General features: G+C 36.9%; 1 long non-coding RNA gene across 2 annotated transcripts; it reads left to right on the forward strand.

Moving 5' to 3' along the window:
• The first annotated feature begins 13248 nt into the window (after positions 1 to 13248).
• LOC104007612 (uncharacterized) lies at positions 13249 to 46362 on the forward strand. 2 transcript variants are annotated; one of them, XR_001720185.3, is made up of 4 exons: positions 13249 to 15229; positions 43873 to 43921; positions 44501 to 44613; positions 45784 to 46362. It is a non-coding gene; the product is annotated as an uncharacterized LOC104007612 (long non-coding RNA). The 2 variants fall into 2 exon arrangements; XR_001720184.3 differs by lacking the exon at positions 43873 to 43921 and adding an exon at positions 43757 to 43823 and having other exon boundaries at positions 13272 to 15229.
• The last annotated feature ends 25727 nt before the right edge of the window (positions 46363 to 72089 follow it).

Consider the following 72089-nt stretch of genomic DNA (forward strand, 5'->3'; position numbering starts at 1 on the left):
ATTATGAATTTAATAAAGGTTGAATTACGCATAATTATAGAGCCAAGGCTAGAGACAACTTCAGAAATATTTTCTTCCCCAAAACAGAGGCAGCCATACTATTGGAGACAGTAGAATAAAGATATTGCCCCTCCTCTTCTCCATGAAAGTAAACACAAGATATGGAGAATGACTGCTGAGTGCAGTGGCAATTAAGCCATGAAAAAGAAGTCTGAGAGGCAGAGCCTGTAGACAGCTGAGCCTTCTGAAGCAGGTGGCTACACTGTGCACTGAAGCAAATCACCTCTTGTTTGTAACATGAGGATCGGGGAGCACTATGGCTGTTGGAGCATTCCTTATCTGGCAAAAGATCTGGGTCTAAAAAGGGAAAAGACTAGACATGCTGTTTATTTCAAAAAGTCACTCTTTATGTGATAAGAGAATGCAAAAAAGAATTAATGTCAAATAATCTAGTAGCTTCAGATTTTGTCAACTAAGAGGCTTTGTTTCCACTCCTGGACACACACATATGCACATGTTGGCACATGCTGAAAGTTCAGAAAAACTAGTTTCGCATAAAAATGAACAACAGATAACTTTCAAAGTGAAATCCTATATAAAATTATTATAAGAAAAGAAGAGAATAAGGATCAGAGTAGTTTCTTACAGTCAAAAACATGTCAGAAAGCTGGCTCCACAAAACTAATCAAAACTGGAACCTACTCTTCCAAACTTAGATAAAATATATTCAGAAATGCTACAAGATATGTTCAGTGCCTACTTTTCATCTGAGAATGAGGGGACCATCACTAACTGATCCTATCTTGACTCACCCAATTCTAAGTATTTGAGTCTGTCCCTTGAAATATGCTAGCCCTAGTACTAACTCTGGTATTTCTGAAAATGTCCTGTAGCAAGTAACAGAAATACAACCCAAATGAAATTTCATTAAAAAAAGAATTTCATGATTCATAGCTGAAAACAAAGTGTGAATCTAATGGCTTATGCATGGTTTGAACTGGAAGCTCAAATGATGTGTTGCCAAGACGAACTTTTCTATCTTTGGGGCCTACTTGCCACCCTATCAGGTGCATAGTGAGGCCAGGACTTCCTATGTAATAAGAGAGAGGGTCACCAATAGCTACAGCATTAGTGTTCGCTGTGTCTTAAACCTTAGAGAAGTGTGTGCATCTCTTTCTCAATGGCTCCAGTGAAGATCAAGGTTACTGTGGTATGCCCAGCATGGTTCACATAATCACCTTGATTCAATTACTAGGGAGACAATAACTCTATGTTACCTGATTCAATTACTATAGACCTAACCCAGATCTGCACTCCCTCACTTGTGGCCCTGGGTGGTGGTAGTGTAGTTCCAGCAGGATTACATGGATGAAGAGTGGAGACAGACTGGCTTTTAAAAGAATGAGAAATTTCGTTCCTAGAAGAAGGGAGAAAGAATGCTGCAGAAAGAAGTAAACATAAAATTCCTCTACAGGATACCAAGATGAAAGACGCATCAACATATTTTTACACATTTTTACAACTTTACAAATTTTTACAGGATTATCGTTTTGTAGTCTGAAGAACCCAAATGGGATTTCTGTTTGATATGGTTTGGCTGTGTCCCTACCCAAACCTCAAATTGTAACTCCCATAATTCCCACACGTCATGGGAGGGACCCAGTGGGAAGTAATTGAATCATGGGGGCAGGTCTTTCCTGTGCAGTTCTCGTGACAGTGAATAGGTCTCACAAGATCTGACAGTTGTATAAAGGGTGAGTTCCCCTACACATGCACCTAAAGACAAGGTCTTTCCTGTGCTGTTCTCTTGATAGTGAATAAGTCTTACAAGATCTGATGGTTTTATAAAAGGGAGTTCCCCTACACATGCTCTCTCTTGACTGCCGCCATGTAAGACAGTGCCTTTCTCCTCCTTTGCCTTCCGCCATGCTTGTGAGGCCTTCCCAGCTATGTGGAACTGTGAGTTTATTAAACCTCTTTTACTTTATAAATTACCCAGTCTCAGGTATGTCTTTTTTTTTTTTTTTTGAGACAGAGTCTTGCTCTCTCGGCCAGGCTGGAGTACAGTGGCACGATGTCAACTCACTGCAACCTCTGTCTCCCGGGCTCAAGAAATTCTCCTGCCTCAGCCTCCCGAGTAGCTGGGTTACAGGTGTGTGCCACCACGCCCTGCTAATTTTTGTATTTTTAGTAGAGACAGGGTTTCACCATGTTGGCCAGGCTGGTCTTGAACTCCTGACCTCAGGTACTCTGCCAGCCTTGGCCTCCCAAAGTGCTGGGATTACAAGCATGAGCCACCGCACCTGGCCAGGTATGTCTTTATTAGTAGTGTGAGAGCAGACTAATGCACAGCTTCTATACAGATTGGCAGCCAAACACACACACACACACACACACACACACACACACACACAACTGAAGACACATGTAAAACAAAGTGTTGGTTCCACCCCAGTTAGTTCTGTTTCATCAGCACTTTTTGACAACTAGTTTAGAGCTCCTACATGCAAACTAATACATTCATTTATGTATTTCCAATACAAAATGGAACATACATCTGACAGTCATTTGATCTGTTTAGACACTACATTGGATTCATGTTTTAACAAAAGTATATGGGGTTTTTTTGACTGAAACTTACCTAAGAGTATTTGTCCATATTTCAAATTTATTGCCACATTCCCACTTACCTTCCTGCTCCATACGCAGGCATTTCACAGCTGCATTAGGGATGACTCCTAGGTACTTCAGGAAACTTATGGCTGGGTAGAAAGATGAACAACAGGAGCTCATTGGAAGGGCTCCCATTTGTCTTCTACGGTCTTTGTAAGACTATGGAGGTTTATCTTCGAGGCATTTTAAATACAATGACCAAGTTTCCCAGTTGCCATAATTTAATTCCCAGTCACTCTTCTGCAATAGATCTTTTTTTTTTAAAAAAAAAAGCTATAAATAAGGAAAATGTTTTAAGTGTTAGAAGACAATTATGATAGTAATTTATCTTTCTTAAAATTCATAACTCAAAATTAATTAATGTCTGAGTTATGGCTAGTGCTTAAGACTCCAAGTAATACAATGGAGTTGGAAAATTACAATCATTTATGGACATTTCTTAAATAGCTCAATCCTGTTGGCAGTTTGAGATAAGAATTAGAAATGTTTTCAGATGAAACTGCTGATTGTCTTCAAGATATCTACTGAAAATTATGGAGTCATTCAAATATAGTCTATGAAATCGCTGAAACCTGAAGAGAGTGTTAAAGTGGGCCAACTGGATGAGTTAACAGATGGGGTCTGGGTCAGAGTTAGGGAACTGGGGTTTCTGGACCCAGGTTTACCATTTTACATGGTTAGAATGTAATGTACCCATGCTCTAAAGTGCACATCTAACACACACGGTTCATAAATATTAACTGTCTCTAACCCCCTCTCAGTGAACCAGTGAGGATAAAAAAGAAAACATATCCAAAAACTCCAAAAGGAGAAAATTGTGTAAACCGAAGTTAACCAACTAACCTATGAATTCTGAGATTTATCTTCACTCAAAGTTTTACTTAATGATAGACAAAAAGACTAGGACACGCTTTTGTTTGTTTGTTTGTTTCACAAAATGCCTATAAAAGTTATGTCACCCCAAAGGCCATAATGTCCCTTTATACTCCTCCAGAGACAGTTGCATGCCTATGTAAGTCATCTTTTACCTCTATTTGAGGATGAAAAAATAAGTTTTTCTAATTAGAGGAGAGTGACATAACTGATACATGTGTGTGTATGTACATGTATGTATGTATGTATAGTAGCTATTCATATCAGTATTTGTGCACCCCAGAGAAGAAAGGAAACATTCCTTTCAGCTCCTCAATCATTCATGAAAAACACTAATTAGAAAAAAGACAACCTGGGCTGCAAAGGCCAGCTCTGTTTTTGCCCCCACGTTCCTCTGATCAACATCAATTCCCCTCCACCTAAGTCTTTGGATTTTGGGTAAGCATAATTTGATGATAATGATTACGGTCATCATCATTTTCCCCAAGATCTGGCATCTTCAATGCTATGGAAACTAAATTGAAGTTTGGGGATTCTGAGTTTCCCACCCACCTCACTGCATTGTTTTTTCTGAAGAGAAATATGTTTCAGTTCTGAGACAGCTGTTCCAGGGGATCACAGATCACAATGCTCAGTCATGGCTGCTGAGATGTCAAATATTCAAAACATTGCTAGGAGTACGGACTATTTGAACAATACAACACACAAACTTAATTTATTGCACATATGTAAAGCCATGAACTTAACAATGTACAGTCGTCTCAAGAACACATGAAGCATTTATAAAAATAACAATATAAAGAACTCATGAAGCAAGTCACAACAAATTTCAAAAAAATCAGTGCCATAGGCCATGATGATGAATTAAATTATTCACTGAGAATCAAAAGAGAAATAGAAAATCTGTATACATTTTGAGTTAAAAATTACAAATCTACACAACGGTAATTGAAAGAAGTTGCAATTGAGGTTAAAAATACCTAGATCTGAACCCTAAAGGGTTCATAAAGGCATGGAATGCAGCAAATATATTCTTACAGAAAAATGTCTGGGTCTAAATTTCATGTTAGAAGAAAGGAAGGGAAAGAAGAAAGAAAAATCAGATAACCTAGTAATTACAAGGAAAGTTGGAGGAGCAAACAAACATTTAGGAATGAGAACCATCAAGGCTATAAGTTGGTACTTTGATAACATAAATAAAACAGAAAAGCACTAGTGATGTTAATTGGAAAATAAGAAGCAAGAAGATATAAATTAACATTAGGAATGAAAAAGGGAACATAAAAATATCTAGCCAAAATTTTAAAGAAAGCTATTACTATATAACTCAGCCAACAAATTTAAAACCTTAAGCCAGTTTTCTCAATCTCAGCCATATTGCTGTTTAAGTTGAATAATTCTTGGAGAGAGAGAGAGAGAGAGAGAGAGAGAGAGAGTGTGTGTGTGTGTGTGTGTGTGGGTGAAGGTGGGTGGGGCAGAGGACTGCCCTGTACTTTGTAGGGTGTTTAGCAGCATCCTTGGCCTCTATTCACTGGTTGCCAATAGCACCCAAACCTCACCCACAATTGTCTAAAAATGTGGCTAAATGTCCCTGGGAAACAAAAATCACCCCTGGGTGAGAACCACTGACTTAAATAAAATAGGCAACTTCCTAGAAAAATATAACTCACCAAACTCTGCCCAGAAAAAAATAGAAAATTTGAACATTACAGTCCTATAACCATTAAAGAATTTGAATCAGTGGTTTAATATTCCCAGGAAGGAAGCACCAGGCCTGGGATTTTACAAGCAGATTCTACCAAACTTTCAAAGTATATAGAAATCTTTCCAGACTACAGATAAAGAAGGAATATTTCTCTACTCTTTGAAGCTAGTTTAACCTTGAGAAGAATTGTATGAGAAAGAAAAATTATAGGTCAATCTCATGAATATTGATACAAATCTTAAATTATTAGCAACTGAATTCAGTTTGCTAATATAATACACAGTGATCAAATTCAGGTTTTTTTCCTAGAATTTTAAAGTCTATCTAGCATTAGATAATTAATATATCGTTCTTTCCATAAACAAATTGAAGGGAAAATGATCATCTCATTATTTCATTCATATGATATTCTCCAATCGGGCCTGGTGGCTCATGCCTGTAATACTAGCACTTTGGGAGGCTGAGGTGGGCGGATCACTTCAGGTCAGGAGTTTGAGACCAGCCTGGCCGACATGGTGAAACTTCATCTCTACTGAAAATACAAAAATTAGCCAGGCATGGTGGTGGGCTCCTATAATCTCAGCCACTCAGGAGGCTGAGGCAGGAGAATCGCTTGAACCCGGGAGGCAGAGGTTGCAGTGAGCTGAGATAGCACCACTGCACTCCCACCTGAGTGCAGTGTGGGGCAACAGAGCGAGATTCTATCTCAAAAAACAAAACAAAACATATGATATTCTCAATAGTTGCTAAAATTTTTTTGATAAAATTAACAAAATTGTAAACAAAGTATGAATAGAATGGATTTGTTTTTTAACCAGTAAAGGGTAGCTGCTAAAAACTTAGAGTAAACCTATTGAGAATAGAAAGCAGAAAATCATGCTCACTACTTTTACATGGTTAAATGTCTCCAGTACATTCAACGATGTACTGGAAACCTTTCAACAATGCACTGGAGACTTTAGCCAGTGCAGTAAGGCAAAAATAAATAAAATAAAATAAAATAAAATGTATGTATATTGAAAAGAATGAATAAATATAATTTACAGATGATCTGTCTACCTACCTAAGACTCCAGAATAATCTACAAATAAATTAATAGAAATAATAAGGTTGTCTACCTCTCTGCCTAGATATGAAATGAAATTACACAAATTAATTGTATTCGTGTACGCCAGTAAAAATCAATTAGAAATGTGTGTGATAAAGTAAAAAATAGCATTTATAGTAGCCGCAGAAAATATAAGGTTTAACTGAACAAATGTAACTAAAAAAGTGTAAAACCTGTATGGTGAAAATTATACAAATTTATCAGACGATGTTAACAATTACATAAATAGAGAAACGTACCATGCTTATCACTATGGAGACCCAATATCATTAAGCTATCACATCTCCTCTACATTTTTCTACAGATTCAAGCAATCCCTCTCCCAATCTCAGCAGACTTGACTCTAGAATTTACAGGGAAGAACAATGGTCCAAGAAGAGCTAAGATACATTTGCTGAGAAGTTAGGGGAGTTTCCCTATCAGTTATCAATAATTATTTTACAGTTAGCACAATGAGCACAACATGTCTCAGCACTGGGATCTGCAGGGTGAAAATGCAGCAGCTCAAAGGGCTTAGTAATGTGCCCAGGTATATGAGGAAACTTGCCATACGACTGAGGCAGGTGGCATCACTTATTCATATGGAAAAAATGAAATTGATTTGTCACCTCACATTATGCACACAAATTCTGATGTTTTAATGACTTTAATGTAAAAAGAAAAGTTTCAGAATTCTTAGAAATTAGAGAAAGATTTTTATGACATCAGGTCAGGAAAGATTTCTTAAATCAGGCAAAAGATTTTTAACCATGAAGGAAACGGATTGGCACATCTGATTACATTAAGATTAAGAATTTTTGTTCATCAAAAGAAATTATAAGAGTAAAAAAAAATAAGCCACATGCACTGAAAGATATTTTCAACATACAAGCAATAGAGTAACTATTCAGAATACATAGTGTATAAAATCGTAATCTAAAAGAGCACTACTCTCTAGAAAAAAAGGTAAAAGACATAGGCATTTTATAGAAAAGTAAATATGAGTGATCAAAAACATGAAAATATACTTCCTTATTAGTAATTAGAAAAATAAAAATTAAAACCAACTGGCTGGCTTAAAATTAAGATTTCTGGTAAATGAGTTGTTAATGATGTGTATCAACAGCAAGTCTTTTGTACTATTAGTGGGAGTGCAAATTGCTACACCGCTTTGGAAAACAATTTGGCATTATCTTGGAAAGATGAGCACTCATACGCTACAGCTCAGCCATTCCACTCCTGGGCTTCTACCAAAGAGAAAGTCTTGCACTTATGTGTCCCGGGAAACACAAAAAGAATGAACCCAGAATCATTGTTCCTAGTAGGAAAAACCTGGAAACAACTCAAATGATCATAGCTAGGGAAAAGGACAAATGTTATAAATCTACAAAATGGAATAATCTACAGAAATGAAAATGTTTTCATTTGTTTCATTTCAAAGGTTTCATTTGTTTGAACCCACAGCTTCAAACAAAAACTTAGGTCATTTTTGGAAAAAGAGGAAAAGTAGATTGCAATAGTTCATATATGGTGTGACATCGTTTCTATGAAGCTAAAAGTTGAACAGCACTAAATAACATTGCTTAAGTATACAAAAGTGTCTAATAAAGATATATTAAATAAAAAACGGAGGGCATGATCCACATTGAAGTTGAGATAATGTTGTGGGCAGGCAAGGGAATGAGCTAGGAAAAGAACATGAGTAGATATAAGGTTTATGAAATGTTTTAGATTTTATACATTGCGAGAGTGGGTTCATGGGTGTTTGTAGTATTATTATGTTCCATAGCTTATGAATATGTTAGGAATAGTTTTGTATATATCATGTATTTAACAATTCTTAAAGTAACCTGAATCATGAGCTTGCGAGGCCAGCATGGCTCTCTTTTTTAAGAGCAAATGCACACAGGCTGATTGATAGAATATTGTGTAAGTCATGAAAATTGGGCCTGAAACTAATATGGGAAGAAGATGAAAGCAAGAAAAAATAATTTCTGAGGAAAATCTGGGAGTCTGATTTTGCTTTTCCCCACTGGAAGTCCAATTTCACCCTTTTAAACACAAACAAAAATTGGAAGATTTGTTATATGACTTTGAAGTGTGGTTTAGAACAAACACTCCTAGTATGTCTCAGGCAGATAATGAGATATTACCTGTAAATTCAACAATTTTTGTTCCTAGAATACACTGAATTGGAAAGAAAACAAAGTCAGTTGATATGTGATTGAGCAAGCATCTCAGCCTTTCTGTGAAAATGGAACTAGGGACATTTCATTACATCCACCACCAAAATGAAAGATGCCTCCAGCCCCACTGAGATCAAAGTATGTTACTCTGAATGGACAATGGTAACAGTGTCTCATATGTTCAAGAATGGAGAAGTGTGTGTTTGTGTGTGTGTGTGTGTGTGTGTGTGTTGGGTCGGGGTGGGTGGACCTGGGGGGAATTTTCTAGGCTTGCAGCTGTGTGATCAATACGTCAATGAGATATTGGTGCCTTGTTCTGAAATTTTCTCATTCAGATCTCTCGTTTGTAGAAATATTTACTTTTTATTTGATCCTGGGACATCTAAACTTCATTGCATGTGCCTGTTTGCCATTTTTTCTGACTTCATTCTCCAGATAAAGAACGGGCTTTTGGATTTTGATTTTATCACTTCCAAATTGAGTGATCGTTGGGACATGTTTGTGCCTCAGTAGCAGAGGAGTGAGAATACCTGAGTCACTGGATTCTTAAGAGGATTAAATGAATTACCACGTGTGAAGTGCTTGGTTCAGTGCCCAGCACACTGTAGGCACTCAATAAATGCATGTTCTTGAGGATCACCTGAGGCCAGGAGTTTAAGACCACCCTGGGCAACATAGTGAGACCTTGTCTCAACAAAATTAAAAAATTAAAAAAAAATAACCGGGGTGGTGGTGTATGCATGTAGTCCCAGCCACTCCAGAGGCTGAAGTGAGAGGATCGCTTGAGCCCAGGAGTTTGAGGCTGCAGTGAGCTACGATCGCACTACTGCACTCAGCCTGGGGAACAGAGAGAGACTCTGTCTTTAAAAATAAACAAATGAATAAATGCATGTTCCCTGCTTCTTCTGTATTTCTGTGGCTTCACGGCCAGTCTAGAGAGTGGATTATAGCCTGGGAGATGTGCAGGGGATGTTTGTGATCACGTGTAACTGGCATCTTCATTTTAAACACTAAGCTAAGGCTACCCAGGGTGTCAAGGCTTTGCTGCAGAAAATGTGGCCAGGAGGAGGCCAGCAGAACTAGAACTCCAATGTCATCTCACAGTAGGGCCTGCCTTGCCTTGCTCTAGTATATGAAAAACTTCTTGTTTCTCCTGGAAGGGGATCAACTTGCTTGTATATATTTGCCTATGTCCATGTGCATGCAATCTGACAATTCACCTGAATGGCTGATAATTAAAACAGCTCTTAAAGAAAACTTTCTTAAGTCTTATAATTTTATTAATACATTTCGGTTCATTTCTCAGGAGTAATTAGCAATTATATGATGGATAGTTTTGCTCTAGTAGAGAGCTGAATTTCATTTTTTTCTTTATGAAATACTTCCACTTTATAATTTATTACATATATAATTAATTTCATCTGGCTTTAAAAATTTGACAATGGCTGTATTTCACCCCACTGGTTTATTCTGTACAAATTAGGTTGAATTCCTTTAAAAGTGGTGACAAAAAAGTTTTCTTAAGAAAAAGGCCACAATGTTCATTTATTCATCTGTAGCTTTTGAGGGAAATATTCCTGGAAGAAATTAAGGAGGTTATCTTTTCCTGTCCTACTTTTCCAAAATACTTGGTAAACAAATATTGTCACTATTTTAGGATTCTAGAATTTACACATGGAAAAAGATTTTCAAAGGAAAGTAAATATTTCTCCCCAAAGAAATCTGAAGCAATGATGTTCTACATAAGTTCACTTCTTTCTAATGTGCCTCAAATGAAGAAAGCATTTTAGAATCACAGAAATACAAAATTTGAATGGATGGAACCCAAGAAGATGTTTCATCCATCCTTTAACATGTAATTGTCATTGATAGTGGAGAGGAATGAGCATAAAATAATCATGCAGAAATCCCACGCCCAAACTCCCAGGGAAGGAAACAGTATTTCAAAATTGTTAAAGGTATAAAAACTTCTGTGTGTGTGTGTGTGTGTGTGTGTATATATATAAAATAAATAAAATTATATATATAAAATAAATAAAATTATATATATAAAATAAATAAAATTATATATATAAAATAAATAAAATTATATATATATACACATATATATATTTTTTAAGATGGAATCTCGCTCTGTCGCCCAGGCTGGAGTGCGGTGGTGCGATCTCGGCTCACTGCAAGCTCCGCCTCTCAGGTTCATGCCATTCTCCTGCCTCAGCCTCCCAAGTAGCTGGGACTACAGGCCTCCACCACCATGTCCAGCTAATTTTTTTGTATTTTTTTTAGTAAAGACGGGGTTTCACCATGTTAGCCAGGATGGTCTCGATTTCCTGACCTCGTGATCCACCCTCCTCGGCCTCCCAAAGTGCTGGGATTACAGGCAGAAGCCACTGTGCCTGGCCCCTTCTGTATATATTTTTCATGTCTCTAATTTTGACCCTTTATATGAGTCTTGAAGCTAATACAGCTCACTGTTTCAGAGGCTAGAGAGAAATCTCACAGTCTTAGCATTAAATGACATGCAATTGGAAAACAGTTTTTTTCAAGGGATGCTAAAGAGACTTGCGCACAGAATTTTAAAACATACTAACCCGAGACAATATAGGTGAAATTATACCTATAATGTCAAATGTGAGGAACTATGTTTGATGATATTTATGATTATTATCGTCTTCTAGTTCTGTTGATCACGACATTAGCTTTTATTAATAGATAACATCTCTATTTGAGTACAGCTTAAAAGCAGCTTGCCAAAGGTCTATTTCTTTCATTTCTATCTAGAGCACAGAAGTCTGTTACAATTATTTTTCCACAGAGCAAAAGTAACATAAATTTCTTTAAAATGTGAGTGGGATTTGACTGGTATTGCTGATGCATTACCTAGAGGATACAGTCCAGCTTGCCTCAGTTACCAGCCCTGAGGGCTTCATCTGCCCAGGTGGCAATAGCAGTATGCCAACCTGGACATGGTTTATGAACCATTATATTTTTCCACCTAACTACTCTATATTTAGTGTTCTTATTTTATTTAAAAGCCAGGAAAACGTATAGTCTGTTTGTAAATATCAATGATTACTTTTTTTAACTAAAAAGAAGTTAAATTTGTGAATCAGACAACTGCGGGAAGTCCCCACGACTTGTGAAAGAGATGTACAGAAATTTCACTCACTTTGGAGATGGATGTTTGCGAACAGAATGGGCAAGATTTCTGTTTTAGTTTAGGTTTATCACCAAGAAGTATGTTGCAGTCTTAAAAATGTGTGTGAAATTTGGGAGAGATGGCACGCGCCTGTAGTCCCAGCTACAGGAACAGCTAGGATAGGAGGATCACTTGAGGCCAGGAGTTTGAGACCAGTATAGACAATGTAGTGAGACATCCGTCTCTAAAAAATAATTTAACAAGAAATTTATAGAATGAAACAATGAGCTTAATTAAAATTTGATTTATCCTGCCTGATTTGAGAGATGTTGATAATTTCAGCTACAATTCACACTTGATAAATCATCTGATTATTGCTATTTAGAAAATTGCTAATATTAAAGTCTCACACATAAGAGTACTTTTAATGTAACTATTAAATATATTTTTGTTAATTATATATAGATACTATTTCCCTTTGAATAGCACTAGTTATTAAAATTTTTCTACCTCCCATGTGCATTGTAGTTGGTTTTTATTTTGCGGGTTTTATATAAGTCTCACAAAAATGTTTATTAATTTGGAAACAAAAAAGATTTATCTCTTAACCTTGGCATATCCCATGTAGAAGTTATCTGATGCCTGAGAATCAAGCTACTTTTATATCTGGAAAACGTGTTGCTTATTGTGTATAAAATAGCATATAAAATGATTATACATTTTAAAAATACAATGTTCTCACCCAAGTGCTCTTATTTCCATTCCTTTCTATTAATAGCCACTTCTGGGGCATAAACATTTCTAGTGAGTCCCTGTCCTACTCCCACTGTGCCTACAGAGCAGACTGATATATTCAGAAAGCACGGAGAGGGCGCCAGGACCACAAACTCATGCCACTGCTTTGCCCCAGGCTTCCTGCACCATCTGCATGGTCCTAGAAGCCCCTGTGTGCACAGACCCCACCTGATCCATGTAAACGCAGGTCAAAGTTGGCCCTCGTGGCATCATCTCTGGGCACAAACCCCCTCCAGTCCTTACCCCAAAGTGAGCTGGCTAGACCGTGTGATTCTCCACCTCCCATTTACTATTTACCTCATTTACATGTACTTTTTCTCTTTTTAGTATTTTTAATGTATGGAAAATTGTGTGATTAAGGCAACCAAGAGTGTCTGGGCATATGCAGCTTCCTCTCATCTGGAATCTGCTTTGAGTGCAGAAACTCCAAATATGTGCTATGATCATCTCACTTTTGTGACACAAAAGAATACATATATTCTGTTTCCACCTTCTTGTCTTGCCTTTCTTCCAAGTTCTTGCTGACCTATATAAATTTCCTTAATTTATTAATAGTTCATTTTATATCTACTGTCAATATTGGTGTCTTTTCCTCCTCCTATTCAACACATCCCCCTCTCAATCTCCTCTTGATTAGCGCTACCCTTTGGAAGCCGAGGGCTTTCTCTTAGTGAGAGAACCATTTTTCAAGTGACTCATGGTACCACACGTTCTATTTTAAGGCAGGGTGGGCTGGGCCATGTAGGGATAGGGTTGGGGCAGGCTGTTGGGAAGAATAAAAGAACTGGTTGCTAAGCAACTCATGAACACCTCAGAGTTCGCAGATGCCATCCCACGTGACATGTGACCAGAGACTAAGAGTGTAGTCAAGCGTAATGACAATGATTTATTAGCTTAAAAAAAAACAACTGGAATGCTTCTGGTAAGAAATAGCATGCTCTTTCTTCTGTTCCCTTCTCTGAAACCCACAGTTATCAACAAAGAGAACAAGAACTACAAACCCACATCTTCAAGAAATAAGGAACTGGCTAAACCTCCAAAGTACAGCATTTGAACAATACATCCAAATATGGTGAACCTTGACCCAATGGAGGAAAAACATTGAGAGCCAGGGCATACAGTTCCAGATTTTAAGTAGACTGCAGCAACTACCATTTGGAGAAGGTGGACAGTCCAGGGGAAAACTGGGCACATCCTTGGTGGGTGAGGCGGGGAGGAGATGAGTAAAGTTTCCTACTGCAGAAAAGCAGAAGGGAAGGTTCTGAAGAGGAATCCCATATTTTCCTAATGTCCTGCAAACCATCCTCTTTACAATGAGAAATAGTCTGGAGATAGGGAATGGAAACAGGAGAAAACAACACTCAAGTGCTTAACATACATAGATCTATATGTACATACTGCAACACCAGGAACCGCATAGATGTCTCTGAGTGAAATGCTCACCCCAAAGTGGGCAGCATACCATGCTTGCAGAGAGACATACCCAGTCACAGGAAGTAGCAGACATGGTGCATCAGGCCACAAATGAAAGAAAGAAAGAAAGAAAAGAAGGAAAGAAGGAAGGAAGGAAAAAAGAAGAAGAAAATTTCACATTCTCTGCTCACTGACATCTCTTTTTCAACCAAGTCCCCCAAACCGGGCTTGAGTGAACAGCAGCCCTAGAAGGAATGGTCTTACTTTAAAAATGAGAAGCAAGTAGAAAGAATCCACATGAATGCTCTTCATGGATATTATTTGAAAACAATACTTAGGGATAGGCATAACAAGCAGAGAGCAGAAGAAAAATGCACATTAGAAGAATTATTCCAGGAAACAGAAAAATAAAATTTAGGAGAAAGACTATTTCTATACTTGCAAAATATTTTAAAGAAATGATAACTGTTAAAAGAGTTTCAAAGAGAAAATATTGATTAAATAAAATTAGAAAACCCCACGTAAAGAGTTGAAAAGCAAGCTGGCAGACCTTAGCAATAAACTAAAATTTAGCAAAAAAACTACCACAGAATTTAGCAATAAATCTACAATTAAAGAGGGAAAGAAAAAAACAGTGAGTAACTGAAAACAAAATCAGCGATACAGAGAATAAACATGAAAATATTATATAAAATACAACGGAAAAGAATAAGATAAAAGTGTTTCAAGAAAAGATGAAACAGAGAGAAACAAATCCTCAAAAACAGAATTGCATTCCTGAAAATGGGAAGAGATAATGAAACTCCCAAATGTTCAGTGATATGAAGGAGGAAAAGATTTCTAAAATAAAGAACTAAATCTGCACATGGAAATCTATTCCAAGAAAAACTATAGAGAATGAAATATATCTTTGTAAAGTTAGTGAATGTCAACAATGACTAAACAAAGGTTTCTGTGGACACAATGGTAGGAGGAAGTCACCTCTGAGGGGCGCAACCTCACAGACCACTGAGTTTTCCAGGGCAGCAATCACTGCCAGAAGACAGTAGAGCAGTACCTATGGGCCCAGAAGGGGAAAAGGTAGTGTGACCCAGGGATTACATGGCCGAGTTGTTACTTTGTTGTTGATAGTTGACCGCAACAGATCTATTCCACTTGTAAAGACTTGAAGAATATAATGACCATGGACTCTCTTGAAAAGAAAATCCTTGAAGATAAGATAAAATACAGCCAAACAAAAAATGGAACTAAATCGCTGAAAGCTGAAAAGGAGTTGGGGAATGGCAATGAACCCTGAGACCACTGAGAAATAGAAACAGGGCCAAACAACTGTGGAGCTTATCATCACATAATATGAGGTAATAGTACAGGCCTGTGTTATAAGAAAAATAATTATTAGGATGATTAAGTGTATTTTTTGGTTATAGTAGGAACTATAAGTGTCTTCACACTCTCCTTTTTATAGTTGGGAGTAAATAAATGCTGTCTAAAAGTTTAATGAATCATCACAGAGACATTTAAATAATGTACCTAGTGTTATTTTTTAATTTCTAAAAAGAGAAAAAATTCATAAAGTGTCACTATTAAAAAAGAAAGAAAAAAACTTGCCAATGGGACCAAAAGTAATTATAAATCTTCCCTATTAGCATAATGAAAAAACCCAGAAATACACCAAACAAAAGAAAAAAGAACACACAGCACACATTGCAACTATAGTTGGGAAAAGGAAGTAATAAAATCAAGACTTTATATTATAAAATAAATTTATAGCATTAAGGCTAAACTATTATACTATAAATATAAATAAAACACCAATAACAATATAGTCTCAGAATGACTTTAAAAGTTGTGAACTACAGGCTATTTACAAGAGATACTCCTGGAACAAAATGGCGAGGCAAAAATATGTTAGACAAAGGCAAACAAAATAAAGTAGGGGTCATGATGTTTAGATAAGTTGGAATAAAAAATTAACTAATTCCTAACAAGAATGGTTAAAGTAATGTATACAAACCCAAATGAAGACCTAATGTTCATTTATTTTCTTCCTACTAAATAGCAAAATATTTGAAAGTGCAAAACTGTGGAAAATATACAAAGATCTGGCATGGAAAAAATAGTAGTTAGAATGTTTAACTCAATTCTTTTATTCCATAAAAGATCATGTAGTCAAAAAATTAATAAGGCTCTTAATCTAAGCAACGTTATTATTAGGGTTGACCACACACATACACTTATCCAGCTTTACACACTGAAATTAGTGAATTAAATTCGGTTTTAAATGCCATTAAATTTTAACCAAACATATATAGCCCCCAAAGGAATTTAAGTAAATTACAAAGACAGGAAAAATTCAGGCAAACATTTAAATCACTAATATTGAATTAAAAATTGAAATGTAAGGGTTAACTTGGCTGAGATTAACTTCTTACAGCCTAACATTCCAGAAAAAGGATTGGCCTTCTGAAAAGATCCATGGAATCCAGCTTTAGCCCAGTACCCAGGCAAGCAATCCTGGACATTCTCACATTTGAAACCTTGTCCTCAATCATGCCAGGAAAGAGGCTGATGTTTTCCTAACCATGAATGCTGATGCACTGATTCTTTCACATCATACAGCTGCAACCCAAAGGCTTGGACTCCAGCCTCCAGCCATGCTAGGTACAGGCTGGTGAGTCTCCCAAACTGAAGCCAAAGCTCTGCTACTTTGTATTACTATTGTGTCCTTGTTCTTGGCCCCAGTAGGGGAGGGGCTGGTACTTCCCTAATCAGGAAGCTGAAAAGCTCCAGATCTAAAGGTTGGGGTCACTTGCCCAGAGTCAACATCCAAACCTTCTAAATCCATATGCTATGTCCTAGAATGCAGTGGCAAGAGGACCTCTGCACCCGTTTCTGCTGCTGTCTCCATGAGATTTCCTCAGTGGATATTCCCTCTACTGGGTGGTATATACGTTCTCTGGTCATTTGACCTTGATTGCATGATATTAATGACAGAAAAAATGAAATTTTTTATAAGCTAGAAATTTTTATCATGCTCTCTTAACTCTTGGTTAAAAGGAAAATGAAAACTAATGTTGGAGAAAAATAGGTAGTTAAACACTGTGTATATAAATACATATACATATATTATATACATATAAGTAATATATATATATATAAACCTAAGAGTCTACAGCTAAAGCTAAGCTCAGAGAAATGGGTATATTATATTGTATATGTATAATATGTATATTACAAAATACTTATATAACCTAAAAAAAATGGATGGCAATATATTTATTTTTTTATCTTAAGAATTAAGAAGAGTCTACAGTCTAAAGCTAAGCTCAGAGAAATGGGCATATTATATTGTATATGTATAATATGTATATTACAAAATACTTATATAACCTGAAAAAAGGGATGGCAATATATTTATATTTTGTTATCTTAAGAATTAAGAAACAGATCTGAAAAAAAGAATAAAATTAAAAATGGAATGTAATGCACTAGAAAACAAACAAAAAATTTTGAATAAACCAAGAGCTGTTTCTCTGAGAAAATAAGGAATCACACTATTAAATTAGTAGCTAACTGTGTTAGGCCATTCTCCCATTGCTATAAAGAAATACTTGAGACTGGATAATTCATCAGAAAAGAGGTTTAATTGGCTTATAGCGATGCAGGCTGTACAGGAGGCATAACACTGGCATCTGCTTCTGGGGATGCCTCTGGAAGCTTCCAACTATAGCAGAAGTTGAGGTAGGAGCTTTCATGGTAGGCACGTAGCAAAGCAGGAGCAAGACAGAAGGGGGGAGGTGACACACGCTTTTATATGACCAGATCTCGCAAGAACTTGCTCACTATCATGAGGACAGCAATAAGGGGATGGTGCTAAACCATTTAGGAGAAATCCACCCCCTTGATGTAATCACCTCCCAACAGGCCCCACCTCCAACACTGGAGATTACATTTCAACGTGAGATTTGGGTCGGGACACACATCCAAACTATATCACTCACCTTATTAAAAATTGTTAAAAACTCACACATTTAAAGGAAATTAAAAATGAGAGTGGGAAAATGTTTTCATTTATTCAGCAAATGTTTATTGAGTTCTTGTTACATGCCAGTGTGCCAGGCGTATTTCCAGGTAGGATCTGAGTATATAATGGAGAATAAGACAGAGAAAAAAAAATACCTCATGAAGCCTGCATTCCCACAAGGATGGTAAGTTCTAATAACAAAACTACACAGGGAAGTAAGAAGATATGCTGTGTGATTGTTTTTGGGAGAATTGTAATTTTCCATAGGGTGGCCAAGGAAGTGATATTTGAGGAGTGACCTAAGGTTGGTAAGGAGTAGGTTCAGTGTGCATCTGGAGGAGGTGATGCAACCCAGAAGGAAAAGCAAGCCTCAGGTCCTGTGGCAGAAGCGGGTCTGGCCATTTGAAGGCTTTTGCAAAGAAGCGACATGATCTGACTGACCTTTTATGGAGATCAATTTGGCTGCTGCTTCAGAATAGACTGAGTAGGGGGCCAAGAAAAGAACAGGAAAATCAATTTATTGAGAAAGATTATTACTACTTGGAAATAAATAGATCTTATTTATATAAAACAAGAAATCTATAATTCACTCACTTCCTTTATGTGAGGTAGGAATTAGGGATCACACTCCTGGAAAAGAAAGAAGGCATTGACTCAATCAGTTCTCCTTGCAAACAGAGTAATGGCAGACCTCCTGGCCACAAAGCAAAGTAGTTTGTGCTAGCAGAACTGTCGTCATCTCTGGAGTGCTTTCACCAGGATATATCTGGTTTCTAGCATTGCTTGTGGTAAACAAACCTGCATTTGTAGATTTACGAGGCATAGCCTCCCTGGAATATGTTATGCATGCTACTTTTCATGATCAAGATCCTCCCATCTGTGAAAATCCGGTTACTGCAGACCTCACTTAAAACCTCATCTGCTACACTGGGCTAGAGTGCTTCTGAGGAGAGAAGGAAGGATCAGGCAATCCCAAGTAATCATGAGATGAAACAGAGAGAGAGAGAGACACTGATACTGAATCTCTCTCTCTGTTTCATCTCATGAGTACTTGTAATCTTTATATTATTATTATTAGTGTAGCTTGATACTGAATAACACCTTTGATTTGGTGGCCTGATTTGATAAACCAGTCCTTGGTGTTACTTAAGCAATAATCCAGGTGAGAGATGATGGTCGCTTGAACCAGGGTAGTGGCAGAAAAGATGGTGAAAAGTGGTAGGATTTTGGATCTAGTCAAAGGTAGAACTAACGGAATTTCATTAGGAATTGAATGAGGAATATAACAGAAGGTAAATAAGCAAGGGTGATTCCAAGGTGCTTGGCCTGGGCACTAAGAATAATTTACTTATTATCACACATGGAGGAAACAATAGGAGGGCATATCTGGGATAAAGGAATTAAGAGGTTAATATTGGACATATTAAGTTTGAGCTGCTCAAAATGTGGCTAAGTGGAGCTGTGTAAACAGTTGGTTAAGGGGGTCAGGAATTCAAGGTAGAGCTTCTGGATAGCCATATAAATTATAGAGCCTCGGCATATAATGATATTTAAAATATGGGATTAGAATGAGGTTGCATGACCACAGAAAGAAAACAGAAGAGGTTCAAGGAGCAAGCCCTAGGACACTCAGTGTTGAGGGGTCAGAGAGATAACGTGAGGCCAAGAAAACACTAAGAAGTGGCGGTCAGTGCTGTAGCAGTCAAACGTAGTCTCAAATGGTCTTAGGTCAGATAAGGGGAGTGCTGAGAATTCACCATTAGTCATCTCAACCAGAGTTGTCAGCTTAAAGTGGTGGGGGTGACAGCCTGGTGGGAGTGAGGTCAAAAGAATACAGGAGGCCATAAATGAGAGACAGCAAATATAGGTCACTCTTTTGAAGACTTTTGCTGTTTAAGGAAGGAGAGAAATGGAATATCAGCAGGGGAGTGAAACAGGACCAAAAGGATTCTCTTTTGAACTTGGGATAAATAATAGCATATTTATAGTGTGATTTAAAAAAAAAAGGACTGGAGAGGAGAACTGCTGATGCAGCAGAAAGAAGGAGAATTACCAGAGTCATGTCAGTGAGCAGGGGCAGGGGCACTGTGCAGCAGGAGAGAATTCCGGCCTGTGAGCACAAAAGCAGGAGGTTGGGATGCTTGGGAAGACTCTTTCTCAGTGGGGCAAGGAGCAGAAGTCATTAGCAGAGAGTGACACTCGTCTTGCAAGAGGAAAAGAGTGAAAAGAATGGATGCAAAAAGAGTCAGGCAGCCATGAGGCAGCCACAGTGGTGAGTGGTCGTGAGTTGAAAGTGATCTGGTGCAAGGTTGTGTTTTTTTTCTCCAGCCACATCCAGTGGCAGGGTGGGAGCATAGAGGAGGTGGATGGTGGCTTAGCTCACGGAATGTGACTTGGGGAGAGGCATGGGGGTTGAGTGTGTGCTAGGAAGTGATTTCATTGCTTGATAGTGGATGGAATTTAAGGTAGGTAAGGAGGGAAATACGGACTCGACTTTACACTTTCCGATTTTGGAATCTTGTGTCTTCTGTGCACTTCCAGGATCTCATCAGTTATAAAATACTCAGAGCTGTTTGCCTTTCATGTGTGTTTCACAGGACAAATAGTTGATAGGGTCCTCAGATTTCCTCAGGCCTTCCCCACAAGGCTGGACATGATGGCTGCTAAGACATCAGAGAAACATAGGAATCTGTCCTATGTGAGGTTAGTTCAAGGGCAGGAGACCTCATGGCCTCTTATTGTAGGTGATTCATTCTATGCAGGGAAACAGAGTTATCTCTTTCTATTCATACAACTTCTGCTACCTCTTGCTTAAACAAGAATCTTTTTTCCCCCTTTTGGCTTTTAATTTTTTTTCTTTAACCATGAATAATGCTTTATTCACACCTTGTAAGGGATTATACAGAGAATGACAAGTTTAACTGCTCCTTAAAATGAATTACAATTTTATTTTTAAGAATTTTGTCCCTTTTTAAAGAACAGAGGCCTCGGAATTGTCACTGGAATTAGCATTTATTATGACAAAGCAATGTGGACTGTGATTGTCACTTAGCATTTGAAGATTAGATGATAAAATAATAGAATAAAATTTCCAAGTTGGAAAAAGCTAGTGTGTCTACATTACTACATGTCTTTCAAACTTGTTTTATGTAGCCAATGAGGCAAATTTCAAGTGTTAGCTGGCAGGCCTGTTTGTAAACGTAGAAAAATATGTCATTCATGGAGATTCTAAAACAAAATGAAACATATTCTTAATTTCTTTGTAATCAAACATATTTAATGAGAAGTCAACAAGCCTAATCTTTCTAGAATGCTTACATGAATGCTATTTTGAGTTCACTAATGTTTGTTTTATTAAGGGGAGAAGGTTTAATGCTGATGTTGAACAATGCTTTTGAGGAATCTCTAATGTAGGACTCATGATGCCAGTTGCTGAGTGATTATTTGAAGTAAATGATTTCCATTGTATTCAAACCCACCAGCTTTTTTGAATTTATTAATGAATGTTGATGAGTTAACTGATGACAGAGGCTTATAGACACAATTTATTAATTTGCACAACCACATTTAATGTGCCCCTATTGTGAATCAGGCACTGCACTGCATATGGAATATACAACCATGAACAAGCTTTGGCCTTCACCCTTGAATTTGGGAGACAGATATACAAACCTTGAATTACAAAACAGTGTAATAAATGCCATTAGATACATTTGAAAAATGATATTGGAAGAATTAAGATGGTAATAAAATGCATCCTGGAAAGGTGGTCTAATATTAACAGAATATGAAACATAAATTATTTTTGTATAATTACTTTTTTTTTTCAATTCAGCAAAGCATTTAGAGGACATATGGTGACAGCCCTTTGGAGGAAATGGGGCCTTGCAAATACAATTACAATGACAGTAATATCTTCTGGGAGATGATATACATATGTGATGAACAATGTAGTACAATTTACTAACATAATGCTGAAATAAAAAAGAGTTCAAGTAGAAGAATAATAAGTATGGGTGGTATACTCAGGAACTAGTAGGAAAACCAGGCTCTGGATTTAGGAAGGATGCTATTTAAAGGAGGTGAAGAAAATGGACCCTAAGGATCTAATGCCTCTCCTGATCCTAGACATTAAACAATTTGGACACTGCTATCATGGTTTATTAAGATCTTTTTCTTGGAGCAATATCAATACACACAACAGGATTTGAAAAGATTTTAAAGCATGATTTTACAGTACATTTTATCTACTTCTCAAGGTAGAGCTATATCCCACACACAAATCTGATAAAGATACAATATCAAAAATAAAAATTATAGGTCAATTTTACTTGTAAATATGGAAAAAATCTAGATAAAATATTTCCAAACAAAATTCAGCAGCATATTTAAAAACACATACATTTTATTTCAGATATACTAGAAGGCTTTATCATTAGGACTCTATCAATAAAAATCCTTATATTAACACATTATTGGAAAATGTGAAATTATTAAAACATTTTATTAATACAGCCTTTGATAAAATTTCAGTCATGATTTAGATGAAAAAACTCTAAGTAAAATAGAAAAGAAAAATCATTTTCTTAAGCACATTTAAACTCAGCACAACTTAAACCTGACCTCAACTAATATATTAAATTGAACAACATAATAGGTTTTTCCATCATATTGAGAAACAGACATGACACCTGCTAATTGTGTTATTAATCAACAATGTTTTTGGCAGTTTTCACTAACACAAGATAAGAAGGAGAAATAAGCAGTATAAATATTGAAAAAGAAGAGACAAATTCTAATTATTTGAAGATAATTTGATTGTAAACTGAGATAACACAATAAATTCCATTAAAACAATGTATTGACCTAAATAAAAGTTTCAGTATGATAGGTGGGTCCAAGGTTTTATATGCACTAGGGAAACTAATTAGAAAGAAGGTATTGCAATAGGAAGAATACTCCAGTCTCAGAAATTCACAAGCACTTCAGAATCAAGCAGAAAAACATTTTTCTGTTCTAGGGTAAAGGAGGAGCAAGCAGAGATTAGTAGAATGTTTAGAGGCAAGGCTGGACAAGCAAAGGGAAGAGAACAGTGGGGTCTCACAGGAAAAGGGCTCTCTGTGTGGCCTCCCGGTTCCCAGGGGAAGCTCAGAAAGGGGATGCTTTCTACTTTTTTTGTGCTTTCTCAGGCTTGGGGAGCAAGAGGAGTTCAGGGCCCTATAGGAAAGAAAGAAACCCGACCAAGGATTGGTCAAGACAAAGCAGAAGATAAGAAATGAGCAACTCCATACATTGGATGTACATTTTTAAAATCTTATATTCTCAATTAAAAAATATATAGATACATCTATGACAAATTTTAACGGTGATATAAGACCTATATGATGATAAGTACAAAGCTGGTAATTAAGACCATGAAAGAAAGCCAGAATACATACCATGTTCCTGCATGATCAGCCCTAACGCTATAAAAATGTACATTCTTACCACATTGACTATCTGCTTAATACAACCAGAATCCCCCACATTTTTGCAAGTGATATGCTCATTTTAAACTTTATGTGGAAAAATAAATGTTGCTGGAAAGTTTTAAAAATCTAAAAATATTCTTGGTGGGGATTTGCCCTAATGAATATTAAAATGTCTATAGTCAAAACAATATATTACACACAGCTAACATAGTATTTAATGGAAAAAGACTAAAAGCTTTCTCCCCAAATTAGAAACAGGACAAAGATTCCCACTTCTCCCACTTCAATAAAGCTGGAGGGCAATTAAGCAAGAAAAAGAAATATGAGATACTCAGATTGGAAAAAAAAGAAATAAAACTATTTTTATTTGCAGATATATTGATCATCTATATAGAAAATCCTAAGGAATACACACATACACATAAATCGTTAGAATTAATAAATACGTTCAGCAAGGTTTCAGAACACAAGGTTTTCAGAATACAAAAATCAACTTTATTTCTATATACCAGCAAAAAGCAATCCAAAAATAAAATTAAAAAATAATTCTATTTATAATGGCATCAAAAGGAATAAAATACTTGAGAATAAATTTAAGAAAAGAAGTGTAAGCCTTGTACAGTGAAAACTACAAAACAGCATTGCTAGAAACTGAAGAAGATGTAAATGAAAACACAACCTATTTTCATGGATTGGGAGATGTAATATTGTTAAGATGGCAATACTCTTCAAACTGATCTACATATTTAATGCAATTCTGTCAGAAACCCAGATGGATTTTTTTTTTGCATAAAGATGGCAGGCAGACTTTAAAATTCATATGGAAATGCAAGGGACCCAGATTGGCCCAAATAATCTTGAAAACAACAAAGTTGGAAGACTCACTTCTTAATTTCAAAACAATAAAAATGACAGTAATCATGACTGTAGTACTGGCATAAGGATAGATACGTAGATCAATGGAATGGAATTGAGAGTCCAGAAATGGACCTATACATTTATGGGCAATTAATTTTCAACAAAGGTTCCAAGATAATTTACTGGTGAAAGAATAATCTTTAACAAATGGTGAGGGGGCAACTGGATATAAGCATGCAAAAAGAAGCTGGGGTCTTTCCTTACACCATAGTCAAAGTTAACTCAAAATGGATCAAAGACCTAACTGTAAGAAGCTAACACTATGAACGCTTAGAAGACATAGGTGTAAATCTTAGTGATCTTAGGTCAAATGAGGGTTTCTTAGATGTGATATTTAAAGCACAAGCAATCAAAGAAAATAGATAAATTGGTGTTCATCAATATTTTTAAAGACTTGTGTATTTCAAAGGACACTATCAAGAAAGTGAACATACAATCTACATAATGGGAGAAAATATTTGCAAATCATATATCTGATAAAGGCCTAATATCGAAAACATATAAAGAATTCTTACAATTCAACAACCAAATGTCAAGTCAATTTAAAAACTGGAAAAGAAACTTTAATTGGCATTTCTTCAAAAAAGATATGCAAATAGCCAGTAAGCACCTAAAGAGGTGTTCAACGTCATTAGTCATTAGGAAAATGCAAGTCAAAACCACATTAAGATATCACTTTACACAAAATATTATTTTTAAAAATATAGAAAATAAGAAGTGTGGGTGAGGATATGAAGCAACTTGAAGCCTCATATATTGCTAGTGGGAATGTAAAATGTTGTAGTTGCTTCGGAAAGCAATTTTATAGTTCCTCCAAAAGTTAAAACATAGACTTACTATATGACTCAGGAATTCCACTTGTAAGCATATAACCAAGAGAATTAAAAACATGTTTATGCAAAAACTAGTATATGAATGTTCATTGCAACATTTTTTTTACCCAAAAAGTAGACACAATCTAAGTGTCTATCAGCTATTGGATAAACAAAATGTTGTGTATCTATACCACAGAACATTATTCAGCCATAAAAAGCGATGGGTATTGATATGTGCCACAATATGAATAGACCTTGAAAACATTTTTGTAGGTGAAAGAAGCCAGACACAAAAGGCCACAAACTGTGTAATTCCATCCATTAATATACGAAATATTCACAATAAGTAAATTCGTAGAGCCAAAAAGTAGATTATTGGTTGCCAGGAGATGGGGGAAAGAGAAATGGGAGTGACTGCTGGTGGGTATAAGGTTTCTTTTTGGGGTGGTGAATACATTCCAGAATTAGATAGCTGGTGACAGTTTGCATAACTTTGTGACTCCACTAAAAACCATTGAATTGTACACTTTAAAATGGTGAATTTTATAGTATATGAAAAATACCTCAATTTTAAAAGAAGAAAAACATAATGCCAAAAAAGTTTTAAAAATCCTCACTAGCACTTGTTATTTTCCATCTTTTTAATAATATTTTGTGTAAAGTTGTATCTTAATGTGGTTTTGATTTGCATTTTCCTAATGACTAATGACGTTGAACACCTCTTTAGGCGCTTAGTGGCTATTTGCATATCTTCTTTGAAGAAATGCCAACTAAAGCTTTTTGTTTCGTTTTTAAATTGACTTGCCATTATTGTTGTGTGGTGCCAGCAGAACAATAAATAAATACATTACTCCAGAAAGAGAAACAAATACATATGGAAATTTATTTGTTAAAGGTTGCATTACAAATCAATGAAAGAAGTGAATTATGGATAACTCATATTAACAAAATTCCCTTTTCATGTGGAAGAAAGTAAAATTAGAATCTCACTTTTCACCATATAAATGAACCCCAGTGGGATCTCCATATAACAAATAAAACTATAAAATATTAGAATAAAATTTAGGAAAATATTTGTGTAGCCTGAGTGCAGGATGAGCTTTTTAATTGAAAAAGTTAAAATCTATAAGGGAAATAATTTTTGATTTCTTAAAATAACATTTAAAAAGTGCATGGCAATAAACATCGTACATGATATCAAGAGAAAATGGAGAGTAAATATCTGCAGTTGAGGTATCAAAGTATTGCTCACCCTAATACAAAGCTGAGAAACAGAAACTTTTAATGACCAATACAGAGATAGGAGGTGGAGACATGACATTTTGTAAGCTGGAAAATATAAAAGTATTAGGGTAAGAGAACTTCTCCACTGTCTTACATTATTATGAGTCTGCCTGTAGTGTAGCCTAAGTATGTCTTCCCAGCCACTTTCTGGGGTTCTTACCTTCTAGCCAGCTCTATCTAGGAAATTTTTCCCTCATCTTGATGGAAACCTTACTTTCCTTTTCTGGCCAAGAGATTTTATTTACAATAACATCTTATTTTCCTTCCTGGGCTTAGAGAATTGGGGTCCACATTAGTCTGCTAAGGTGAAACGGTAAAACACTACAGACTGGGTAGCTTAAACATCAAGCTATTATTTCCTCCAAGTTTTACAAGTTCTAAAGACTGGAAGTCCAAGATCAAGGTTCTGGTTGATTTGATTTCTGGTAAGGGTTGTCTTCCTGGATTGCAGATGGCCAACTTCTCATAGGCACTTGGAGAGAGAAAGCTCTCTGATATCTCTTTGTATAAAGACATTAGTCTTATGGGATTAGGGCCCCACCCTTATGGCCTCATTTAACCTTAATTACCTTCTTAGAGGTACATACGGTTGCACTAAAGATTAGGGCTTCAATGTATAAATTTTAGGGGGACACAAACATTCAGTCTATAACAGTTCTTCTGGGCCATTTCTGCTTCACATCTCTATACTCTTGCTGAGGCAGTCAATATAGGGGCCCTGACTATATGTGAGATGGAAGAGAAAGGGAAGTCAGGCATAAGTATATCAAAAATATTATCTCACCACATTTGGAGTGGCAAAAATTTAAAATAAATTTGAATATTCAATCAGGGAGAGAATTACTACATTTTAATAAACTCATACTGGAGACTATTGTGAAGATCTTTAAAAGCATGAAGCAGATATATGTGCATTGATCTGGAACTCATAGCAACCATATAATACAACAAGAGCAAATCACAAAATACTATGTACAGTGGAATCTCATCTGTATTAAAAATTAAATCAAAATCTTTATGTTGGTGCACAGATGTACCAGCAAAGAAAAGGTATGAATGAGAGGCACAGGTTGCCACTGGTGAAGTGGTATTGGAGATGTGCAATATACACTATTAACTTCCTTCTGAATACATTACTGCCTTTTGAATTATTATAATAAGCAGGTTGTAATTCAAATGACTGAAATTTTAAAAAATAAAAAGATGAGCAAAGGACACTGCAGTCAAGGAGCGAGAATGAGAACAGTCTGAGATTGATGCTGCATGGTCATGTGGTCTGTCCCCATGGGTGGTAATAACCAGGGTGATACATCATTCTGCAGGCTGTGGGCCTTAGGTTTTCCATTCAGAAACTGGATTTGGTTTTTCTATCCACACAGAACTGACTGACCTCTTGGGGTCAGACTACTAACCAAGTCTCCAAAACAAGAATACATATTACTAGAATAGTAATTCTAGAATACTGATTTATTGATATCCAATGGGGGAAAATGTCTCTAATTTCTGAGACACTTATTTGCATCTGGCTTCCAAAGTACCCTCCTGCTGATATCAGGGTACTCAAAAATGATCGTGAATACTAAAAACATATTATGGGGATTATTTCAGCCAAATCAGGGAATCATCTGATGACACTTTTTAGCTTTCTAGATGGTTGGAAGATAGCCTGGAGTTTTTGATGTTGTGTTTTGATGATGTGCTCTCTCTCTCTCTCGCTTGCTCTCTCTCTCTCTTTCCACTCTCCCCCTCTGTCTCTCCATCCCTCCTTCTCCTCCTCCTTTTCCTTTACTCCTATTTCCTGTTTCTCTGTTCTTTCATTTCTTCCCTCCCTCCCTTCCCTGGGACCTTGTCTCCTTATCTTATTCCAGAGAGATGTTTTGTGGCTTAAGTATAGAGTTCACCTTTGGGGTGTTCTCAAGACCCAGAGATTCTTTACCCCCTATTTAAGATCCAGGAGAATGTCATTATAGCCTTCTACATGCTGACTTTAGTAGAAATTCGAAATACCACTTTTAAGGTTTGATAGTCTGAGAAAACCCATCTTACTGTATGAAAAATCAATTCTCCAAGTTATAAAGTAAAAATTCATAGATAATGCTTTTAAAAATAGAAGAAAAATTAAGTCAATACAGTTTGGATAGAACTATTTGAAGACAAAAGACAAAATACTGGAGAAATATTAGTTAGATAAATCAGTGGACACATGATATAAATGCATTAATATTCCAAAGAGCAGTTTCCTTTGAAAAGCCTCCTTTCCCTCTTTCCATATTGCTAGGCTTACAGGGGAAAGGCAATAATTCATTTTTTAAAAAAAACTAGGGAACACAGTGGTCTCATGTGCTATGCTATTAAATCTGAGTCACTCAACTCTCCACCACAGATATTTTTCCTTGTATGTTGATGGATTTTTTTTAAAGTACCATCAATCTGAATGACAACTTTTTCTTAAACACCTGGGCTGCTCAGCAAATACAAATATGAATTTAATCCTGCTAGGAATGAAAATAGAGGTGAGCAGAGGTGCCTGTTCCCCTCTGGCAAAATTTTGACTTATGAGTTCATCCATGCTTCAAAATAACATCACAGCAGTACCTTCCACGGGTGACATGGCTCCATTAATGCTAAAGTCACACCTTGACTACAAGGAGCATGCACACCACCACCCTTTGCTGGGAAGCATCCCATCTCCCAAGTTCCATCCTTTCATGGCAGCCCCTTTTTCATCTGAGCTCATTTTTAAGATGCCACTTGCTCCCATCTTTGAGTTCCTATGGGGATCTAGATTAGAAATTTTTCACTCTTGCAGTAGATAAAGTAGCCACTAGCCATGTGTATATTAAAATTAAATTATAAATTTACGTCTTCCGTCACATTAGAAACAGGTGAAATGCTCAATAGCCCCAGTAGTTAGGGCTACAGTACTAGGCAGTGCAGAGAACCTTGCTTTTGCCGCAGACAGTTCTAGGGGAAAACAGAAATGGAAGATGTCTCCTGTCTCTCCTACTGCATGACGATAGCTGCCAGGTCTGGCATTTTCACAGCTGTGTCCTTAGGGTCTAGCTCAGTGATTTTCACGTGGCACATGCATAAGTCACTAAATGAATAAATGCATGAAATGAATAAAATGATCAAACGAATGAATGAATGGATATTGCCATTAATAATGGTTTTTCTTGGTCTTCCTGAAGTTTTTCATGAATTAATTCTTATTTGACCCCCATGTCTCAGCTTAGGTTATACTTCTTCAGGGAACCCTGCCCTGTCTGATCCTCCACACTGGGCTAGGTCCTTTTCCCAGCATCAGTCTTATACTCTTATGGTGATACTACCAATACTTTTGTTAACTTCCTGCCTGGCTTTTGGTTTCTCCTCCTAAATTAACAAAATTTATTGAGAGTAGGACCTTTAACTTACTTTTTTTAAAAATCCATAACACAAGCACAGTGCCTGGGATGTTAACTGAAAAACTGAAGGACTCTTTTTGCCCTTTAACATTCACTTATAGGCTACTTAGATTGAAATCTAAAAGTGCTTGACTGCCTTTAGAGCTTTTCCTATAAATACTCCCCAACTAGATTCATATGGTTAAAGAAAAACAAAAAATATGTGCATAAAACCCACTACAACCTCAGGCTGTACCTTGGCTCTCTTCAGCACACTAAGGCAACCGAACTCAATCTGCACAAAACGATGAATAGGAAGCAGTTACAGGCCATTTCCTCCCAACCTCAGTGGAAACTTCAGTTGCCTTTACTTCCTGTCATGTGCTCTCCATCCCCCAGTGTCCCATACCTACTCTGTGGCTATTTAAAAACAAAGGCAGTAAGTGAAAATACAAAAACATAGTCCGATAAGGTACTGAGTATCATCCAGGCTTTTAAAGGTTATTTTCTGAATTAGTTTTCTGAGAAAAAATAAACTTAGGGAAGCAATTTGCATAAAACTTTAATAGACAGTCACATTAAATCAGTGTTCTTCAAATGATAGCATAAATAGAAATCACCTGCAGCATTTGTGGAACTTCATGTGCTTGGGTTCCTCAGTAGATGGGGCAGGGATAGGGCTGGGCATTTGAGCATCTGTCAATCAAGCTCCTGGGTGACATTAATGTAGCCTGCACGTGCACTGCAAAACCTCGCTGAAACTAGGATTGATTTTCCTCCATCTTCTGTTTTACAAAAGAAAATAATTTTCACTGTATTTTTCTTATTTCATGGTTCAGTAATTATGTGCAAGAACAATTCAGATATTTAAATCACATCATATTGCCTAAAATTTTGTAGATTTCAAATTTTGACCAGGCCAGTGACTCTTTGCTGTCTGAAAGCTCTCATTTTTAATTTTTTTCTGTAATATAGGTGCACATCAAGCCTACAGTGTTATAATAGCTTAAATTTGTAATCCGTAGGCTCTTAAATAAAGTTTATCAATGTGTACTTAGTACACCATTTCATATATCATCTGCAAAAACATCTTCAGTATTATTATTCTGTGCCAAGTCTGTAATGAATAAACAGCACTGCAAACACTTCAAACCTGTTTATTCACTTTGGAGAGCTTTTCTTTGGTTCAAGTCTCAGGGGATTTTGGCTTTGACTTTTATGAGAAAGGCCTGTATACTCCTATGTCTCTTCCATTTCCCTGAAATTTTTCAGTTTACATTGTTCACTCTGTCTTTTAGACTGCAGCAAAAAGTCAAAAAATTGACAGAATGTCCAAAAAGAGAATCTGTGGGTGGCTGTTATCCGCAGTGACTGAGTGAGAAAATTGCCTGGGTCCTGGATCAATGAGGGGCATTTGAGAGAATGCATCAAGGGGAAGACTTTGAGTACACAGTCCCCAGGAGGCAGCTAATGTGTCACGTCCTAAAATCTAATTCATGAGAAATTATTTTTATTTCAAATGAGAAGATCAATGCATAGGGAAGAAAATGTCACATTCAGTTTATTACTTTCTCTAAAATAATAGTGTAACCTGAATCTCCATTGCTATACAGTGTAAAAGAAAAAAAAAAGAATAAATGAAATCCAACTGTGTTAGCTTCACCCATTCTAAACAAAATAAAACTGCAGTTTTAGGAACCATTTCAAGTTATTTGAAAACTTTCATTTCCTAAGTCTATGCAGTTTAAATGCAGAGAACTGCATTTGAGCTCAACGTACCTTTGAGGGAAAGAAAAACATGAATATCAAATAACACTATACAGAAAGCATTTCAAGGCAATCTCTTTGATGTAGCTGAAATATTCCAGCCTCAGTGGCCCCACTATTCTTCTAATGCAACAAGACATCAGGAATTTAATTAAAATTTAAAGATTTATAAGATCCATTTCTCTCTTGGGTAATATACACAAAGGCACTATATAGGGTTTTTCTTCCTCTCTCCACTTGATTTCTACTGTGAGTTGCTTTAGTTGGGAAGTCTTTCTCTAACAAAGAAAACACTACTAGGCTGCCAGCTATCAATTCTATATCATTAACCCTGAAGGTCACTTTTTGTAATACATGTTATAAGAGAATGATTAGGACTTCTATTGTTAACTTTGACAGAGTAGCTTGTTAGGTTATCAACGTATTAAACAACCTATCAACACTGTCACCAAGAGAAACGAAAAATGCTGAACAAAATATAAATAAAACAAACAAGCAAAAAATCCAGTTGTTTAAGGCACCAGAGGACAATCAAGGACACCAGGCCTTGTAGGACCAAGTCCATAAAGTGCATTGGGTGATATTTACTCTACTTTTCTATTTACTGATTCCTAAGCACACAGATCATGGTGGCTGAGCAGAAAGTGGCTCAGCATTTGATAGTCTCAGTGACCTTAGAAGAAAATAATGGGAGTTTAAAGTTGTAAAGGCAGCCAGGACTTGAGGGACCAAAATTCTGTACGAAATTGGATCCTGGAGAATTAAGTCCAACATTTTACAACTGGGTTTTCCCTTGAAGCATTCACCAGTTCCTACACTGCATGGAACGGGAGGACAAAATTAGGTAGAGAGAGCCGTGGAGGGGCAAAGCCCAAGCAGAGCTTCAGGTCATCTCATGGGAATAAGGACACAAAAGTCTGAGTTTATAGCTTGCCAAAAAGAGAATTTCTAGTAATCACTCCAGACTTTCATTAGATACCCTTGAAAGGATAAACTCTGGCAAAACCAAAATGGACGAAATCTGACAATGGACAGAATCCATCTTGAATCATCTCAATCAATGGATCAATCCATGCTCTACAACTCCTGACTGCCTAACAGAAGACAACTCAGTCCTTTCTGTAGAAAGATCATGTCATAGAGTCCCTGAAATGTTGTATAATGCCCAACACTCAAGCAAAAATTATATGTGTCAGGAAATGTCCAAAAGACCAAAACCAAGAGCAGGAAAATCTATTAGGAATAGGCCTACATGTGATCTAGATATTAAAGTTTAGGATTCAGACCTGGCAATAGCAGTGACAAATATGTTCAAAAAATAAACTATACAATGAAGACTAGCCAGAGAACTGGGATCCATAAAAAAAGTCAAATGGTAATTATTCTAGATTGGAAAAGCACATTAATTGAAATTAATAAGAGATTAAGAGGAAATTTGACTCAGCAGAAAAGGTATTTGGTGAAGCAGAAGCTAGGTCAAGAGGAAGTACTCAAACTAAAGGACACATAAAAAGGGAATGAAAAATAGAGAATGTAATAGACGTGTAGGACATAAGTACAAATCTAAAGTGGGTGTAACTGGAGAGGAGAGAAGGACAGAGCAAAATGAGAAGAAATACTAGATAATTCTTCCAAAATGTGAAAGATTCAAACCACTGATTTAGTAAGTTCTATAAAATGGCAATGGGATAAATAAAATAAATTCACATATAGGCATATCATGGTATTGCTAAAGATCAAAGAGAAAAGATTAATCTTTTCTTTTGCATGCGGAGGAAAATGATAAAACCTTCCAAGGAAGAACAATAAGATCAAGGGCTGATTTTCCCATAGAATTAAAAGAAGACAGATTACAATGGAATTATATCACTAGAAGGCTAAAATAATACAACTGTCAATCATGAATTCTTTGCTTTGTCAAAAGATCCTTAAAAATAGAGATAAAGTGAAGATATTTTTGATAATTAAAACAAGGAGAAAATTCATTGTCATTAAGCCTTTAAAAGAAATATTAAAGCACATTATTTAGGCAAATGAAAGATAAGGAAACAAAGATAAGCCAATTAAAAGACTAATATTTTAAAATTGGATAATAATACAAAACCCAACTATATGATGCTTGTCACATAAATATAAAAACATAGAACAGTGGAAAGTAAAAGGATGGATAAGTCTTAAAAAATAACCGAGAGAAGGCTGTTAAAACTATATTAACAGGCAAAATTGGCTTTAATGAAAGTGATAATACTAGAGATAAATACATTCTATAATAATAAAAGGGTCAATATATTAGAAAGACATAACATTTCATAATTGGTAGGCTTCTTATAGCATAGGCCAAAAAATATATATAATACATATATATTTTGCATATTATAATGTATACATATACACTTATAAATATACATACTTTTATATACACACATATATATCTGCTATATATACGTGTGTATATAAAAGTGTGTGTGTGTGTGTGTATATATATATATATATATATATATATATATATATATCTCCAGCAGAACTAAAAGGAAAAAAATCTGCAACCATAATGGAATGTTTTAACATATTCTTCCCAGTTACAAATAAAAGGAGCAAGATCCATAGAGGATTTGAACAGGTAATTAACAAACCTGACCTAAATGTATATACAGAACATTCTGCCTCATGTTTCTGAGAACCCTATATTTTGAGGCACATGTGGACCACTTATTAATAAAGGGCCATAAAACAAATTACACAGAATTTGGATTTGAGTTCTTGGCCATATTAGATGTGAATTGGAATAATAAAATGATTCCTAGGAAATCCATACATACTAATTAATTAATTCTTATTAATATTAAGGAATTTCTTTGTAAATAACTCGTGGGTTCAAAAAGAAATTACAATAAAAATAAGAACATGTTTTAGACCGAATGATAATTCTAACATGATGTATAAAATCTTGTGAGAATCAAGCACAACTGTGGTTAAAGAAGCAATTATAGTCTTTAATTCATATATTAAGAATGAAGACTGAAAGACAATGATATAAGTATCCATCTCAAGAAGCTAGAAAAACAACACATTATTTTTGAAACAGATAAAAGAAACAATTCATAAAAGGTAGAAAACAATGAAATAGAAAATTCTGTGTAATGGAAAACTTCAACAAAGCTAAAGCTGTTTTTTTAAAATATGAACAAAATTGATAAATTTCTGGTGCGATTGATTAAAAGAAAAGGCCGAGGCACAAATAATTAATGTTAGAAATGAAAAAAAACAGACATTACTACAGAACCTAAAGAAATTAAAAATATAAAACAAGAAATTATGAACAGCTTTGTGCCAATAAAGTTGAACATTCAAAAAAAATAAATAAATTGGATAAAACAAAACTTGCCAAACCTTTCCTTCATATCCTCACATGGTGGAAAGAAAGCTAGAGATCTCTCTGGGGTCTGTTTTATAAGGACATTAATCCTATATAAATGAGGGCTCCACCCTCATGACCTATTCACCTCCTAAAGGTCCCACCTCCCAGTAGCATCGCCCTGGGGATTTCAACATACAAATTTTCGGGAGACACAACTATTCAGTCAACAACATCAAAATGAAAATAATTGAAATAGACCTGAAGAGAGTCCATTGACATAACCAACCTGGAGAACATCTAGGCACTATTTGCTAAAGCTCACATAGCAGGCATACCCTTAAACCCAGAATTCTATTAATATTTCTTTGTAAATACCCCACCAAAACTTGTGCAGAAGAATGTTCACAGCATTATTATTTATAATAGCTTTGTCACCTCCAAACAAAGATTTTTTTTCTTGACTATTCCAGGAATCAGAAAAGAAGACACCATCTTTCAAATGCTATTGACCAAAATCTTAGTATACTGGCTAATTAGGCTTTGAGGGGTGGAAATGGTGAAAAAGTAGAGGTGTTTCTTGTTTTTCTGTCCTTAAAGATGGAATATTGTTTTCCTAGAAACAAAAAGGGAAATCAGCCTGACTGGAATACAGCTTATATTCCAAGACAGTAACCACTATTAAGGAGAAAAAACAGTTCTTTAGTTTTCAGTCATTTGGTATCTTTGTATTTCATACTCTTTTGAACTTTACAGCATTAGAACTTCCATTTAAGTAATACTATGTTTCCACCTAAGGATGCATGGTCCTTGGAAACCCTTTCAGTATGATTATAATCTTGATTACCTTAATATGAAAGTAACAAATGGCAACACATACCCTGTTAAAAATAAAAACGATGGGCTGGGCGCAGTGGCTAACGCCTGTAATCCCAGTACTTTGGGAGGCCAAGGCGGGCGGATCACGAGGTCAGGAGATCGAGACCATCCTGGCTAGCACACGGTGAAACCCCGTCTCTACTAAAAATACAAAAAAATTAGCCGGACATGGTGGTGGGCGCCTGTAGTCTCAGCTACTTGGGAGGCTGAGGCAGGAGAATGGCGTGAACCCGGGAGGTGGAGCTTGCAGTGAGCCGAGATTGTGCCACTGCACTCCAGCCTGGGCGACAGAGCAAGACTCTGTCTCAAAATAAATAAATAAATAAAAATAAAAAAGTAAAAAATAAAAAATATAAGTTACAATGGCATGAACATTTCTATACATGTTTCTTGGCGTAAGTATGGACAAATTTTTAGTTGGTATGTATCTAAGAGACAAGAATTGTTAGATAATAGGTTATATTCATGTTCAAATCTTGAAGTGGCACTATGCATTTCCAAAGATGTACCAATTTATGCTCCTATCAGCAGGGAATTAGAGTTCCTTTTGTTCCATGTCTTTGCTGTTCCTTGGTCTTGTCAGAGTTTTTAACTTTAGCTGCTCTGATGAGTTTACGAAGGTATCACATAGAGGTTTTCATTAGCATTTCTCTGATGACTAATGAGGTTGAGCATCTCTTCATATGTTTATTGGCCATTTTGATATTCTCTTTTGTGAAATGTTTGCTCAAGTCTCTGGCTCATTTTTTCTTTTAGGCTCTGGTCCTTTTCTTATTTAGTTGTCATTATAAATATATTTTGGATATTAACTCTTTATTGGTTGTATGTATTACAAATAACTCCTCTAAGTTTTTAAGTTTTCCACCTCTGTCTGAGAAAGACATTTTTGATAACCAATGTTTTTAATTTTAATGCAGCCCAATATGTATAAAGAAATAGTTTCCCATTGCAAGTCATGAAGATGTTTTTCTAAATTGTATTATAGAAGCTTTGTTGCTGTTACACATTTGTATCAATAATCCATCTAAGATTGATATTTTTATTATGGTTTAAAGGAGAGTACATTTTCATTTTTTTCCATATGGCTATCTAACTGACTCATCATTGAATGAAAATGCCATTCTTTCTTCATTATTCTTTGTATGTCAAGGTCAAGTGTCCGTGTGTGAGTGAATCTGTTTCTAGGTTTTCTACTCCATTCCACTGATCTGTCTTTCTGTCCTTGCACGAGTATGGCCAGTCACAGTTACTGCAGCCTCATAATATATTTTGGAATGCAATAGAGCACATTCTCCTACTTTGTTCCTCTTAGTGGAGTTTATCTTGTCTATATTTGTCCCTTCTCCACATATATTTCACAGCTAACATCTCAGTTTTCAAAAAATATCTGCTGGGATTGATTGTAATTGCTTTAAATCTATGGGTCAATTTGGGGAGAATTAAAATTCCTTAAAATACTGACTCTTCCAAATTATAGACATAGTACAACCACTTGTTCAAAAATTTTATTACAGTTTTCTTTGTAGAAATTGGGTATATCTCCCAGCACTTTGGGAGGCCGAGGCGGGCGGATCACGAGGTCAGGAGATCGAGACCATCCTGGCTAACACAGAGAAATCCCGTCACTACTAAAAATACAAAAAATTAGCCTGGCATGGTGGCAGGCGCCTATAGTCCCAGCTACTAGGGAGACTGAGGCAGAAGAATGGCGTGAGCCTGGGAGGCGGAGCTTGCAGTGAGCCAAGATCGTGCCACTGCACTCTAGCCTGGGCAACAGAGGGAGACTCCGCCTCAAAAAAAAGAAAAAAAAAAAAGAAATTGAAATTGGGTATATCTTTTATTAGATTTATTCCTATATATTGTTTTTTAGTACTATTGTAAATAGTATGTTTTAAGGTATTTTCTTTTCTAATTATTTGCTGCAGATGGATGGAAATACATCGATTTTATATACTGATCAGTGTCCAGCAAACTTGCTAAACTTATTCATTAATTTTGGAATTTATCTAAAAACTCTTTTGGACTTTATACATACAAAATTATATCATCTGTAAATAATGATAATTTTTCTTCCTTTCCAGTCCTTACATTTTAGATATTTCTGTTTGTTGACATACTGCAATGGTATCTAGAGTAAAATGTTAAATAGAAGTAGTGATAGCAGGCATTCTTATTGGAACATTTCACTATTCAGTGTCAAGTAACATTTTTGTATATTGTTTTTATTATCAGTTACCTACTAAAAACTCTTATTAATAATTTTTATTATGAATCGGTGTTGAACTTTATCAGATGTTTTCTGCAATGATTGAAATGCTTGTATGATTTTTCTTTATTCTCTTAAGATGATAAATTTATATTTATTGAGTTTTCAAATGTTAACCTTCCATGCTTGTCATGCTAAGCTTGATCATGATGTATTATTTTTAATTTTTTGATTGTTTAATAATATTTATTTAATTATTTTTCATCTTTGTTCATGAATAAGATTGTGTTACAGCAGGTAGCTAGTCAGGTATGAGCAGGCAGGAGAGGGCTCCCCACAACTCACACACCAGGAGTGTTGGACACCCATTAGGTGATGGTCAGGCGGTTGTTAACTGTTTCTCTAAAGTGTAATTGGTCACAGCTGGCAAACCAGGACAAGGCAAGCTCCTAATAGATAGAAAACACCTGAAACTGACCAGCAGCTTCCCATTAAGTCCCCAGAAGTATGCCAACATATAAAAACCTGATGTCAAGAGGTCAGGCTGTGCACTTGGTTTCTCCAGTCGCCCGCTAGCTTTGCCCTCTTACAAGTCGTACTTTCCTTCTTTTCTTTCCTTTCCTTCCTTTCCTTACTGTTCTAAAGCTTTTTAATAAACTTTCACGCCTGGTCTGAAACTTGTCTTGGTGTCTTCTCCTTTATTCCCTTCAGTCAAATTCTTTCTTCTGAGGAGGCAAAGACTGAAGTTGCTGCAAACCCATATGAATACACCTCCAGTAACTTGGGATAACTTGGATCTCTGCCACTGCTAACAATTGGTCTATACTTTTTCTTTGTTGTAATGTTCTTGTAAGGATTTGAACACATAAAATGTGTTCAGGATTATTGTCCCTTTTAAAATATTAAGTAGATGATTGTGTAAGATTGGCTACAAATTCTTTCATAACTGTGAGAATAATTCACCTGTGTAGTGACTTCATCCAGGACTTTTCTTTGTGCAAAATTTTAAATTATAGATTATTTTTCTTTAGGAAAATTTAGGTATACTGTTCCTTCTTGTTTAGTTTTAGTAAATTGTCCTTTTATATGAAGAATCCATTTTATATAAAATTTCAAATACATGTGAATAAATTTGTTCATAATATCCCCTTCTTATCTTTTGTAAGACCTGTACTTACGTCTCCTTTCTCATCGCTGATATTTAATGTTCATGGCCTCTCCATTTTTTTCAATGATCATGCTTGCTAGGGGTTTATTAATTGTATTCTTTTTAAATAACCTTTTTTGGACTTTTTTAATCCTTTCTATTTTGTTTGCTTTTTTATTATATTAATTTCTAGCTTTTTCTTTATTATTTAGTTTATTCTCATTCCTTTGGCTTTGTTATTTTCTAACGTCTTAATTTAGGTCATTGACCTTCAATCTTCTTTTCTACTATACGTATTTAAGGGAATAAATTTCTCTCAAAGTATTTCCCATTTTTCAGGTGTTATTTATTTTTATTTTTTTTGAGATGAAGTCTTGCTCTAGTCCCCCAGGCTGGAGTGCAATGCATGATCTCAGCTAACTATAACCTCCGCCTCCCGGGTTCAAGCAATTCTCTTGCCTCAGCCTCCCAAGTAGCTGGGATTACAGGTGCCTGCCACCATGCCCAGCTAATTTTTGTATTTTTAGTAGAGACGGGGTTTCACCATGTTGGCCAGGCCGGTCTCGAACTCCTGACCTCAGGTGATCTACCCGCCTTGGCCTCCCAAAGTGCTGGTATTACAGGTGTGAGCCACCGCACCCGGTCTTAGATGTTATATTTTTATCATCATTCAGCTTAAGATACTTCATTATAAACTATTGTTTTCCTTTCTTCTTCGATCCATGGGATACTTTGAAGTGTATTGCTTAATTTCAAACATACTGATTTTCTAGGTCTCATTTTGTTATTGACTTTTTGCTAAATTGTACTGTGGTCAGAAAACATACATTTTGCATGGCTTTATTCAATTGAAATTTGTTGATGTTTCCTTTACGGCCCAGCATATGGTAACTTTTTAAATGAGAGAGCTTGTAAATAATGTGTATTCTGCAATTCTTTGTTGTATAATTCTACATATACAAATTTCTTATTTGTGCATTTTAAATCTTCTATATCCTTACATTTTTTTGTGTGTGTGTTTACGTTGGTAGTGAGAAACATATTGAAAGATCCCACTATAATTTTCTTAGAATTTTTTAGTTTATTCATGTACTCATTCATTCAACAAACAATTATTCTGGGCCTGTCAAATTTTAGAAAATATAGCCTATGAATTGCATTGAGGAAGTTTTTAGTAATTAAGGAAAGTAATTAGACTTTTATAGATTTTAAGGCAATGTTATTAGTTGCATAAAAATGTAGGATCATTATATCTTCCTATTGAGATAATAATGCTTTTCCTTTTATTTTAATAAAGTGTTTAACATCTTTTTTGAATATTTCATGGTTTATAGTCTACTTTGTCTGATATTAATATAGTTACATAATCTTCCTTTGGCTGGTGTTTGCATTCTATGTATTATTTTTTCATTCTTTTAACCTTTTCCTGTGAGGATTCCAAACATGCTCATTTTTTGGAATCATCTTGGATCTGCAATGTGGATTCATATGAAAAATAATAACACTTTTACAGTACTTAATATGTTAGGCCCTAGCACATACATATTAATTCACTTAATCTGTTCAATCACCCTATGAAAGCAATGATTATATATTCATTTATTTAATTCTTATATTAATTCACTTAATCTGCATGATGACTCTACAAAATCAAATTATTATTATCATTATTCTCATGGTTTTACAAATGGAGAAACTGATGCTCAAAGAGAAAAAAAAATAACTTGCTCAAAATTATAGAGCTGATGAGAGGCAGAGACAGTTTGGAAATAGCAATCTAGCTTTGGAGTCTGTTCTTTTACTTACTATCCTGTGCTACCACTTAAAAAAATTGAGAGCCCAAAAATGTAATAGAGGGATTTATGATTCATGGACCTGCCACCAGTACAATCACTTAGGCCCCATGCCCAGAAGGGGGCCCTGTGCTTGGGGTTTAATGGGTTTAATGCCTTGCAGTGACCATCTTGAAATCCTGCATAATTTTATCTTTGGATCTGTGCTTTGTGAGTGAAGATGGATGGGATAACGGAGCACACCCTGAAGTCTTGGAACCTCCTTGCCTCCCTTGGTTGGGCTCTCAGCCATCCTCTCCCCTGACTCCATGTAGCAATCACTGTGGCCTCTCCAGCAGGTTGGGGACTCGACATGGGGAAAGTGGGATCTGGCCTTGTGCTCCGAGTCATGGGATGGGCCCAGCACCTGTGGGGGTCTATACACACCCTGTGAGTACCCCTTGCTCAAGCAGCATATTAAATCACAAACAGAAAACACTATGAATAGGAAATATAAAACAGGTGAAGAGAGACCATGAAAGAAAAGTTTCTGTCCCCTTCTTTCCTGCTTTCTGGAAAAGGGCCTCACATTTACATTTTTCACTGGACTTGTAAATTATGTTATTGGACCTGGTAGATGCTAGTTGGTGCATTGTTTGCTGAGACCACACTTTCATTTTCTTTATCTTTTATATCTTAAACATCTTTTAGGTACATTTTTCTATCTAGTATTCAAAACACACAACCTTTCCATAGCACTTACATACAATTACACTTTGCTGTGGATTTTTACAGTTTACTGAGCATGACTACATGCATTGATCCACTTCTCCTCCTGAGTCCCCAGGTGACAGGGAAATATTATCTTCCCTGCTTTGCCGAGGAATAAGTGGGTTATTTGAGGTTTCACATTGAATAAATGGCTGAACTGGGGCTTGAATATTGGTGTTCTAACTACAAAATAGTTTTCTTCCCATTAAATCACAACTTGCTTTTAAGAAGGCATCTTTTTTGGATCTCAAAGAGGGCAATTTCACATCCAGTATTGGCTATGGAATTCCTATATTGCATCTTTAGAATAGCTACTTATTAAGCATAAGCTTCTACTAATATGTTTTATTCACATGGCCCTTTGGTGCCAGTTTTACAATGTTTTCAGCCACAAGCAAAGAAACAAGTAGCTGAAAGCAGGCAATTAGGATTGTACTGAGAGTTTTGGAAGTGGGTGGAATGTCCTTAAAATCCAAACATCTGGTTGTTATACTTGGTGAGCAATAAATGATTAAAGTGTTGCTGACACCAGTTAGCAGAAATGTATTCCAAAGCTTTGGTTTATGTGAGTTTTGTTTTTAAAAGGGCCAATGATAAAAATATAATCATCCCAAATGTGACTAACGCACATGATTTGCCTCCCCCTTTTCAATTCATCCTGTTTAGTATTCTATAAAGTATATTAAAATGATTGCTGAAATGATGTTCATGATGATTGCTATGTCTACAACCCCTCTAAAGCAAAAATGCTCCTGAATTTACAATGGTATTATGTCCAGATAAAACCATAGTAAGTTGAAAGTTGAAAATATTGTAAGACAAAAATGCAATTAATACAGCTAACCTACCTTACACGTGCTCAAATCACTTCCCTTAGCCTATGGTTGGGCAAGGTCATCTGGCAACACCGCATGCTAGAGGCTCGATAGTTCACCCTCATGATTGCAGGGCTGACTGGTTGCTGTGGCTCTGTCCCCGCCTGGCATTGCAAGAGAATATGGTACCGTGTATCACTAGCCTGGGAGGAGATCAAAATTCAAAATTTAAAGTATAATTTCTACTAAATGTGTATCACTTTTGCCCCATCATGAAGTCAAACCATCATAAGTGGATCCCAAGTTGGGGACTGTCTGTAAATCCGAGGATTCTTCCTCATGAAATCACTTTGAGATTTTCCAGATTTAACACTGAGAACACAGTGTTGAGATAACTTTTATTTTTGTGGTGCTGTCTCTTTAGTAGTTACATATACTTGGAAATTCAATTCACTTATTACCTGTAGGCATCACTGACATCGGGAGGCAAATTAGAAAAAATAATAATTTCACATTAAAAACAATGCTGGCCAGTCACAGTGACTCACACCTGTAATCCCAGCACTTTGGGAGGCAGAGGCTGGCAGATCACCTGAGGTCAGGAATTTGAGACCAGCCTGGTGAAACCCCCTGTCTACTAAAAATACAAAAATTAGCCAGGCGTGGTGGCAGGTGCCTGTAGTCTCACCTACTCAGGAGGCTGAGGAAGGAGAATTACTTGAACCCAGGAGGTGGAGTTTGCTGTGAGTCAAGATCGCGCCACTGCACTCGAGCCTGGGCGACAAAGTGAGACCCTGTCTCAAAAAAACTAAAATAAAAACAATGCTGAAAGCAAATAGTGAGATAGTTTGAATCCAGAATTATTCTTTCCTGAATTTACAGTTTATTTCAGAGCATAAACAAAAGCTGTTGGGTGCTGTTTATGCTGTTTCCTCATCTCATTGAGAATGATGATAGAACTGTCCTGCCTAATGGAATAACCACATAAAGTGAAACTCTCACCAAGGCTCTTGAATGTTACCTTCTTGTTAAGTAGAAAATGTTGGGACACTGGATCTAAACAAAACAATACAAAACATGTTCAGTTGACCCAAAAGGAGAGTGGAAAAAGGAAGTAAAGGAAGGACAAAGACAATTCCTTGAAGTATACAACAAAATGCTCAGAAGTTGAACCAACTGATCTGTGGAGCACGGAGGAAAGTTTTGAAGCTAGAATCATAAAATGTTACTGGAAATCTAGAGGTGGTAAGGTAAGACAATTTGGTTGTCTTGCAGGATTCTAGACACTGGAATAGAAAAGACTCGTGTGGGAAAGAAGTTCAGAGACTGGCCAGTGGTCTCAGTAAGTCTGATTTTATTTGATTGCTTATTTCTCTCTTGTTTTATTTCAGTTAAGAGATGCTAAAGTCTCTTAGGAAACAGAATTGGTGTGGAATCAAGGTAAGTCTATTGTTAGGTTAAAGTAAACTCAGTTGATAGCAGAAGAGTCCTTTGGATAATTCATTTAATGCCTTTCTCTGGATCAAGAGTTTCTATGGCCAATAGCTGTGTATTGAAATAAAGAACAGCACTCCACCCTTCTTGCTCCCCCCACAGACACACACTGTGTGTACTTTTATTAAAGCTTATGAAAATGAATTTATAGAAAATCTTACAGGGAAAGTGAATGTGAGTGAAAAGCTCTCAAGTTGCTCAACTTCCAGCCTTGCTCAGGATGCCTGCAGAGGCCTTGTTATATGTCAGGTCTGCTCGAGGCCCCAGCTCTATCAGATGTCAGCTGGTCCTCCACGCAGGCTGCCCTCCTCCACCAGGCCTCCGATAGGTGCTCTCCTGCTGGCCCATCCACGGATCGAAACTCAGAGCTGCTCCCACCCGCACATCCCCAGGCCTGGCTTGCCTCTTCTGATCCTATGAGAGGTTCTGTTCATGCCTAGAAAGCATATCCTCAATAGAGAGAAGGGGGTTTTCTTTCACTTCCTTCCTTTTGTAAATAAACTGCCTTTTGATTGTAACACATAGGTGAATTTACTCAGGTGGACAACAATGTCACTTCATTCCTCCAGCAGATTTCATCTTGCTCTCAAGGCCCTGCAGTGGCGACAGTGGGGAGGATTTAAGATTGCCAGTTCCAGGTAAGCCAGTTTCTCCCAGTTGAAAGCACTCTCTTCAAATCAAAGTTTGACCCCCTGTCAGGGTGATCTTGTTTCCCCCAGACAGCTTCCCTGCCCCTCCTCCTTCCCAGGAAAGGACCTCGGTACAGGGAGCTTCCATTTCCTGTGGCTGTAGGGGAGGGATCTGTGGTGCCATGCTTTCTGGAAACTTGCTGTCCTCTGCAGCGTCCTGCAGGTCACTGGGTGCCCTGCACTGGTGCAGCTGAGGGTGCTGGCATCACTTCAAGTTTAGGCCACCCTCCTGTTCTTGGCGGTGGCTGCCCATGCCTCCATCCACAGGGTCCTCAGACTCATGCTGCTTTGGGCCACTGGTTTGCTCAGGGGACATTTTCTCTGGCCAGTATACCCAGATATGTCCTCCTGCCAAGGGAGAGGCTACTCTGAATGACAGCCCACCTCCCCAGGCTGCACTGGGGAAGGAGGCAGTGGATCCCCATGTTCTCATAGGCTGGGTAATCCATCTGGGTTTTGCTCTTTGTCCTCCTCCTCACAGAAGATTTGGTCCTGAGAGGTAATCAGGGCTGGCCGTCTGCATCCCTCTCTGCCCCGATCCCTCCAGTCTTCACTTCTGATGGGACCTGCCTCTCTCTCTCAGCCCCCTTCCTCCCTCACTGTCCTTCCCCACTTGCGGCAATAAAGACAGAAGGGATGATTCAGGAACAGAAAAAGATGACTAAGATGGGGAAAATACTAACATAGAGATGTTTCAAAAATATATTTCTTACTTGTTCTATTTAATTTTATTCTCCACTTATTGAATCAAGGGTGTTCTGCAGCCTCGGTTTGAGAAATAGCTGGTGGAGCCTCTCTCTCTTTCTCACCTCCACCGTCTTCCTGCCCAGTTTGCCCTGTGATCTTCCCCTGTATACAAGTCCTGATCATGGTTAACTGCCTTCTAAAAGGACAAATTCAAAGAATCCAGCCAAATCCTTAAGGATCACAGTGTTATCAACAGTCATCTGAGTTGAGAATATATACAATTATATACAGAATGTATTCTTTAATCTTCTTCTAACAAAGTTACATATAAAAGTGGGGTTATTTTTAAGGTCCTTCATAAAAAGAAGAGAATGCTTCCAATTATGCCTAATTAAGCCCATACACGATTTTTTTTTCTTCCTGATTCACTAGGCCTTAGAAGCAGAAACTCCAGTACCTACGGGAAGGATGCTGCAGCCGCGTGTCTGTGGATACTGAAGGAGCAATGACTTGATGGAGAGTCAGCTGAAGATTTTATTCAACAAGAAAAATATTCTGTAGAGAAAGTACGAATGGATCATGTGAATAAGTAGGGAAAACACTGTTTAAAAGTTCAAGAGAACAGAATATTTTAAAATTGTATCTTAGAATCTGCCACTCATGTACACATCTCAGATGTGCCAGTTTCTCTCCATCTTGCTCTAGTCTACAACAGTTAGTGAGGAGCAGCATGTTTGAGGCCACATTGAGGACATATGCTGTGGAAAGTTGTGCCTTGGCCTTAGAGCCACAGAATTCTCAGTGCTAATCCCCGCTCGCCACTTAATAGCTGTGTGAGCTTTGGTAAATCAAGGGATTTCAAATCACTTGATTTCTCTGTGCCCCAATTCCTTCTTCACCCTCTGGGGATCTTGTAAAGACTGAGTTAGCACACAGAGTATATCTAGCTACTTCATTATATGGCAGCATATGGTACCTATAGATACTCAATAAATATTAGTTCCTTCCTCATCTTTCCCTCCTTTCAGTTGCTTCATTTACATAAAAATAATACATCTTCTTATATTTAAAAAGAAATAGTTCAAGACCAGCCTGGGCAACATAGTGAGACCCTGTCTCTACAAAGTAAAAAATTGGCTGGGTATGGTGGTGTCCAGCTGTCCCAGCTACTCAGGAGGCTGAGGTGAGAGGATCTTATGAGCCCAGGAGTTCGAGACTAGAGTGAGCTATAATTGCGCCACTGCACTCCAGCCTGGGCAACAAAGCAAGAACTCACCAATAAAGTAAAATAAAATTTAAAATAAAATAAAATAATTTTAGGCTTTCCATTGATTTAGATTGGTCTTCCTCAAATCAGGACTGATCGCTGTTTGTCTAGTTAATAAGACTAGTTCTATTCTGAGACAGGGATGAGAAATTTGCTTTTAGCTTTGAACTCTGCTTCCAGAACTGCAACTCCAACATCAGGTCACTTACAGAATAAGCCCCTTGCTGATGTGTGAGGTGCTTTTCTATGTATGTGTTCTGGAAACAATGGAACCTGTAGTATTTGGAGATATCACAAAGAACTTGTGGCAGAGGTGGCTACTGTCTACCAAAGATTCATATTTTCCTTCTACCATGCAGAATGAGGTGGTTCCCAGCCAGACCGGCACTTCACAGAAGTTCTTCCCACTTCTGTCTAGTGGCCCAGAGGGGCTGGGCCACTTGTCTTCAATGGCAGTGTCAGAGCAGAGTGCTCTCCGTCCCTGCAGGTGGATGTTGTGGCAAATCAAGGTGGCCTCTTCACACTTTTTTTCTTTTCTTGTCCAACATTGGATGTTGATGGTCAGAGTGACTTTGGAAACCATTTCTTGAAGACGGCAGAGTTTCCATGATACCTAAAGGTAAATAGGTTCCCTCTAGCAACCCACTGAGATTAATTAGCACCCTCTGTAATTCCAGTCCCCAGCCCCACCCCTGCTGCTCCCTGAAGGCAAGAACCAACCTTTATAGGGAGACCAATGGATGGGGAGTAGAGTCTGGTTCCAGGGAAACTGAGCTTGGGCAGCTGCTATGAGTCAAATGGTGGGGGTTGAAGAGTGCTGGACCAAGGGTGGACTCCTCTACCCACTCACTTTATTGTAAAACAGTTAGTTTGTTAAAAAAAAAAAATTGACCTTGCAGTGTTCTTACATTGGTTTTAGGAGCTTGGGTAATGTGACTCTGCCCTGAGAGATGATCATTTTCCCATTTCTGAGTCCTCGGGTGGAGAGCCACACCTAGACAAGGGTAATTTCCCCAGGACGGGATGTTATATGTTACTTGAGAATCAGGATTTAGAGTGAGGACTGTGAAAATTGTGCAGTTGTTTGTATAAAACTTCAAGTTGAAGAATCACTCAGCAAAACTAAACAACAACAACAATAAACAAAAATGAATTAAAAGAAAGTCTGTTAGATGATATCTTGGTATTCAAGCCATCATCCCCTTAAAATAACTATCAACTCCTAAGTAGTAAATGGGAGATGAGTGGAAAATTCTAAAATGCCCTGTTTGCCAGCAGATTGTTTTCCATTCTTTTGTAATATTTGGCATCTATAAACCTTAGTTCATGTTGGGCAATGTGCTTTTTCAGAAGATTAAGAAGATGGCCAAGTTGCACCTAAAAGGCATCCTGTAGGATAAATCTCCACATCATGCACCTCCACTGCAATGAAGCCTCACAGTTGCTTTTGAAAAGTATGAGTTTCTACAGTGAGCAAACAAAATAATGCATAGTTCAAAGCACTTTGTAAACTATAAAGGATTATACAAATGTCAGGTATTATTATTACAGAGCAATTTTGTCTTTTTCTTTGAAATGTTTTTTAAATCCCTGATAATGTAAAGATGTGGGTCCATCATGTCATAATGTAAGAACTCTGTTCATTTCTCTGTAACTTAATTTTGTAAATTTTCTTTCTTTTTGAATACCCCAAACTGCCCCCTCCCCTAAATACACACACACACACACACACACACACACACGGAGCCCAAAGTGCTACTAAATACTAAAAATTTAAAAAGTAATTCTGCTACTAAATACTAAAAATAAAAAATGATTATATTAAAACAACCTAACATTGCATAGCTACCAAATCCTTCCCGTGTTGAGTAAGGAAAGGGGATGCATTTGTATTTTTCACAGTACCTGTGATGGTTTGCTATGTAGTATCATGTGCAGCACAGTCACTCAAGTCAACACTGGAGAACTGAAAGAAATAATCGAACATCAAGCAAGTGCTTTTTGGTATAGCAAACAAACTCTGTGTGTACAGCAGTAGCAGGTGCGATGATTTCATTGTGTTTCACACTTTTGAGGTTGGAGTTACCCTTTCCCGAGGGCAGGTGTGGGGCCCACTGAAACGGCACAGTCAACGGCATGCATGGTCTGCTCCCCAGGCTGGCTGTAGGAGTAGTGAGATGCAGTCATTGCTGTTGTTGAAAATTATAAGTATTTTGAGATGTTTGATCTTTTTATTTAAACAAAAAGGTTCTCCTGTAGGTGGGAGGCCAAATGCTATGCAGCAGATGTAGCTGGGTAGGGCAAGTTGATAGTGACTGACGTGGTGATGGTGGTTTACAGTTTATTTTAGGTGCATTTACACACATGAGTTTTCTATTTTCTTTTTGAAGATAAGGAAAATAGATTTAAACTGTTTATTTAAATATATGGCTTCTAAAATGTAATGTATAAAAATACATAGAATATTAATTTTTATTTATTCACTTGTTCAGATGTTTGAAGTTGAGAAACATTTATATTCTTTCTAGGAGTGTAAATCTATATTTTTGTCAATAGGTAAGGAATTACTGCAGGAAAATAGTGCTGTTCTGGAGACTAAGCACTGTGTGTCTCTTGGGCAGTCTCTGTATTTCTCAGAAAAGACAGTATATCCCCTGTATGTGCTTCAGGGAAAAAGCAGGCACACAAACAGATAAAAAGCAAAACAAAACCAAGACAATAGCACAATCCCATGAAACTAAAAAGGTCTCAAGGAAAAAAAGACATTTATTCCATTTATTATTTAATCTTGATAGTTTTGAAACTAACGTAGAAATTTCGTTCTCATTATAGATAGCAAAAAGAAAAGCTGAAAAGGAAAAAATTGTTTCATAACCCCCATTATTTTTCCTGAAAGCAAATGGAAATCTTAGGTTTTCAATATAAATGTACTTGGCAACTATTCTAAAAGACTCAGGGCTTGGGAATGATGATGGTTCTTCCTCTTCCTCAGTGAGCAACAGCTTTCCTTTGGATAAAATGACTCACACTAACTTTACATCATCTGATGAATCAGTTATGACCTAAATGTCTGCCAAAAGTTCAAACTTTGCTCCGCACTTGCATACAATGATGGCTATCCAACGAGAAAAGGATTTCCAGGTTTTGCCTGAAAGTTGACAAGAATTGACACAAAACAGAATTGTATCTAACAGACATACATAGGGAGCTCCTAGAAGTTGGGAAACACTGACTCCCATTCACCTGACAAATATAGGTGGACTTTTCTTCTCTTCCTCCTCTCCCTCTTCCCTCTCCTCCTGCCCTTCCCTCCTCTTTCCCATTCTCTTCCTCCTCCTCCCTCTTCTGCTTTTTAAATATAAGTTCTATTTATTTTAAAATTACTTGAATCCATAGACATTCATTCCCCTTCTTCCTTCCCTTCCTCTTCCCCCTCCTTCTCTTTCTCTTTCTCTCCTCCTCTCCTCCTCCTCCCCCTGCTCCCTCTCCTCCTCCTTTCCTTCCTCCTTCCCCTCCTACTTCCCCTCCTCTTCCTCCCACTCTTTCCCTTCCTTCTTCTCCTCCTTCCCTTCCTCCCGCTTCTCCTCTGCCTCTTCCCCTTTCTCTTCCCCGCTTTCTCCTCCTCCTCCTCCTTTGTATTTTCTTTGATCTTAAGTGTGTCCTCCACTCTCATCTTTTTCTTTCAAAATTATTTGAACAGACAAAAACTCATTTCTGTCCTTTTTTGAAGCGGGCAAAGGGAAAGATGCCTGGGAGGGGAGGGGAAGTGGAAAGAAATTGCCTTCCTTCAGTTATTCTTTTGTCTTCTCTTCTCTCCGTGGCCCTTTTGTTCTCTCTAATTAAGAAGTATGAGTGAAAAGGATACTAGAGGCAGAAAATTTAGGCCTCATTTTCTCAGGGCACTCTTCTACGTGGCTGGCGTCTCTGCGCCGAGGTGCCATGGCTGGCAGTGTAGACGCCCTGCTCACATCCCTGCAGCCGCGTGGGATGGCCCCGGTGTGTGGCGAGTTTTCCATGCCCGGCGCTGGTGTGTGTTCTCTGTCTGAGGGCTTCCTTCGGCAGGTGGTGGTGAAGTGAGCAGATGAGGGGTAGCACCCCCAGGAAGCCTTCCCCAACTCATAGGGGCAGATTCTGAGGACTGTTCCATAAGGGTTCTTGGAGGGTTCCCAGCAGAATCGATCCCAGTTCCCACAGTGGTCACCAACTTGCTGTTATACACTTATATTATTATAGTGCATTTTCTCTTTTCTGATATTCTAATATACTTTCCCCCTTCTTCCCTGTGCTTCCTGAGGTCATCTCCTAACTCCCTGTCCCCAAGTCCTTTGCTTAGGTTCTGCCCTAGGAGGAACCCGAAGTGTGATGGTCACTGTCCTGAATATCGTGCAAGATAAAGGGCTTGGAAGCATTTTCTTATGAACAACATTCACAGGGTTCTGGTACACATATTTCAATGGGATTTTCTAATAGTGTGTGACATTTAGATAGTGCTTTATGGTTAACTACAAGCTATCAGACAAATTATTTATGTTGATCCTTAGAGGTTATTATACATGCAATTATTATTAACATTTTACTTATGAAAAAATGGTGTCAGAGAGGATACATGGCTTATTTAAAGTCACGGAGAAGATCTGCAAAGAAAACCCAAGTTTCCCTTGCTATGTGAAATTCTATCTGTACAGTTAGGACATTTATCCTTTACTGTCAAATTTATGGAAAGAGAATTTTACTAATTTTTGTTTGATTTTTCCTGCTGTCTTTATTTTGGCTTTCTAGTTGTGGGCCTCAAAAATAGTAATATAGTTGTTTCCTGCTTTTCCCAGTGAGGAATAGAAAAGAGCCAGTTAAGTTTGTAAGTTACAGTTATAGTTCATGCCTATGTACAACAGGCCAGTGATATAATCTAAAAGTGAGTGATACAGTCCCTGGAAATTAATTGGGAAATTCTGTTATATAGTTGTATGATGATTTTTTTCTCTTGTTCCCAAAGCAACCCCCTAGGAGAGATGGAGATGGAGGTGGAGGGGGTGGGAGTTGGAGAGAAAAAATGAATTATGTTTAGCAAAAAGAAGCAAATCTTGGGTGATTCATTTCAGATTGCCTAGGAAGACTGTCATCCCACAAAAAAAAAAGGCCTATTCTCATAAGACTTCCCGACCCACTCTGCAGTGTTAAAGGAAAATTTCCTCCAAGATAAACACTTTGCAATAGGCACTTATCTTACTGTAAAGACTAATTCACTAGGTCTGCAATTCTTAATGCTGAAGCCTCAAAGTTAAAACTACAGTGAAATTCCCAATACTTTCCTAAACAATTAGGAGATGAAATTCGACGGACAGCCAGGATAGAAGTGTATATTTCTTGCACTCTCTACCTGCTACTGTGCATGTAATACTGGAAATTATTCTCTAGCCTTGCATGAGTATAAAATTCAACAAATCCCTCAAGTTTTTATAAAGTTGTCTATTTTAAGGATGGCTTCAGAAATGTCTAAAAAGAAGTAAATAGAGTCACTGTTGACAAAATTTCCAAAATAAAGACAAGTTTTATTTCTAAACCTCCAGCATATTTAACTTTCTGGTTTGATTTAAGTTGCAGTTTGCATTTTGTAGTGAAGAGTTATGATGTTAACCACAAGGAACATAAAAGTAAATATAAAGTCTGCTTCAAAAAAAAAAAAAAGCAAGACTGAAATGTCAATCTCTTTATTAAGCAGAAGTTGTCTTATACCTGGTGTCTTGTTAATTTTTATTGAAATCTTTGTAGGATAGAATTGTCTATCTTCCATGGGTCTGGAGGGCTACCTTTTGTGTATTTAATATTTAGTATTATAATCATATCGTAAGTGTTTTTTAAAAATTATCTGTTGCTTTTGTTGTTTGTTTTGGTTTAGGAACGTGAAGAATGTAATATATTGGGGCTTTGGTTTCCTTCCTTTAGGAAAAAAAGACTAGTTTGAAAGAGGTTTTTATTTCTGGGAAATATGAAAGAGAAGGGAATGTTTTAATGGAAAATTTCCAACCTCCTCTTCTTTTAATCCAGAGTCAGGAAACACTTTTAAAAATAGCATCAGATTTGGTACATATAGTTATGTAGGTGAAAAAGAACTGAACTGAACTTGGGCTGGACACATAAATGAAAGTCAGAGTTTTAAAAAGCCATGTTTCTATAAATGAAGAAAGTGGAGGCTTTGCATTCATATTGCTAATCAACTGAAAAATTAAGTAAATTACTTTTTCTGATGTTTTCTTAAATAAATATTGTAGGGATATGATTGCTTTTGGTATATAGAAGAGTAGAATATTTTGAAAATTCAGGTTTAATAGGTCAGTCGAAGGTTGAAGTTAGTCCCTAAGAACGTTACAATTCCTTTCTCCCAAGATTTTTTTACTAGCAGTGAGATCTTGGGTTAGCAACGTTTTCATTCACTTGCAATTCACAGAATCCATTTTCTTTTTTTAATACCATTTGTTTGACTTAAGCTTTGGAAAAATCCCACTTTTGTATTTGTAAAAGACAGGTTTTTTAATTTGAAAATGAGACATGTTCAATTTTATCTTCTGACAGGTAAAAAGTCTTGGAACAAAAGAATTAACATTTATTTGCTAGCATAAATGTGAAAAGTCTCCAAGGACTTCTCTTTTTGGGAAATATATTTCAATCAACCTGACTATTCTGCAAAGTAAGGAGTGAGTTCTTTTTATCTTTTATTATATTCTGAATTTGATATCAAAGAGGAATCTCTGGAGACAAGAAGGCCATTATTTTGTGATCTAGTAGCTGCATGATAATGATGAAACCACCTTCCTAGATTTCATAATATGCCTCATACTTCTTAGCTGAATTTTAGAACAGAGCAAAGCTTTGCATTGCCTGGTATGTCTAAAGCAACTTTGGGCTTGGAGTACTCATTTGAATTTCTATGCTCATGTTGCCCTTGACTTGCCATGTGATGTTAAGTAAGTGATTTCATTTTTCTGGATCTCCATTTCTTCATCTATTATGTGAGGAGGTTTTGTTCAGATCTTCTCAGTGCATCTCTTAGGCAATACCCTCTATTCCATAATGACTTTTTCAAATGTGGCAAAGCTAATACTTATGCAATTCATGGGCAGTGCTTTCAGATGCTTTAGTGTTTTTCAAAGGAAGACTTTGAATTCTATATTCAAATCAGATGTGAGAAATATTTGCAATGATTTATCAGACAGTGTTATTTTCTCCTCTTACTGACTAATCCCACAGGAAAAGTAACTAACATAATAGTATTTGAATCATCTCAAACCTTGAATCCAAACAATAGCTTCAGAAAAAGTTGTAGTGGTGGGAGCTGTTTGGAGGCAGCAACAAAGAGCACAGGAACTGTAGAGGCAAAGTCAGAAATAAAGTTTCTTAAACAAGACCTAAAGCACGGTCCCAAAGGAAAAGACTGATAATCATTCTTACAATAAAATTTAAAACTAGTGCATGAAAAAAGACACCAGAACAATCTTAAATGACCAAAGATAAATTGGAAGATTTGTGCCATGAATATAACCCAATGAATTAATATTATGTGTATATATATGCATATATGATTTATAGAAAAAATATAAATTCCTATAGAAAAATGTGTAAAATATATTTGAAGTATAATTTGAAAATATAAGATGTAGAAATTATCATTAAATGTGTAAAATAGTCAAACTTTGCTAATCAAATAATTGAAAATGCATGTTTCAGATAAAATATCTTTCACCTATTAGATTGGAAGATTTTAGAAAGAATGGTAATACAGTTGCTGTTAATGTGGAAAATTTCTTTTGGAGGAACTAGGAATTTGTACAATATTTTCTTGGCATTTAGGCAAAAATATTAAAAGGACTTAAAAAAGCATACCTCTTGATCCAGCAATTCTGTTTCTTAGGAATCTATTCTGAGAAGAAACTGGCAAAATACAACACTATGCATGGTGATTTTTAGAGTATCTTTATAGTAGCAAAAGGTGGAATGACCCAAATATTGAGAAAAATTAGCTAAATAAATTATGGTACATCTATAAAAAAGAATAATATGCAGCTCTTAAAAATGATGATACATGGGTTTATTGGAATCAATCATTTATGTATATCATCAAGTTTTCAAAAAATTACAGACCATAATGTAGCCATGATGGAAATGTTTTTAAAAAAAAGGAAAAGAAGAAAAAAATAGACTGTGATTTGTTTGCCATGGCTGAATAGAAAAAAAAGCCGAAAGCCTATAAACCAAAATGAGGTGACCCGTTGTCAATTAGTTTCAAATTTGGGGTTATTTTTCTTATTTGTGTATACTTATATTTTCTAATTTTTCTACAGTAAATACGCATTCTTTGTGAAATAGAGAAACTAGGTAAAATATAACAAAATTATTCCATTTATCATTGTAATTTCACTTCTAATACTTTACTAGGCAAATAATAGGAGCTGTAGAAGGACTTTTATGTAATGTTGTTTATCAAAATGTTATTTAAAATAGGGAAAATGTGGGAGTAAACCTAAAACTACAATGAGAAATGGTGAAATAAACCATGGTACCTCCATGGTATGGGATGATTATTCTTACTAATGGAAGAAAGTACTATATTTCATGAAATAAGTGGAATATAGCAAGATTCCAAGTATGAACACCAACAAAAAAAAATTTTCTCATACATAAAGGGGGAAAGAAAGGCTGGATAAGCACAAACACACACCACACACACTGGCACACACCTGCCACCGCCCCCTAAACACACACACACATTCAGGCAAGCCAGGAATGTTCACGTTTGCTTCTTGGGTTTTACGAATGGTTTTGTCTCTTTTATATGTGTTTGCAATTTCTAAATTCTCCACATTGAATACTCATCACTATTTTAAAACACCCCACATCAAGCATAATGCCCTTAATTTCTGGTGTAGGGTATAATGGTATTAAGCAAAAAAGTTGTGCCGTGACACAAGTGTGATGCATTTGAACAGATGTGCCTTCTTTTCCCTACAGCGTCCATACTAAAAATTTGCTCTGTTATGCTGTCATCTTCTCCTTCTTTGGCACATACTACATTTTTTAAAAATTAGGTTTTACATACATTCTCATGGATGGTTAAACAAATATTTCTCCATGATCATGACCTCACAGGGACTATACACACACACTCACTGAAATGCCAAGTGGACGAGACCTGCAGGGGCTAACTGGTAGCTCTACAGGTCTGAGAGCATTTCTCTGAAGTCACGGGGACAACAAGGTGGAAACGTCTGTGGTAAAGAGATTGAGTTAAAGATTTTATTTTATTTTTTTCTTTTTCATTAAAAATAGGTTTAACTTATATTTCCATGATGATTAGTGATGTTGAGTATCTTCATGGAATTGCAGGTCAAAACTACAATGAGAGATCACCTTGCACCTGTAGGCCATTATTAAAAAAGAGAGAGAGAGAGAAGGAGAGAGATAACAAGTGTTGGTGAGGGTGTGGAGAAAAGGCAACCCCTGTTCATTGTTGGTGGGAATGTAGATTGGTGCAGAACAGTGTGGAGGTTCCTGAAGAGATTAAACATAGAGCTATCACATGACCCAGGAATTTCTCTTCTGGGTATATACCCAAAGAAAATGAAATCACCACCTCATAAAGACATCTGTACTCTGTACTCCCATGTTAATTGCAGCGTAATTCTCACTAGCCAAGATATGGCAACAACCTAAGTGTGTACTGATGGATGAATGGATAAAGATGAATGGAAGAATGGAATATTATTCAGCCTTTAAAAGGAATCATGCCATTTGCAACAACATGGATGAACCTGGAAGACATTGTACCAAGTGAAGTAGGCCAGATAGGGAAAGAAAAATACTGCATGATCTCACCTTTTTTTTTTTTTTTTTTTTTTTTTTTGAGACGGAGTCTCGCTCTGTCACCCAGGCTGAAGTGCGGTGGCGCCATCTCGGCTCACTGCAAGCCCCGCTTACCGGGTTCACACCAGTCTCCTGCCTCAGCCTCCCGAGTAGCTGGGACTACAGGCACCGGCCACCACGCCTGGCTAATTTTTTGTATTTTTAGTAGAGACGGGGTTTCACCGTGTTAGCCAGGATGGTCTCGATCTCCTGACCTCGTGATCTGCCCGCCTCGGCCTCCCAAAGTGCTGGGATTACAGGCATGAGCCACTGCGCCTGGCCTGATCTCACTTTTATGTGAAAATTTTTAAAAATTGAATACATAGAAACAGAGAGTAGAAGAGTGGTTCTCACGGTGTGGTGGGGAAAATGGGAAGATGTAAGTTAAAGGGTACAAAGTTGCAGTTATATAAGAAGAATAAATCTAGAGATGTAAAGCATGATTACCATAGTTAGTACAATTGAATTTTATGCATGTAATTTGCTAACAGCAGATTTTAGGTATTCTTACCATACGCACACACAAAAGAAAGGTAACTATGTGAGAAGATGAATATGTCAATTTACCTGGCTGAAGTGATCACTTCACCATTTATATGTATGTCACCATGTATATACACCATTTAGTATACAGTAAATATGTACAATAAAAAAGAAAATTTTCTACATGAAATAATTTTCTATATGAAAATTGTTCTGCTGAATTTTCATGAGATTTTTTTAAATGATTCATTTGTAATATTACTACCTCCAGGTCACCTCTCTTTTTTTCTGTAGGTCTGGCTAATGACATTATCTCTTGCAGACCCAATGTCTAGACCAGTATTGAATAAAGATTGTATTTTAGTGCCAGCTAATTATGCAGTGTTATAGTTTTTTAACATATTCTTGAAAACCTGGTTATTTTATACAAACCAAACCCTTTTTTTCAGAAAAACTTTCATTTTCTATTCTTTTACTAGAGTAAAATTTTATTACATTAGAACCAAAACATTGTTGCCTCTGTACTATAATAAACAAAAGGTTTTCAGGCTGGGTGCGGTGGCTCATGCCTATAATCCTAGCACTTTGGGTGGCCGAGGCAGGAGTTTGAGACCAGCTTGGCCAACATGGTGAAACCACATCGCTACTAAAAATACAAAAATTAGCCGGCCGTGGTGGCACGTGCCTGTAGTCCCAGCTACTCAGGAGGCTGAGGCATGAGAATTGCTTGAACACGGGAGGCAGAGGTTGCAGTGAGCCGAGATTGCACGTCTGCACTCCAGCTTGGGCAGCAGAGTGAAACTCTGTCTCAGAAAAAAAAAAAAAAAAAGGCTTTCAACCATTGCTGTAGCTAAGGCAAAGATCTACTGGAATACTTTTCAATTAGATCAATCATATACAAAATCAAAAAGTAAGCAAAAAATATTACCCAAACTTTCACCTTCATTCAGGAACAAATGAATATTCATTTCCTTCTTTTTCAACCGGTTTCTTTCTGCATTGGGAGTTTTTAAAAATCATAGGTTAAGAACTCAAATGGTATTTTTAAAAAAGTTTTAGAAATTCAAAATATCTGTTTTTTGTGAACATTTTATGTAAAAGAAGAATTATTGACAAACATGACATAGGGAAACAGGCTCATAACTTACTAAACATTCACAGCTCAGTTTAATCAAGCAAACAATTTTCTAATGTTTAAAAAAGTACAGCTTTAAGCTAATATTTATTACTGGATATTTGTATGTACCTAAATATGTGATGCTTTATTATAAATAAACTGAAAGGGATATGCGCACACTTGGTGTGACGACTTGTCAGCTGTGTGGACCTCCAGTAGTTCTCTGTACTCATGGAAGGATTCACAAGGCTGGAGGTAAAGGCTATGTGTGAAGAAAAAAACAAAATCAAAACAGAAAGAAATGCTTTCCCTATGTTTAGTATTACATGAAAAGCCCAGCATACCTGAAAGAATATATGGTATGTTCACCACATTAGAGACTTTCTCCACAATAGAGCGTGTCTCTGCTTTTAGACATATGGGTGATTTTTCTCTTTCATTTTCTGCATTTGCCATATGGTCTGTTATAAGTACGTTTTACTTTTATAATAGAAGAAAGACCACAAATTGTCTCTTCTGTTTCAAACATTTTGCTGAGGTCAGAGAAAATTACTACTTTCCATAAGATAATTTTCTTATTTAAGTTGTCCTTGGAAATGCATCCAAGTGGTAATTCTAATTGACAAAGAAGTCTCATTCAGTACAGGATTATTTATTTAGGAATTTTGTGCTTCTGTGTCACACAATTAGCACACAAAGTATTTTTATGTGGTTATTAATCTAGTAACTTCGAGGTAATAATCTTTATACAATTTATATCATTTATAATTTGGCTTTGATTTTCCCTCTGAATTTTCTTTAATCAATATCAGATAAACAATTTATTTTACAAGTTAGTTTTGATTTTCCCTCTGAGTGGTGTTTCTCTGATCAATATTCACTCTTTGAAAGAATCTGTGGCTTCAGAATGCTGTTTAAATTATAGCACCAAGTACCTAGAAGATATCCCATGGACCCTCTGTACATACTTGGCTGTGTCTTGCATTGTTACCTCTAATTTTATTAAAAGATATTTAACTGATACTAAATCCTAATGTAAAATCTTCTAAAAGAGCAATTTGGCATGAATAGGGATTCCTGGGCTTTGCTGGCCAGTACTCTCCCGTTTTCAGAACACGTGGCTGATGCCCCAACCCTCATCATTGTGGGATGGGGGGCAGTTCTCTCTGGCACACCTGTACCCTTGCATTTTCACTGAGCAGTCACCTTTCCAGATGTGTTGGAAAGTGGACATCCACTGCCATGCACTTTCCTTAGGGTTTCTGGATTTATCTTGGGACTTGTATTTTGTAAACAATGTATATGCCTTTTGTCTGGCTGGATGAACTGGATATTTCCAAGTGTTTATTTCATTATTTCTTGGCCCCATAGCGGACTGAGACTGAAGTGTGGTTTTGATATTAGCAGCACCCCACTTTACAGGCCACAGTGCAGGCCAGACCGGGCCCCAGAAAGCTGCCCACTTTCACTTTTCCGCTTCATCTTGAGAGATAATGCAGGTGACCTTTAAAAAATTGTTGCTATGGTTAAAATAACATCATAACAGTGAAACATCAATAGTAAAAAATAGTAAAAAACATCACAATAATGTGATGTTTATTTAGCATTTCTGAAATTGTGGAAATCTGGGATGGGAGAGAGAATAGCGATCAGTTATTTAGGAAGACCTTTGCAGGGGAACTTGCTAAGGATCTACGGATCCCTAGTAATAAAGTCACGGCTTGCGTTTTTATGGCGCTTTCAAAGTACTTTCCTATATACCATTTCATTTTCACTTTCCTACCCACCTAATAGAGTAAGAAGGACTGACATTAATCAATTAGAACTCAGAATCCTGGAGCCAAAGAAGGTTTGTTCTTTTTTTTTTTTTTTTTTTTTTTTGAGACGGAGTCTCACTCTGTTGCCTGGGCTAGAGCGCAGTGGTGCCATCTTGGCTCACTGCAACCTCTGCCTCCCAGGTTCAAGTGATTCTCCTGCCTCAGCCTCCTGAGTAGCTGGGATTACAGGCGTCCGCCACCACACCTGGCTAATTTTTGTATTTTTAGTAGAGACAGGGTTTCACCATGTTGGTCAGGCTGGTCTTGATCTCCTGACCTCAGGTGATCCTCCCACCTGGGTCTTCCAAAATGTAGGGATTACAGGTGTGAGCCACCATGCCCAGCCAGAAGTTTCCTTCTAAATAAGACTAGGGACATTGCCTATTTCGTTCACGCTGTATCCCCAGTGCCTAGAATGGTGCCTGACAAATATTCAATTTCCCCTAGATCTCTCTGTTGAAGAATTTGTTTCATTCTCTGTTGAATGAAACAAATGAGAGAAAAAAGCTACCGGGTTTCATAGTCAGGACTAGCATCTCCCCAACCCCCTTACCCCAGAGATTCACATTTCTGATCAGTGTTTCTTTTTTTATATCACGTAAACTTAATCCTTAGAATGTGAGACTAAATACCAATGAACTTATTTCTTTGAATGACAGACTAAACAAACAGCAAAAGATATTCAGAAATAACATTCTGGGTCATCCAAATTTTAACTGGAAAGTTTTTAGCCCTCACTGTGTGGATTTGCCCCTGTGTACTTGTGTGGTTACTAATACACCAAGTGCCCGCTTGCTTAAACTCGGTTGATATCCAGAGATTCAGTGATGTCAAAGCAGGTTAATAGACACCAAATTTAAGTAAAGATTGGGTGGCTGAGGTACATGAAAAACTAGCAATGAGGGTCCATCTGCTTACCTACCTACCTTTGAAAATAAATCAGTGATAAACAAAAAGTTTGTAGAATCAGAACTGAGCACTTGTCTAGCTCACATTTACCTGATTATTGCCAGTGTATCACTTTATTCGTACTATAAAAATCAATGAATAGGTATTTATGACATAAAATCCAATGCTACAAAATGTTGACATTAAAAGAAAGCTTTATATCTTTATATTTGACTCACAATAAGTGAGTAATATATTCAGAATAGGTAAATGGAAAAATGTTTTTCAAGTTGAACTAACTAACCCTGTAGAACGTCTAAGCTGAAGAGACCTTGTTATCTATCAGTGTAATTCACGTGGAGCACCTCAGGGCTAAGCAGTGCTCAGCTGTAGGCTAGGAACTGATGGAGCTATCAGAGCTGAAGAAACAGTTTGGTGATAGATATTTGGAGACAGTAGCTAGCTCTTCTCAAAAAAGCAGCCCTAAAATATCCTAAAATTGCTGGTTGCACAAGAGACAAAAGAACTGATTTAAAAAATGAGAAAAATAAGATAATAAATGCTGCACTAACACTGAGTGGATGTGGAACATTATTTCTGTATTTCAGAGCCAACTACTGTTATAAATTATGAATGTTCCTTGTTCCTGAGATGAAAGGATGAGGGCTTCGTGAGGCTGGTCCTGTGGCTATTTCCCATTGGTGCTTATAGATCTTTTTATCATCTTGACAAGTATTAAAAGTGAAAGCTTTTTGTGACTCTAATAATACATTTTTGTAAAATTCATAAAAAATCCATTTTCTGGCTGAAAGAAAGGGAAATTATGATGATAGTTTTAGGTGTTTTGTGATAGTTTAATATGTTATATATAAAATGTTTTATTTTTATTCTCTTTTCATTAAGAAGAAGCTCTTTAGAGTAGTATCAGTAGAAGTTATCTTCAAAATAAATACTGCTATTCGTTCTAGCTTAGTCAGAAATAAATTTATAACTAGGTTTGGGCAACTTAAAATAAAGGGTGTTATTCTCAATAATTACTTCAATTAATGACAAAGAGAAACTAGTCAGATTCTGGATACAACCCAGTGGAATAAACCACTTCCTGTCTCTACAAATACCTTTTTAGAGATAATATAAAAGGATATTATTTATCCGTGGAAAATGCATATGATATATTTCAGCCTGAATACCTCTTTTCCACAGAGTACTTGAATCCTTTCACAAAAGAGTATGTAAATTATGAATTGCTAAAATGTACATATGTATATATTCCTAAATAAATGTGTGTGCCTGTGTGAGTATGAATAAGACTTGGATATTAACTTCTTTATATATATCCTATTTTTTCCCAGTAGCATTACATGCATTCTTGACTTAAATTTTTTATTTGGTAATTTCCTGCTAATTATTCTTTCCATATCAATCCAATCTTTTGACTTTTATTTAAGTCTTATGTATTATTTTTCTAATCCTGCCTTTTAAATGATTCAAAAATTTAATGGAATAGGACAATTTTTTTTCTAATCTCACACAGTTTCTTTGACTCAGAAATCCCGCAGCATTTTATATGGGTGGTTCTGGCTCAGGGTCTGTCATGGGTTTGCAGGCCAGGTTGTTGGCCAGAGTCACTGTCATCTGAAAGCTTGACTGGGGCAGGAGGATGTGTTTCCAAGAAAGCCCACCCAGATGACTGTTGGACAAAAGCCTCAGTTCCTTTTTGGCTGTTGGTTGGAGGGCTCAGTTTCTTGCCACTGGGTTCTCCTCTTAGGACTTCTCATGACATGACATCTAATTTTTCCCAGGATGAGTGATTTAAGAGATAGAGAGAGTGAGAAGATTACATTGCCTTTTATGACCTAGACATTGCAGTCTCACAGTATATCTTCAACTTTATTCTGTTCATTAGAAGTTAGTGACTAAGTTCAACCTACACTCAACAAAAGAAAATTAGACCCGACCGCTGCTTTCAGTGGGGATGTCAGAAAATATGTTGACTTTTTATACACCATTACATCTTCTAAGATTTTTTTTAGTCAAGTAACAATCAAAGCCCAGGATTTCTTTCTTTTAGTCAACATCAGTCTTATGCTATACTTTCTAAATAAAATTACTGTCTTCTAGGGTGTTAAAATAGAACTTGAAATTCACTACTCAGATTAAGTAAAGGAAATGGAGTGTATCTCTCTACTTCTCCTGCTCCATACCTATTGACATTCAAAATACTAAATTAAAAATGAATGCATACCTATGGTTCTAGAGTAGAAGAAAAGGTCTCATAAGTGGACCAGTAGTTAGGGGACAAGTTTGGAATGCTGATAGTACAACATTCAAAGAGCTGAATAAAGCATAGCACAAAAGGTGGTTCAGATACAACAGCAAGCTATCCCTAATGCTCTAATTCAGGAGAAGCCCTTTAAAACAAAGGACCTAACCTTCCTACGGGCCAGCTACCTATGCTAATCAGTCTTTTTCCCATATTGTACAAAGACAATGAAATATGAAACATTTTGGAAAGCTATTGGTATGACATATAAAAACAGAAGTGAACACAGAGAAATTATTCTAAAGGAAAAAGATAATTCAGACAATTCTTTCAGGATTTTCAATTTTCTACTCATTCAGAGATGCATTTTATTCACTATTAGTTTTGTAGTGGGAAGTTATTCCAAGTATCTATTCCACTATTTTGCCAGAAATTGTAGTGTAAAGAATTTCATAAATATAAAAAAATCTAACTCATTCTCAAATTTATTATGAATTAGTGTCATCTATCGGATGAGGGCTGAGGTCTGCACTGAAAGCAGAATTCAGGGCCAGAGAAAGAGAAGAAATATTTAAAATTATTTTAAAATGTAGCAAATGATCTGACCAAAGTAGTCAGATTCCGAGCCAGGACACAGGTTGAACGGACAGTAAAAGCCAGCAAGCTGACTGACACAGAGCTCTTGTAAACTTAGTGGACATCCGATTGCCTGCCTTTGTAAAGATGGCTGCAAGGGCTGTGCCCTTTCTGCTTGATTTAGCTGGCTAACCTAGCCCTCCGGTGAGATATTATTAGAAATTCATAATAATTTCACCACTCATACTTAGAAGAATTCTGAGAAGTAATTCTCTAGCAAACTCCAAGTCAGTTTTGGTTTTAATTTTCAAAGTGGAGAAGTGAATTTCTATTGAAAGAATGCCACATATGGCACTATAGAAACACAGAAAACCCTTACCTCCTCTGTTTCTTTTACGTTTGACTGGCCCAGTTATAAGGAAATGGTTGGTTTTAGCTGGCAATTGCCTTGTGGAAAAGTGACGACCCATAGGATATTTTTGGCCTAAATTTTGCTTTGAAATTTTTTGCCTTATTTCTGATTTCTGCATGTCTTTTTTTTTTGCTACTTTTCCATTTTCATTAAAATATGCTATATCCTGCCACAAAAAGTGTAGCTGTCAATCTATAAAATAGTACAATTTCAGTAATCGTGTCTGGTATTTTAAATTGAGAACCATAAAAAAAAATTATTATTATGGCTCTGAAGAATATATAACTCCTCAGGAAACATCATAAAAAAGAATTCAGAGTGTGTGTCACCCCCAGAAAGGAAGGAAGGGAGGCAGAGAGGGAGAGAGAAAAAGCTTACTAGATCATTTTAAGTTCCAGAAAATGTAATGAAAGGAGAATCAAAATTTTTAGTTTAAGAGAAAAAAAGTTAGTTTCATGAAGATTATTATTTGTTTTTCCTTGTTCATGCCCTTTTTTCTTTAACCTTTTTTTTTAAACAGAAGATATTTACATCATTAGGTCTAGTTCCTAATAATTCATGAAAACAATGAGATCCCTGGTAAACATTTTTTGTCAACATAAAACGTAGAAACGTATGTTTAGAGTTGAAGCCAGAAAATTTTTATGCATCTATTTGGTGCTTGCTTTTAAAAATATAACCTACTTCATTGTTGGACATTTAGGTTGGTTCCAAGTCTTTGCTATTGTGAATAGTGCCGCTATAAATATACGTGTGCATGTGTCTTTATAGCAGCATGATTTGAAACCATCATTCTCAACAAACTATCGCAAGGACAAAAAACCAAACACCGCATGTTCTCACTCATAGGTGGAAATTGAACAATGAGAACACATGGACACAGGAAGGGGAACATCACACACTGGGGACTGTTGTGGGGTGGGGGGAGGGGGGAGGGATAGCATTAGGAGATATACCTAATGCTAAATGACGAGTTAATGGGTGCAGCACACCAACATGGCACATGTATACATACATAACAAACCTGCACGTTGTGCACATGTACCCTAAAACTTAAAGTATAATAATAATAAAATTAAAAAAAAACATTTTACCAAAAAAAAATATATAACATACTTCATCCTTTGTTTTTTTCCTTGCATAATACATCAGCAATGTGTAAAAGAAGTCTGAATTAAAGGAATGTTATGTCTGCATTGTGGGCCCTTGTCACAGTAGCCAAACAACATAATACTTGCATTTAATTCTGCATACTATGTTTTGAAGAGAAAGTTGACAAATTAGGGAATATCCAGAGGACAAAATATTGTGCAGACTCTATAAATTACCTCATAGAAGGAACAGGTGAAAGAACTGGGGTTGTTCAGCCTACAGGGGAATAGAATATGTAAACTATCTTTAGAGATTGAAAGTCTTTTTGGGGTGGGGTGTATATTTGTGATTATAGTAGCAGAATGTGAAGTATATTTGTGTAGAAAGGTAGACTGGAATTAATTTGAGTAGCTCCACAGGCAAAATTGGGAACAAAAGGAAGATTATGAAGTAGATGTGGACTCAAGATAAAAAAAAAAGAATTATCAAATCATTGGAATAATGCCACAATGGGGATCCCTTGTGCAACAGTGGGTCCCCAAAATCTGAATCAAAGGCAGATGATCATCTGTCAGAAATGCTGCAGAAAGAGTTTTATGAATCTATAAAGGACTTTGGGTAAAATGATTCTATGGGTTATTTAAAACCCACAGTTACAGTTGAGGTCAGTCCTTGCAACTTAGAAAAGATTTAGTGACTGTACAGAAAATACAAAGAAGAACAACTAGAATGACTAAAGACAGGAGGGGCTCCTTATAATAACATACCAAAAATATTAGAAGTCTCATCTGAAAAGTTAAAGATATGATTCAAAGTTTCAAAAAAATTAGTTTGTTTACATTAATATTAAGGAAGACTTTGTAACACATTTACCCTTTAATCCACATTTTTAAAAATCAAGGCAACATCTAGTTTTAGAAATAAAAGCAACCAAAGAATGAGTCACTGTGTTAGTCCATTCTTGCAATGTTATAAAGAGATAACTGAGGCTGGGTAATTTATAAAGAAAAGAGGTTTAATTGGTTTAGTTTCTGCAGGCTGTACAGGAAGCATGGTGCCAGCATCTGCTTCTGGGGAGGCCTCAGGAAGCCTACAATCAAGGCGGAAGGTAAAGGGGGAGCAACACATCACATGGTGAGAGCAGGGAGCAAGAGAGAGATGCGGGGGTGGGAACACCTTTTAAACAACCAGGTCTCACGTGAACTCACTGAGTGAGAGCTCACTCCTCGCCAAGAGGATAGTTTTAAGCCATTCATGAGGGATCCTCCCTCATGATCCAATCACCTGCAACCAGGTCCCACCCCCAACATTGGAATCACTTTTCAGCATGAGATTTGGAGGGGACAAACATCTAAACCATATCAGCCACAGTGTTGTTGATGTGGGTCTGGTATAAAAGACTGATGAGAGCTCCTCATAGACCTCCTGTCTCTCTCTGTTTCCACTAATCATACACACTCACGGCAGATTAATCTCCCTAAGGCCTTCAGCTAAGTCCTACTGGAGTCACTTTCCTACTCAGAATCCTTCAGTGTCTTCTGAGTTCATACCAACAAAGTTCAAATTCAGTGTCTTCCATGGTCTGATATATATCAACTATCTACCCAGACCCACTGTCAACTTTTTATGTATCAGCCAGATGCCTTGAACTTTCCAAATTTCATTGTCTCAGTTTTGAATATTCCCATCTACTGGCATAGCTTTCTTTCACATCTGCAATTGTCCACCCCCTACCTACTCTTTGAGACCCTAGCTCAAATGCTGTCATCTCCACAGAGCTCTCCTGATCTCCCAGATAGAAATAATCTCCCCTTCTAAACTACAAACACATTCTATATCTTTTTAATTTCACTTTAATTTTTTACACTCAAGTTATGTAAGTACATGTTCTAGTCCACCTCCTAAACTCCTACAAGCAAAAGCCAGCTCTTATGATTCCATGCTCCCCATAGGGCCTTCTGTATGACTCAATGAATGAATGTTTTGCCATACCCAATAATTACCAGAAATGCCACTCAGTCCCAAGGATAATTCAACCTGCTGCATCATTCATGCAGGGTTGACACAGGATTCTAGCAAGGAAAGATGGCACCAGCCCTGTGAGCAGATTACAGACCTGCTCAATTGCAGCCTTGAGCGCTCATATGGATTGCTTTTTTTACTTGTATTTCTTTTCTCCTCTTGTCTTTATATTACATTTGTAGTTTCCAGGAAGCTGGGCAGAAGCACCCAAATTGAATATTATATCTACAAGCATATTTTCCTTCAATTTTTTTTGTTTTCTTTCTTTTTTTTTTTCTGAGACAGGGTCTCACTCTGTTGTGCAGGCTAGAGTACAGTGCAGTGCAGTGAACTGATCATAGTTCACTGCAGCCTATAATTCCTGGGCTCAAGCAAGCAGACCTCTCACTTCAACCTCCTGAGTAGCTGGGACTACAGGTGCATGCAACCAAACTTGGCTATTTAAAAAAGTTTCTTATAGACATGGGCTCTTGCTATGTTGCCAGGCTGGTCCTGAACTCCTGGCTTCAAGTCATTCTCTAGCTTTGGCCTTCCAAAGTTCTAGGATTGCAAGTGTGAGCTACTGTGCCTGTCTCCTTCAAATTTCTTGATGAGTCATTGAGTGAAAACGCTTTCTAGCCTGCCCCACCCACACCAACACCCCCCATGTACAACAATCCTTTTTAACTGTCCATTTTATTTCATTTCCTTTCTTTCTTTCTTCCCCGCCTCCCCAGGTTGATGTGTTTAACCAACACTTTTCCAAACAATTACTTCTCAATTTACTCTACTTTGGTGATTTATTTTCTCCCATCTTATCAAAACCACCTCTATTAACAAGCCAATCTTTTAAGCAAACGTATTTGAATATTCTTAATGATTCTTCTCTCACACATCTGTATCAGTAGACCCACCAGACTTAAAGTTTATGGTGCAATGAAAACAATTTTATGAACAAAAAGCTACAGAATAAATGTTGGTGATGATATTGATGATATGTATTTCTTTTTTTTTTTTGAGACGTAGTCTCGCACTGTCACCCAGGCTGGAGTGCAGTGGCGTGATCTCGGCTCACAACGATACGTATTCTTAAAGGAATTTCATTACAGTTTTTCTTTCATACTGCCTTTAATTTGTTCTTGTTTGAATGTGATATACTATGTGACAAAATTGTATGTTGCCACTTTTTAACAATTGCTTATAGGATAAACAAAAACATTTTTAATTAATTCAGATTTCTGGCTTCCAAATTATGTTTACATAAAAATATAATATTTAAATTTTAACATCAAGCACTGGAGATTTCTACCTCTTTATTAATAGTCTATTTTCAAAGTTATTCCTATAGATAGTAAACTTAGTTGGAGCCACTGCTCGCTGTTTCCAAAAGAGAATTGAAAACCTGAGGGTGACACTCATAAGACTGGCATGTCATTTCAAAGCTGGTGGGTTTAAGACACATCTAGGCATGAATCACGTGGGCTGTCCAGGTGCTTATTTGCACATGGGACCGAAAATCATCCCAAGAAAACACTCAACATGAAGGAAGGAGTCAACTCCATTAGTCTAAGCCTATTAAAATGTTTTCAGTAACTGGAAGGGAGAGAAAACTTCTCAATTTGGATGATGCCTATCAACTAGATTTGTCTTCCAAAATGCAAAGGAGTGGATTCTATGGAAAACAGAGAACTATAAAACAAACAAGCAAACAAAACAAACAAACAAAAAAAACAGAAGAACAATTTCGGTGGAATATCTACAGCAGCTTCTTCTCCACCCACATAATCATGGACATTGTCTCATGAGCTTCCAAGCATCTTGGGTCCTGGGACCCCGCAGAACCTTAGTGTTCTAGGGAGCACTCTCAGTACCAGAGATAGCAGATTTGTGCAGTACATTTGAAACTTCCAAGAAATACCAGGGTGACATTTCAAATACATTAGCTAGGGTGAGAACCAGTGACATTAGGTCACCACTCTTAATGGGGCCCCACCTGTGCTCACTGGCTGGTGAAAGGTAAGGATACTCAGGTTTCACAGAATGTTACTTGTAATCTACTCAATGCCCTGAGGCAACAGGAAAATGAATAAAGCACGCATATATATACATACAACTCTCAGATTACGTATTGCACAAAAAGCACGCACATATATACATACAACTCTCAGATTATGTATTACATTTTTGTGCCTTCTCGTCTCACCTTTGAGACCTTCCTTGATAATCATCGAAACCATTTAGGTAAAAAATTAGAAATTGGAAAGGCGAGTGACCTAGTCTTCTCTGGGCCCTGTGCTCCTTAAAATGCATATACCCTTACAACACAGCTTTGTTGCAGGGGTAAACATGGAATAATGTCTTTCTTTTACAAATGCAGCAGAGTATAAATAATTCAACAGTAAAACCTAATGTATTCTAACAGTGTTTTTATTCTGTATTCAATATAGTCACTAAATTCAGTAGCAGAGGGTAAAATTTACAGCTGTACTTTCTTATAAGCACTGTCCTAGGTACCACCAAAGAACCATTGCTGACAGTCAGATGGAATCAATATTCACAGAAAGGTTTTTTGGGGTAGCTCAGGGCTTCAGACACAGATGTCCAAATCAGGGACTAGGGAATGGCATTTTTGGTTATTGCTGTTATGCTATTGAGCAACAGTCATGTTCTCATTCCAGCTTTTGATGATGTTTCTCTCTGGGCCTTCTGTAAAGAGCCAGTTGGTGCTAATAACTCAGAAAAGGTATAAACATTTCTGAGAACTGCATTTTGGCTCTGAAGTAGGCTTTGCACTGTCTCATCTGTAATCAGTGTTTGTGGCCCAGATGGAACTATGACAACCAGTTATAGCTAAAAGATGACCAAGAAAGGCAGCCACAAGTATAGATTAGTGCTTTTCAAACTGTAATGTGCACAGAAACCAGGTTGGGAGTTCTTGTTGACACACAGATTATGTCTTAGTAAGTTGGGGTTGAGCCCAATAATTTGCATTTCTAACTATCTCTCAGGTGACCGTGATGGTGATGCTAGTTCAAGAAGAGCAATTTGAGTAGCAAGCATCTAAGATAGCACCTTGCATGCCAAACTAAGAAGCCTGGGGCAATTGCTCTATGGGAAAACAAATTACAAAAAAGTTTTAAGATGAAAAACAACATGACCAATTTAATATTTGAGGTAGATCAAGGTCTGCACCAAGTAAAGCACTGTGATTGATACAGGGAAACAAAAGAAATTCAATAATTTGGTCTCTGCCTTACAAAGAGATTGCCCCCTTGTAAATAGCAAAGGACATTGGGCATTGATATTTTATTGTAACCCGAATGTACCACCTCTCCACAGGCTCAGATAACATCAGATAAACTTTCTTCCTTAAATTTCATGGGCCGTGGTTCTGACTTACATAGTTGCAGCACTTCGAGCCTTACCTCCTGCTCCCATCATTTCCGGGGGTCTCCCGTCATTTCCAGGGGTCTCCCGTAGGTTGCACGTGTTCAGGAACTGCTCTTTTGTGTGTTTGGTTCTGGTTTCCTTACTGATGTCCACTTCAGGCAAAGTGATTTGAGGCTAATGCTCCATCCCTGCCAGTGCCCTCTGTGGCCTACTGCTCTCCTCTCAGGGCTGGCTCCTGACGGTCCCAGAGCTGCAGGACGCTAAACGCGAAAGTCAAGACATGCTATATGAGGGAAACCTTATTCTCCACCCCCTGAGGTTTTCTTTCATGTGGAGGAAGATCCATTAATGTAACATCACTGCCCTCTCCCCACCTCTCCTTCCATTTCAACTTATTCCCTGACCAGGGAAGAGATATGGCTTCACTGGACTCATGTTTGGAAGGACAATTCCGATTTATAATCTAGCTTATTTTTTCCCCTTTCCCTAGAGTGGTGGTTCTCAAGGTGTGGACTTTGAATCAGCACATCAGCACCACCTGGAGCTTGTTAGAAATACAAATTATTGGGCCCAAACAGACCTGCAAAATCAGAAACTTGGGAGTGTGGTGGAGAGTGAGGCCCTGCAATCTGTGATTTAAATACTCCCTCTGGGTGGATTCTAAGACACTGGTTCTCAAACATTAGAGAGCATCAGAATCACTCCTGCAGTTTCTGATTCTAGAGAAAGGCCTGCTGTTCTTCAGAAAACGTGCATATTCAGTATTTTTTGAGGTAAGGTTTTTGCTTTCCTTGGGCTTAAAGTTATATAAAAGCAAAGCCTACTAACTCTTCCTATAGGAAACACATATATTTACCTGAAAAATTAAATTTTAAATCAAACTAATGCAACATATAAACATGCACTTGCAAGAATAACAAAATATAATTTGTGAGGAAAATTACATAGCTGTTGAGGAGTAAGATTACTCCTTCTGACCTAGCTAAAAGTTGTAACCAAGAAGGAATGGGCTGCTTATTTTGAAAAATAACAAAGAATTTCTCACTTCTTTAGGGGAAAGAATTTTTATGGATAACGTTAAATTTAAATGCCATGGCCAGGAAGAGACTCATTTCTGAATTTATTCTTCATCTGTCAATCGGCTGTGATTCTTTATTTACTGTAGAAGACACCACAACCCAGATAAAGTCTACCGGGGTGTTGGTCAAAAAGGAGTCCTGAAAAATGTACCTAGCCAGGCCCTACTTGTGCAGCATGAAGAGTAACTCATAAAATGAGAGGCTTGGCGCCTTCCAGCAAATGTGCCTCCAGAAAATATTTAATTCATTTATTCAAACACGCTTTCATTAAACAATTCCGGACACTTTTTTTGAACACCTACTCTGTGCCAAACTCTGAGGCTAGAAACATGATAATTTATAAGAAGAAATTTGGCTCTATATGTGAAAGCATTCATCAATACATTTTATTGGCAATAACGTGTGTGAGACTGACAAAATGCTTTCCACTCAGTTTTCCCAGAACCTGATAAGATAGGC

Source organism: Pan troglodytes, chromosome 7 (genome assembly GCF_028858775.2).
Source record: "Pan troglodytes isolate AG18354 chromosome 7, NHGRI_mPanTro3-v2.0_pri, whole genome shotgun sequence".
Taxonomy (NCBI): domain Eukaryota; kingdom Metazoa; phylum Chordata; class Mammalia; order Primates; family Hominidae; genus Pan; species Pan troglodytes.